Source organism: Apodemus sylvaticus, chromosome 1, assembly GCF_947179515.1.
Source record: "Apodemus sylvaticus chromosome 1, mApoSyl1.1, whole genome shotgun sequence".
Lineage (NCBI taxonomy): Eukaryota > Metazoa > Chordata > Mammalia > Rodentia > Muridae > Apodemus > Apodemus sylvaticus.
Window position 1 is genome coordinate 25763531 of NC_067472.1, and position 71827 is coordinate 25835357.

Sequence of the window (71827 nt, forward strand, 5' to 3'; positions counted from 1 at the left end):
CTGCCTGCGGATCCCGTTGGCCAAAATGGTCCACCTTGTCAGGCCTTAGTGGGAGAGGATGTGCCTAGTCCTGCAGCGACTTGATGTACAGGGGAGGAAGATCATGTGGGGGGGAGGCTAATACCCAGAGGGTGTCCCCCTTTGCAAAGAAGGGGAAGGTGGAATAAGGGGGATCTGCATAAGGTGGTACTGGGCGGAGAGGGGGCTGATATATTTAGGTATTACTTAAATTAATGTATCAGTTCAATTTAAAAAAAGCCAATTGTGTCTTCAAGCTTTCCAGTTTGTCTTGTACCTCAGAATAATCTACATGTTGTCAATAATCTAGAAAGTTCTGCGCGATCTCTTTGTGCTTACAGCTGTTTTGGCTCTTGGCAGTTTCAGTGTACTAAGCATGCTTTTGTCTTGGGGACTACTGACATGATGTGTGCTCTCTTTTGAAGGCTCTGCCAGCAGAGAACCACGTCCATTTCTGTCAGGGTTCGCTTTGGCTCCTCCCACATCACTCTTATAAAAAAACAAACAAACAAATAAATAAATAAAAATCTAAAATGCTGTCTCTTGCTATGTTTTCCTTCATGGGACTTTTGTAGTCTGCAGGACATTCTTGCTTATATGAATATCATTTATGCTCTACACACACACATACACAATGTTCTACACACACACACACACACATACACACACACACACATACACACACACACAATGTTCTATGCACACCTAATGTTCTGCACACACACACATACACACACACACACAGACACACACACACACACACACTGTAGAATTCTGTTTATTCCATTGGAGCAAGGATTTGGTTGTGGTTCTCACTTTGCTTTACCGTGATGCTTAGCCCATTGTTAACATTCAGCTTGTAAAGAATGGGTCAAGCATCATCCTTCACCTGGTTTGTGGTAGTCGGGTGGCAGAAAACGAGAAGGATTTTACTTATTAGTCCAGTGATTTCCCTCAGTGCCATGATCAGATCTCAGATCCATTGTGCAAATCACCATAGGAGTGCAGACAGCTCACCATGTCTGCAGAGGACCTGTGTACACTCTCCCACACTCTTAATTAATCTGTAGATTGCTTTTATCTAGTAGAGTGTAAATGCTAAGGCCAGCTCTTGGGTTCTGTCATTTAGGAATTGATGGTAAGAAAAACATTCTGTATATGCTCAGCCCTGACACACTTTTTCCTTAATATGCTCATTCTACGGTTACCAAGGATACAGAAGGCAGACTGTATTTAGGTTTTGATTGCCACACCGTCTTTGTAGCCAATACACACATCTGTTTTATAACATAGAAGTGACCACAGACAATGCCAAAACAGCATGTGTTCTTACAGTGCTTATTTGGAGATTCTACAACTTGAACTGCATACTATCTTCATATGTCCTGGAATACGAGTCTTCTAACTATGAAGACTGTAAATACATCTTTCATATGTGTCTGTGTATATACACACATATGAAAGATGTATGTATTTACATATGTATTTGCATATTTAGATATATGTATATATTTCATATATACATATGAAATCAGGGGAGGAAAGGGTTTATTGAGCTTATACTTTCCATGTTGCTGTTCATCACCAAAGGAAGTCAGGACTGGAACTCAAGCACAACAGGAAGCAGGAGCTGATGCAGAGGCCATGGAGGGATGTTCCTTACTGGCTTGCTTCCCCTGGCTTGCTCAGCTTGCTTTCTTATAGAACCCAAGACTACCAGCCCAGGGATGGCACCACTCACAAGGGCTCTCCCACCTATATCCCTAATTGAGAAAATGCCTTACAGCTGGATCTCATGGAGGCATTTCCTCAAGAGAGGCTCTTTTTTCTATGATAACTCCAGCTTGTGTCAAGTTGACACAAAACAAGCCAGTACACATATGAAATAAAAAATTTAGGTAAGAAACTATACAAAAACAGGCATTGAGTCACATTTGTCTGCTAACTGAGGAGTTCACCCATAAGCCTATTGGTTGTTGCACCAACTTTAGTCCCTTCCATAAAGACCCTTGTCTTCCAGAATCCTGGAAGCTTCTGTTCCTAGTCTATAGGCAGCATTCTAAGATGGGGAGACGGAAGCTTCCAAACTTCTGAGATCAAATCTCTGGCCCTCACTCAGCATGGCCATAACATTCTGATTCCTGAAGGTTGGAAGGCTGAGGGACAAGGTCTTAGTAGGTGCTTTTTTTTTGTGGAGAGAGATCTGTTCCCCATCACCATCCATGTTTCTTGTCTAGGCTGACCTCAAATGCTTGGCATTAAGCAATCCTCCTGCCTCGGCTTCCTAAGTAGCTGTTCCTTATATCTGTATAATGCTTTTCTTGTATGAATCTGTAATCAGATTTTTCTTCTTAAGACACCAGTCACATATCAATTAGAGTCCTCCCCGGGGGCATCATTATAACTTAACCCTGTAACTACTTTATCTCCGAATAAATTCACATTCTAAGGCATGAGGGGTTAGAATTTCAAACTAAGAATTTTATAGAAATGTAGTTTAACCTACAATAGACAGAAACCCATGGAGAAGGCCTCCTTCATTGGTGCCCTTGGAAGGAAACAGCCGGTTACATTTTGTTTTCATGCTTCTGGTCACCGAACTTTAAGAATAGAAATTCCCGTTGATCGGAATTGCAATGCATGGTCTTTGTCACGGCAGGCTAAGAATCTACTAATAATGAGGATGGTTTCTGTAAGAGCTAGGACTGCAGCCAGGAACCCGTGGCTGGTTTTACCACACGGATGATTTGAAGTTTAGAAGTAGATGCTTATGTTCACATCTGTTGACAGATGTCACTTGGAGAGGTTTTACGTGTGCTAGTCATAGACTCCATCAGCTGGGAATCCTCCTAGTTTGCATGTTTCCAAAAGAAAAATCCAAGCAATAATACTCGTGATTTTAATTTACACCCCTCCCTGCCCCTCCACACATGAAAACATAAATTGAAGCAAACCAACAGCCAGAAACCAAAATACTCAGGGTTCAAAAACTGGCATTTGATCACATCTGGTGTTATTTCATTTAATAGCTGGTGGGGAGGGGTTGGTTAAAAATGCATGACTTTTGTAAACCCAGTAAGTTCCAGTCATAGATCACTCACTGGAGCTATGCAAATGTCTCCAATCACTTCACCCTTGGCCTGATCCTCTTTCAAAAGACTGCTCATCATTTCTACAAGGGCCAGAGAAGCAGCAATGTGTTTTAATTACTATGTAGAGCTGTTTGAGTTTTTCTTTTTTCACATATCTATTCTCATCTTCATTTTGCACAGCAGGATTCTTTTTACTTCAGTCTGTGGATAAGCATGCTGGCCTTCCTGAGCATTCATAATCAGTTAGATTGGTTGACCTCACCATCAGATCCTAAGCTCGGCCATGGAACAAAGGCTTCTCAGGAGTTAAATCCAGTTGGACCACAGAATCAAAATATGAGATATTGCTTTAACTTGCTGCTGTGGTTTAAATGTGGTATAACACCTCATACAGAGGAGTCAGAATTATGCAAATTTAAACTAACTATGATATTTAAAGATGATGCCTTTGGGAGATTGGTAAGATTAGACAAGAATTGAGTAGGTCTTTCATTAATAAATTTTGTTGGACTTTTAAGAAGAGACAAACTAGAACACAGACACACACACACACACATGCACTCATGCACACACTTCTAGTCTCTCACTCTATGATGTCATCTGTTGGCTCTGAAACTCCATCAGAAAGAAATCCATCCACCCAATGTCTGTTATTGAGTCTCCCAAACTGTGAACTAGCTCTCTCTCTCTCTCTCTCTCTCTCTCTCTCTCTCTCTCTCTCTCTCTCCCTCTCCCTCTCCCTCTCCCTCTCCTCTCCCTCTTCCTCTCTCTCTGTGTGGTGTTTATGTGTGTGTGTGATTTTCAGGCATTCTTGCCACAAGACATGAGTAGAGGTGAGAAGACAATTTGTGGGTGTTGTCTTCTCCCCTTCTTCCATGTTGGTAGCAGCTAGTGAATGCAAGTCTTCAAGCTTGGTAACAAGTGTCTTGATGAGATGAACCATATTGCTGCCTCCCACTCCCCCCGGACTTAATTCAAGTCAGTTAGATTGTACACAACCAGGTCAGGCAAATCCCAGACAGTTCATGGTTGTAGGAAAAATAGACTACAAGTCTTTAAAGACAGGAGGATTAGCCAAAGATGGGGATGGAGGGGACAGTGCTGGTGACAATAAACAGGAAGGCAGGAGTAAAGGGGGTCTAGACTGCTTGGTGAAGGCTGAGCATTGTGAGGTTAATCTCCCTCTGCCCTAGACACACCCCAGCTCATATTGATCACCTCCCTCCAAGTACCTACCACAATAAGAGACTGTGAAACTTGTTACTGAGTGTGTGCAAGCATGGAAGGCCCAAGCTTCATGTTTTAAATGCTACTGCAAGTGATCTGGACTTTTCAAATGACTGGGTTTTTCTGTGTTTGATTTGTTGGTTTGCTTGTTTATGGGGAGAGGGGGTGTTGTGTCTTTGTTTATTCTGGCCTCTGCCATTAACTCTTGAGAGAATATATCAAAATTCTCAAATGTCAGGGTTGGGGAGATGGCTCAGTGATTAAGAGCCCTGACTGCTTTTCCAGAGGTTCTAAGTTCAATTCCCAGCAACTACATGGTGGCTTACAACCATTTGTAGTAGGGGCCAATGCCCTCTTCTGGTGTGTCTGAAGATAGCTATAGTCTACTCATATACATTAAATAAATAATTCTTTAAAAAAATTCTCAAATGTCTGAGGTGGGCCTCCATTTCCCCTTCTGCAGAATAATAAGGTCGCAGAAAGTAGGCAGAGGTGACAGATTTGTGGCAAGCGTGCTGCTCCCAATTCTGACGTTCTTTCATAAACTTAACCAATCACAATACCTTTCTTGGTAAATCTTAACACATTCTAGGACAATTCTTTTTCAACACGATCAATTCTTTTTCAACTGGTCACTATCTATTGACCCAGAAGGCTGGCAAGGATACTAAATGGGCACTGGGCTGGAGTCAGCCACACCTCAGACCCAAGTCTCAGCTCTGTCAGCTGCTATGTGCCGTTGAGCAAATCACTTAGCCACCCTGGTTCTTAGTCTCCTTTTCTATTAAAATCTAAAAATAACCCCTCCTTGTGCAGTTCTTAAAACGACCACCTGAGACCATAAACATCAGGCTTTGCAAATGGCATAGGGTTGGGAGGATCAGAACAATTCTTGCTTCTATGGTCTCTAAAGTCTTGTACAGAGTGTGTGCTGTGCAGATAGCCTGTGGAGACTCAGAGGAAGGTAAACAAGTGAGATGTGTTGCCAGTTTTCTCTCCAGTTTCGTTCAGGATGGGGACTTTAGCCATAAGCATGGGATTTGAAAGTGCAGATGGCAAAAGTTAGCACACCGGCATTTGACTCTCAGATCTCTTGGCTTTGAGAAAATTGGTTTAAAACATTGGACTCAGTTTCTTTATCTGTAAAATGGAAATAGATTAAAGAGTCACACAAGGTTCTTAAAAGAAACCTATCAAAAATCCCAGAGCTTGGCACCTGGCAAGTGGCCATCAATGGTATCAATCAGGTGGGGACAGGGAAAGATATATTATATTGCTTAGAAATTGTCCAAGGTAGGAACTCTCACATTCCACAGAGTCTTACTGAAGACTTTAAACCCTTTTCTAATCAATTTCATGAGCCACGAACTGAATAGGAAAGTATCCCTGCTTTTCTGGCTTGGATTCCCCTAGAAAAAATTATAAAAAGAAAACAGAAAGCAAGTGATGAGGGCCCCAGAGATGCTTCAGTGGCTAAGTACTCGCTGTGAAAGCTGAGGACCTGAGTTTGGGTCCCTAGCATCACATAAAAGGACAGGATGGTAGTGCGATCAGCACTTAACCCAGCACTGAGGACTGGGAAAGAGAGCCTGGAACGTCCCAGAGGCTCACTGGCAAGCCAGTTAAGCGAGGACACTGCCTTAAAAATATAACATGGTGAGCTTGGCAGAGTGGTGCATGCCTTTAGTCCCAGCACTTGGGAAGCAGAGGTGGGCAGGTCTCTGAGAATCTGAGGTCAGTCTAGTCACCAAAGTGAATTCCAGGACAACCAGGGATATATATGGTGAGACCATACATTGACCTTATTTTCGTTGTCATCGACAGAGAGCAACAACAACAACAACAACAGCAAACACCTAATATTGGCCACATGCTCACATGTACACACAATAATAATAATGAATAAAATACTGTTCTGTAACCTCTCTCCCATGTCCTTCAACAGCAGGCAGCCATCCTCTGTGACTGAAGTAGGCTCAGTTCATTCAGAAGGTTTTCTGTAGATCCTGCCAGTCTGTGTTCTGTGTGTTTGGTTGATCAGAGTTCTTTAATTGAAAGGTGGCTTCCTCATCGGACCATTGGGAGTTTTTTTCAGGTAGCCTGTCACTCAAAGATCACCATGAAAACAGTGCTTCTCGTATGGGTTCACTCTCAGGCAAATGAGAGTCTTCTTTATTCTTCCCTCCAAGAAATAAGAAACCACAGTGTTCTAGAAGGTTCTTGGCTCTAGCTGCAGCAGGAAATAATAGGAATTTTTGACATTTCAGGACCTTGAAGTCGCCAACTTCTTTGGACATTCTTTCAAAAGGAGAGTGCATCAGAAAAGAAAAATCTTTCAATAGTCTCATTGTTGTTACTGCTTTAATATTCTAGGGGAGCTAAGGAAGATGGCAGGAGCGGAGCAGAGTGACTGCGACAGAGGCGGAATGCAAACTGATGTGGAATGGAATCTTGACTGTCTTATACCAAGAGGCAGCGGCCAGCAGAGAGCCTCTGCTGCCTTTTGTAAATAGGACTCTGGCTGCATCTCTTTTCCTTCCTGATCTGCGGTGTCGGGAATTCAGTGGACCAGTGTCTCTGACAACCCTTCATTTCCTCAGTTCTGGGCAGAAGGCACGCCTTGCTTGTCTATGGTGGTCTCAGCCCTGACCGAGACCTCTGACCATATTTGGGTTTCTTTCATGCTCACCTCACCAACAAAAAATGCACTGCACAGGGGCAGGCAGCAGCCACAGCCAACACAGACTGCAAGGCAAGAAAGACAAGAGGTGGATGAATGATGCAAAAAAGGGCAGACAGCCAGGGGGATAGAAATCCGGTGAGTCCCATGGAAGAGCCGAGAACGCCCCACCCGAGTCAGGGATCCAATAGAAGTGGGACCCAGAGACCACCATGCAGACCAGAGGGAAGCGAAGGAAAAGCCAGTTAAGTAGAAAGACAGACACTTGGGGTTAGTATTTGCTTATTTACCCACATAGGTACATTAATATGTAATGTGCATGTCCTCAACCTACTCACACACCAGAAAAAAATTAAAATAAAGTAAATAAATGCACGTGCATACACACAACAACAACAGCAACAACAACAACAACAACAACAACAGCAACAACAGCAACAACAGGCTGGCAGCTACAGAAACACCTGCACCCCTGTTGGCACAGAGTTTGGGCAGGATGGATGCTTTGGTTTGTTTGTGTACATTGTGTATACAACATAAGACACCAATGAGTTCAACTACATCGTAACCCTTCCAATAAAAGATCCTGCCTCACTTTTGCTGGGAATTTCAGCTCACATGTGCAAAGTCCTACTTAGTACATCAGCTCTTTTCCCTAAACCATGCTACATTTTAGCTAAAACATAGTACCTTCCTGGTTGATTTTTTTCTTCTTCTGTCTTTATTTCCAGTTTTTGGTCAGGAGAGGGTTCAATTTTCTGGTGTGAATTCTTTCCTTGGAATCATGCCTTATCGTCCTGAAACTCTCTAGCTCTTAATCTCCCAATGTTCCAACAACTAGTCATTTTCTGATGCTGGAATGAGTTTGTTAGAGGGAAATTCTGTCAGAAGTCCCTCCCACGCCCACCCCAGCAAGAGCCTGGAGTTCTGGGGATTTCCTGAAGGGACACAGTGCAAGAAGCTCCCCGGGCTTTGTCCCTTTCCTTGGGATGTCAGGAGCCTCTTGTGATCTATTTATTGTAATGCTTCCCTGATGTAAAATACTCGTAAGCATAAATAACTCCTCCCCACAATACCCCAGAACTTTCCAATCTGCAAATCTGGGCCCCAGCTCCCTGCTTTAAATAAACTGCAGACAGATTTTCCAGGGGGAAGACACAGCAAGTCCCTGCTGGGCTAAAGCAGTGCTTTTTCCTCCACTCGCTCGTTCTTAGGATGCCTGGCTGCACGGACTTGCCAGATATTTTGATGCTGTGTTATTTAGTGTGAAAAAAAATGTGCTACAAGAATAAGGTTCTTCTGATGCCCCAGAGTAGGGGAATGCCGGGTCAGGAAAGGGGGGAGGGTTGGTGAAGAGGGAGAGGGGGAGGGAGAATGGGATAGGGGGTTTTGGGAGGGGAAACCAGAAAAGGGGATAACATCTGAAATATAACTAAAACAAATATCTAACAGGAAAAAAAGGGGGTGGAGAAAAAGGTTTTTCAACACAGCTCAGTTCAACAAAGACAAAATTTACCATGCAATGCAATACTTTGAACAAGGTTAATGTGGTATGGAAATCACCATATCCATATGGAAATCACCATAATGTTTTGCTTTTTTGTCACCAGAAGAGAATTTTGCTATTGTTGATGATAATAATTTTAAATAAACAGGTAAGTCTTCAAAAAAAAAAAGAATAAGGTTCTTTAAGGTTGTGCCTCCTCCCTTTGCTCTAGGCATTGCTTTGGCCTTGGCTTTTATGCTGTAGGTACAATTGTGGTCCTTTTAATCTGTTTTAGTATCATTTATATGGTGTCTCCTTCCAGCCCTTTTCCTTTTTTCTTTTCCTTTTTTCCTTTCTTTTCTTTTCTTTCCTTTTCTTTTCTTCTTTTCTTTTCTTTTTTTAAAGACAAGAGTTTCACTCTGTTGCCTATGTTGACCTCAGTTGCACGGCCTCCTGCCTCAGCCTCCTGAACACTGGGATCACAGGCGTGCACCTCCAAGCCTGACTCTCCGCCTTTAGCCTTCCAGTGTTCGTCCTTGCAGAAGCGTATCTCCCACAAAGAGCATAGGGTTGGGTCGTCACTGTTTTACAGTGAACAAGAGTATCTTTTTGGTGTTCTTAAGATCATCCGTTTGCCATTCAGTTTTCCTCTTGGTTTTTGCTGCAGTACACATTTGAGACTCGTTGCTTTACCCTTTCTTTGTAAGTGTGCAGTTGAGCGGGATGCAAGTCGTGATGCACCACTGTCACCACCACGCACCTTCATAAATCTTGACATGTGGTGAGAACAAATTCCATATCCTAACCACTCCCCCACTCCCTGACTCCTGTCTTCTCCAGTCTCTGACTCCGACCACTGTGCCTCCTGACTCCGTGTTGTATCGTATGCTGGAATATCCTTCCTCCCCAAGACTGAATAATATTTGATTGTATACAGTTATGACATGTTTTCTTCTACATATCTCTTGCTAGACACTTGGGATGCTTCCATATGTTAGCCCAGGTACTATAAACACTGGAGAGGACCAGGGTTCGATTCGCAGCACCCACATGGTGGCTCTCAGCAGTCTGTAACTCCAGTCTTAGAGTATTTGATACCTTTGTTTTGCTTTTTTGTCACCAGGCACATAAACAGTGCACATACATACATGCAGGCAAAAACCCCATACATATAACTAATAAAATATTTAAAAATAAGTAAAGCTTCTACAACAAGTATCTGTTCAAAATTCTGTTTTTAATCATATTAGGTTTATAGCCGGAGGTAGAAGTGCTGATCCCTTAGATTAGCTGTCACCTTAAGAGGATTGTTCAACTCATTCATATTTAGAGATTTATAAATAGATGCCATATTCCTTCCATTTTGATTCATATATTTAAATTTTTATTTATTATTTTTATTGGTGTGCTGTCTGTGTGCGTGTGTGTGCATGATTTTGTATGTGCACTTGTTTGTGCTTACATGTGTGTGTGTATGTGTGTTGTTGACATGTGTTATGGCACTCATGTGGGAGATCAGAGGGCAGGTTTATGCAGTAAGTTCTCTTTTTCATCTTTACATTGTTTCCACAAATCAAATCCAAGTCATCAGGCATGGACACCTAGTCCTCTGCCTGCTGAGCCTGTCTTACTTGGCTCCCTTTGTTCAATGATTATCCTCCTGTATGTACTGGTTAATTCAGGAAATATTTTCTTCATTGCCTTGTTCTCAGATGCAGGATCTTTTGTATGTAACCATGGTGATGCTGATGCCCAAGTGCACCTTTAGATACAGTATTTGAAAGGAACCTTGTCTCCTCCAGTCAGCAGAGGCAGAGCTGGACGGAGCTTGCTGACAAGGGACAGCGGTTTGACTTGGTGGTGTAGCGCCTCCCTCCACATTCACCTGCTGTGTGAGTTTAATTTAATTAGCCTCTGCAGCTGCTAATTTCCTCATTTGTAATGCCACCAGAGAGATTGAAGAGCTCACCTGGAGAGGAAAGCACTTCCCCCATAGGTCTAGGCTCAATTCAGGGTCTGAGCCATGCCTATAAAAAACAAAACAAAACAAAAAACAAAACCCAACAACAACGACAACAAACAAAACAAAACAAAACAAAACAAAACAAAAAAGCCACCAAGCATCTCCCTCCTTTTGTGGCTGCTTCCCTCTCAGAGCTGGGGCCTGGATGGTATGTGGAAGGCATGTGAGCTATGTAATCTGCTAGTCCTCATGAGAGGAGGCAAGTGGCAGGCCATTGGTTGAAGCACATCCGGAGGACTGTGGTGGGCCTTGGAATTCCTAGATAAGGAAGCGCTAATCGGTTTGAGGGCTTCTGCTGCTGCCGGAGAGGCAGAAGCGTGGTGGCTCTGAGGGCCACCAAATAAGGAAGGACATCCTTTTTCTCCACCTTATCTGTGTGCATGCCAGTGCGCAAAGCAACCTCCTCATTCGCGTGCGACAGCATCCCCAAACATGGGTTGGAAGAGATGTAGATGCCGCGTGGAGCTGAGAGATAAAGAACAGAAACTAAAGAATCCAAAGTTACTTAGGATTTCTAGCCTCTCCTCTCTTACCTCCTCCTGTTGTCATCCGTTATTTACCTAGAAAAAAGGACAGCTGTCCTTTCCCAAAGCTCCGGTGACCCTGCCCCACCCAGTGTGACTAGCCCAGGTTAGTGATTGCGATCTGTTGCCAAACCTAACTGGCTCCCCGGGGAGCCATTTGGTCTTGTTTCCCGGGGCCACTTCCCTGCCAAGCATTCCTTTTCAGTGAGAGGACATTTTTTTCATCTCTGATAAACAACCCCTGCCCGCCGGCAGCTGAGATGGGTGCTTGGCGCTGTAAAATTCCGTTGTGAAACCCAAGATCCTTGTCTCCAGAGAGCAGAGGTCCCCAAGGGGCTTCGGGCTCCCACCCTCCTGAATGATCCGCTCCTGGCACCGGGAGAGTCTGAGCCTGCAAACAGGCTCTTCCCATTCTTGGGGGGGGGGGGGGGTTCACTTTAGAAGGCTTGGGCATTCTCCTTCCGTGGGAAATCATCCTGATTTCACCTTTGCAAATCTACACGGGCGGGGGGAGGGGGGGATGGCAAACCCGGGGTGCAGGGATAGGGGCAGTTAAAAGGTTCTGAACCCAGGCACTATTAGAGAGTGAGTGATAATTCCATCCCCCCAGGGAGACTCAAGGCTAAAGTGCCTTGCAAGGGCCTGAGGTAGAGGATTAGAGGGGGGTTCCAGAAATTTAATTCCATCACTTGGAAGGCACAGGCCTGCTGATGTAGGTGAGTTCAAGGCCACCCTAGTCTAAATACTGAGAATCTGGCTAATAGAAGGGTGTGGGCAAGGGAAAAATAAGTAATAGGAAAAAAGGTGATTGTGTTGTTCCTACCTCCTCAGGTGACCTCTCTGATTATATATATTACACTTTAGCAGCTTCTTAATATATATTTCCTTGGGCTGAAGAGATGGCCCAGTTGTTAAGAATGCTCCCTGATCTTACAGAGGGTCTGGGTTTGTGAGTTACATGGTGGCTCACGACAACCTAAAACTCAGTTTATTAGGTGAGTTACTGCCTCTTCTGGATTCCTTAAGCACTGTCCACACATGGAGAGTCACATAAAATAGTGAATTCATAAATAAACCTTTACAATATGTAGTTCCTTAACAAGAAAGTCTCCCTTTGGCTAGGTGGTGATGGCATGTTCCTTTTCTTCCAGCACTTGGAAGGCAATGTGTGATGGTTTGAGTGGGAATGATTCTCCATAGACTCATGTGTGAACGCTTGGCCCACTGGGAGTGGTGCTATGAGGAGGTGTGGCCTTGTTGGAGGAAGTGTGTTACTGTGGGGAGCTGGCTTTGAAGTTCAAGCTACGCCCTGGGTGGCTCATAGTTGCATCTGCTGCCTGTGGATCGAGATGTCGAACTCTCAGCCCCTTCTCCTGCGTCACGCCTGCCCGTATGCCACTACGTTTCTTCCCATGATGATAATGGACAAATCCTCTAAACCCGTAAGCCAGCCCCAATAAAATGTTTCCTTTATTAGAGTTGCAGTGGTCACAGTGTCTCTTCACAGCAGTAGAAACCCTAACTAAGACCTCGGTGGATCTCTGAATTTGAGGCCAGCCAGTTGTACAGAGTGAGTTCTAGGACAGCCAGGGCTACACCAAGAAACCCTGTCTGGAAAAACAAGCAAACAAAACAACAAACAAACACCTAGAAGGGCTCTCAGGTCAACCATGCTGTCTACAATGACTCGCACAGCTCTCAGTTGTTCCAAGAACACATTTTATGTCCTTTGTCTTTTAAGTGTCAGGATCTAGGTGTGGCTTCCAGCCTCCAGTTCCTTTTAGTCTAGGAGGATCCCTCTTTCACAATTCCTATCACGGAACCTTTCCAAGAGCTCGCATAGGCTGCCCATGGAGTGTCCTGCATGTTGCCCTGCCGTCAGATTCAGTTAGACATTTTTACAAGGACGTTACCTAAGTGATAGCATATGTTTCATGCTGCCATATTCTCAGAAATTCATAATTTTGGGAACTGCGACAAGGACAAGTTAAGAAAACACACCTTGACTGAGGAGTTGCTCGTTTCAACATCTGAAATTAGGAGACTGGATGGGACAAGATCAAAGTCCCTTTTAGCTTCCAAAAATTAAAGTTCATCAGGAACAGCCCTTGAGGAGAGCTTTTCTCCCATGGGGGGGGGGGGTGGGGTCTGTGATAGTTCACATAGATCCCATAGCAGGGACTTCAATTTTTTATCATTTCCCTACTTTTGATTAACAGAAGTCATTGTAGGAAATGCTTGTTGCTGGTGTTACTTTTTCCTGGTGTTAGGATAAGACAAATAGACTAAGGATTAGGTAAGGCACAGGAAACTTGTGTCACAGTTCTGATATGTCAGAAGTGATGTCTACCTGCCTGTCCCTGGGCATTCCTGATGGCCCAAGGATAGACAATGCCTTGTCAGTTTCTCCCCTGATTGCAAGAGTTTCTAGTGAAGATAGCCCATGGCAGTTTCTGTTTTATTAGGAAATTCCAAACTGCACCAAGACACTTTTTTTTTTTTACAATAATCTTTCTTGAAGTCAGAAATTGCATTTTGAAAATGATTCCCCCCTCCTTTAATAAATGGCTAAGAATGTTAAGATGGATTTTCTTCCCATGCTTGCAGTCAGAGAAGCATTTATCTCTCATCCCAAGCAGATGTCCTATGTAATTGGGTATAAAGTAATTCCAAAGTTGCATCAGAATCTTTTCAGAGCGTTGCTATGACAATCGGACTCCTTTTGAAAAAAATAATTAAAAAAAAAAACCCAGTCTTGCCTCTTTACCAGTTCTCTACCATCCACAATAAATTTGGCCTTTCAAAAAGTTGAAGGGGGAATAATTATGCAATCGTATTTTAACTGATTCTTCTTGAAGTTGTAATAGATCGTAAAGTCATCCTTATCACAGACTCAGAAGGAGGCTTTTCTAAAACTTTCTAAAACTATGGAAATTAGAAAAGAATCCTAAACAATAACCTATTGTTTGGGGGAAATATGAATTTTAATAGAAAGTCACAGGCAGCTCTTCGACCACTTATCACAAAGGAAAGAGCTTTGGTGAATCACAGCAGAGACAATAAAGCAGAGAGCGGAGAGTGGTCCAGGAGTCCCAGCCCTCAGGAGGATGAGGCACAGGGATCATGAGTTCAAGGCCAGTATGGGTCAATGAGATTCCTTTCTTCCATTTTTCCTACCCTCCTCCTTCTTTAGTTCCTTCTTCCTTCTCTTCCTCCTCTTCCTTCTTTTTTCTCCTTCTCCTTCTCTAGTCTCCCTTCCTGCTAGTTCTCCCATCTTTGGCTATTTGTAAACTGAGAAGATAACCATTCCAAGTTATCACTATGATTGATTTGATTTGGGTCCCAGATTGATATTTTAATTCATGTCAATAGAAATTATGGCTTTAAAAAAAATGAGATTGGGGCTAGAGAGATGCCTCAGTAGTCAAGAGCACTTCCTAAAGTCTAAGTTCAATTCCCCAGCAACCACATGGTGGCTCACAACCATCTGTAATTGGATCCAATGCTGTCTTCTAGTGTGTTTGAGGATAGCTACAGTGTATTCATAAAAATAAGCAAATCTTTAAAAAAAAAATTGAGATTGAAGGGATGTGGTGTTGGCTGTTCCCTGGGCTGGTTAAAGTCTTATAACCATGTCCCATTTTTGAACCTTTCAATAGCGCTGTCTATACATGGTGTTGTAGTTGGTTTCAATTAATCTTTGGATCGCTAGAGTTTATTTTGCTCAAAGTTCTATTTTTGTAATTCAGGGACTAGAAATTGTAATAAGTATTTAGGAGGGTATAATGTAAAACCAACCTGAAGAAACAGTTTCTTATTTCTTTATTTTCAACACACACACACACACCACCACCACCACCACCACCACCAACAACAACAACAACAAAACCAACAACAAAAACACAGACTCCTCTGGTTTACACACACCATAGCGTCTGTCTTCTTTCCACCTCCTAGATTTGAGGCAGATGAGATTACACAGCAATTTCCCTTAAATAATTCAGCAAAACCCACAAGGACAGAGGAGTCTGTGTGTTTTGTTCTTGCTGGTGTTGTTGTTGTTGGTGGTGGTGGTGGTGGTGGTAGTGGTGTGTGTGAGTGTGTGTGATGAAGATGAAGAGACAAGAAACTGTTTCTTCATGTTGGTTTTACATTATACCCTCCTAAATACTGTTATGCACAGTAGAGCTAAATAAATATTAAATGAGTGATTCTCACCCCCCCCCCGCCCCTTTTTTCTTTCCATCATGCTGGGAACCTAGGGCTAGACAGGTGAGAATTCTGCCATCAAGCTCGAAGCAAGTTGTTTGTTTCCCAAGGTCTTTGTAAAGACAAAGTCATTAATAATCTAATTCTGAGACCGAGATCAGACCAGCTGAACCGTGTGGTACAACTAAAGACATAACCAGATGAGAATCTGCATCCTAGAGTGTTCTCAAAACTGATTGGAAATTAGAACCAATAGAAAAGATTTTCATACACTAATACTTGTTCTGGAGGGCAGAGATTTGCCTTTTGTTTCCCCGGAGTCTTGGGGTGTAAGGTTTTTCTGTCTTTTGTTTCATTTGCTTTGCCTTGGTTTTGTCTTTAAGCTTCACCGCCCTCCAAATGTACCTTCTAAACCACCACCTAGGAAATGTTCATTTACATCTCGGGGACTCTAACTGGGAGGTTGCACTCTTTAGGGTTCATTAGCCTTTGAAGGATCACAATGAAGTCCTATCCCGCAGAGAACTCAGCCCACAAACTTTTACCTTTAGCTTTCTTTACTACTGGAGGATTACCTGTCAATTAACATGAGAAATGGTGCAATTTATTTCTCACTAAAAGGGGGATTCAAGCTACGTGTTTGGTGGGAAATGAATTTAAGAATCCCACTGGAGTTCAGCTAAATATTTGTGTAGCCCCTGAGTGCCTAGCCTTTGTCTCTGTCTTTGAAATCCCAGGCCCAGAGTGAACCTTAGGAGCCAGTCAGATCTTGAAAATGTGGGCAAGACAATTGCAGGCATAGAGTTAGCTGCATTTGCTTTGACTAAACTGTTTCTACAGGATGCTGTCCATCGACTAGAGTGCCTGGACTCTAGGGTCTGTGGAACTGTTGGTATCCATTGGTTGAGATAAACAACAGAATTTACACCGGATATTTTATTTACTTTTACTGTCGAGAGTACTGTCTCTCTTACTGCTGAGAGACCAGGAGTCAGAGAGATTTGCTGGTATGCAGACAGAGAGAGGGACCATGGCTAGGTGAAAGAAAGAAAGAAAGAAAGAAAGAAAGAAAGAAAGAAAGAGAGAGAGAGAGAGAGAGAGAGAGAGAGAGAGAGAGAGAGAGAGAGAGAAGAAAGAAAGAAAGAAAGAAAGAAAGAAAGAAAGAAAGAAAGAAAGAAAGAAAGAAAGATAGATGAAGAATTTCCAAGGTGGCCGGCCAGTTTCTTCCTCAACCTCCTGACTTGAGACAAACTTGACAACTTTTGTCTCCCAACAACAGGTTCCCTCTGATGGACTGGCTCAAAAAGTTGAAGTCTGAATCTCACTCAAGAGCGGGGACCAGTCAACCATCCTATCTGTCTTCAAACTGATGAACTCTAAATTAGAGGAGGAAAACTCTTTAGAGTCTTTAAAACGGACAGGCCTCAAGGAAAGACTGGAGTTTCCTGCTTCCTGAGACCTCTCTCTGCTAGAAAAAGATTGCCTGTTCCGTATGATTCTTCTCCCCCAATAAATACCTTACCTGCTAATTCTGTCTGTGTTACGATTTCTCCACTGCTGCCTGTTGTGCGTTAGTTTTTCTCCATCTTTTCTTTAGCTGGCAGAGAAAATGAACCCAATCAAGACTCTCTAGACTGCATCACATTGGGGACTTGTCTGGGATTTCTTCTATAGGCTGTATCAAGGTGTGGGAATCAGACCTCCAACCTTCACCTACCTTAGTGTCAGGAGTTCTTCAGTATTATGCAAAGGAAGTCTCTGTCCATTCAGGAAAGTCCTATCCAGAGCCTAGAATAGAAGCATTTTAGCTTGTATGTCCTTTTCTTGACTGTGGATGCCACAACTCTGTTAAAAAATATATATATATATCCCTAGAACTTTTATGTTGTTCAAATATGAATAATTCCATTCCTGGTTGGCAGGTGAGGGAAACAGCTTTAAATTTTGTTTGCTTACTTTCCTGACTTCTCTTTGGTGTTTTCCAATGAGTCATCCTTGGCTGTGAGGATGCTTGGATCTGGGGGTGTTTGTCTGAACCAAGTAAGGTGAGCAGGAGCTGGGACCTGGAGGCTCTTAAAGGGGATGGCAAAGGAACAATTATAAGTGCCACTACAGTGGAACAAGATGTTTCCCAAATCAGAATCTGGCTACAGTCCTTGGGGCTCTCCTTTTAGTGTTGAGTTAGGTTTTTTAAGGTCACGGAATGTTAATAACAATAAATCTGATGTGCTTTATAAGCCTTCAGTTATAGCAAATAAAAGCAACCATTGTAAAAAGAAATTTGCCATGCTCATGCATAGGAGAGAGGTCAAATAAGATAGGAATTTCAAAATCATTCAGCTCTTTAAAATAACGAGTTAGATTTGTTTGTGCTGGTAGAGAATGATCCCCAGGGCCTATTAGTAAGTGGAAAAGTCATACATCAAATTAATGCTTAGTAAGAGCTCAACTGAGCAAAAATCTCTGTTATTGATCTTTAGAAGTGGCTATACATGTTACTTGTGCTATTAAAAATAGAGCAAGAAGGGTGAAAATGAAATATTTGTTATTTATGCAGAAAACCAAAATTACCATAACACCAGAACCCAGTAGGTCTGTCCCTCCTCACTCACCCTTCAGTGTACATGGTTGCTATCCTTACCCCAGCCCCACTTCATCTGTTCATCCAGTAAATTGTGTTTCAACGAGTATTGCCCTGAAAACCAAGACACTAATTACCCTGTCCTTCCTGGGTTCTCCTCTCCTAGTGTTCTGTCCTATCTGTCCGGAGATGCTATCAAAGAATAGTGGTCTTCTGGTTTTCACGATTAATACTATTTTCTTTGGTCCTCTGAAGTGACAAGCACTATGGCAGCTTTTCTCATTCCTGTGGCCTTTTGCTCCAGCCTGACTCAGGGCTGAGCGGGACTGGGTGTTGAGACCTTTCCTTAAGGAAGGACTCTGGGCTACTGAGCTGTCTTGAACCCCTGAGTATTTTGTGCCTCTCTAATTCAAGCAAGGCCCAGGCTCTCGATTCACAGAGCCGACACCTAGGCACAGAAACATTGGACAACCTGCTACAGAGGTAGATAGAGCTAGGTGGTCTGCTTATGTCTTGGCTCCACCCGTGAGATGCAGAAAATCACCAGACCAGATAAAATTTCCCAGTGCAGTTCCTACTCGGATTTACTAAGAGCCCCAATTAAAATAAAAAAATAAAAAGTATTCTATGTGGCTCTTATGATAGAATCTTTTCCTCAAACTATAAAAAGATCTAAATATTTATATTTTTCATATTTTAACATCTTAGCGATGATAAGCCAGAAACAAGTATTTTAGCCTCTCTCAACAGCAAAGCTTGTGGCCTTTTTGTTTCCGAGTTAGGAATAGAACACGAGAGCCCCGTGTATCTGGGCAGATGCTCTATCATTAGCCCATGAGTCTCCAGCCCCAAAGGCACATTTTTCTCAGGTTCTCTCAAGCTTTCTCCACCACATTGGGAAACTTTACTGACAGTATCAAAGTTGTGCTTTTGCTAATAAACTGGACTCACATCTGTCTCTGGACCACTCTGACCCATTTTGAGGTGACTACTCTGATTAGCCTTCTCTGTCTCAGAACACAGTGAGCACACCGTGCACTAATTACGGACAGTGACACCATAAAGTAAAAAGTGCATTTCTGAATGCTTTCAATTTCTCATAATGCTGGTAAGATGATATGTCATGGGGCCATTTTAGCCGCAGACATCACTCTAGAGAATTCCACACAGATATAGACAAGTGGCACCAAGACCCATCTCCTTGCCCTCGGGTTGATTATCCCCAGGAATAGGATGTCCCAAAGCAACACTTCCCAGCCAACTGGAGTGCTGATAAGTCCAGTTATCAGAAAGATATTGCGGTGAGTGTGATGCCCGCTGCTTGCATGTTCTTGATAGGTTAGTCATATGAAAGCTGACAAAGAAGGAAACAGAGCAGCGATGTGGTGCACTATTCACAGGCAGCTGTCCCTGGCTTCCCGATACGTAGGATGACTCGCATTGCTGAGCCGTGTGGTCACTGCCAAAGGAATGGCCCTCTCACATTTCTTCCTGATTCGCATACACTGCGGCCAGCTTGTCATCTCCCTCTTGGGCTTCCCAGACACTAAGTCTGGAATGAAAATTCACCTGCCTCTGAATTGGCCACTGGTGGGGGCAGGGGTGTGACTTGGCTTCCCAGGCTGGAAGATTATCTCACCCAGCCCTAGCTATATAACGGGCTGCTGTGGAGGGGCTCCACAGGGCCAGCTGCAGGGGCTCATCCACAAGAGAGAAAAACATAGACTCACCGCTGCCAGCATGATGGTACTGAGGGTAGAGGAGCTGGTATGTAAGACATTCTCTCTCTCTCTCTCTCTCTCTCTCTCTCTCTCTCTCTCTCTCTCTCTCTCTCTCTCCCTCATCTGACAAAACCTCGTTCATCTTGGCTTTTATTTGAAAATTCAGATGGTCTTTCTTTCTCAGGAATTATGTGGGGTTGGTGTGACTTCCTAAGAGAAGATGGTTTGTGTGGGTTAAAAGTAAATTTCCGTGTGCCAACCTGATGCTCATCTTAAGTGGGAGAGAAAGACAGGCACCCGAAAGTTATCCTGGGATAACTGGAGCTATGCTCCCTGACAGTGCACTGCCTGGAGGTGGCTGTCAGTGGGAAGGAAGGACCTCCTGTGGCATCTTTTTTTGTGGACAGTTACCCCCGATGGGGTAGCTTTGCTTCTGACTTCAACATCTTCTTCACCTACAGGTCACAGGCAAAAAGAACAGCAGTGGGTCCGCAGGGGAATTCCTTCCTGGGGAGTTCAGAAACGGGGAATATGAAGCTGCCGTTGCTTTGGAGAAACAAGAGGACTTGAAGACACTTCGGGCCAACAGTGTGAACCTTGGGGAGGAACAACGGAAAAGTGAGAAACTGCGAGAGGCAGAGGTGACGACCTCCCACGAAATCTACTAGTGGGAGTGGGGTATGGAGGTCCCCGAAGAAAAGGGGAAGAAAGAAGGAAAATAAATAAAAACCGTACTAAAGATGTCTCTTCACCAGATTGGAACCATGTGATGCGAAGAAGCAGTGCACATGGAAATGACTTGGGGAGTCAGTTTTGGATTCCTCCTAACTGGACGGTTGAATCAACAACTAAATGTGCTATGGCCACGTTTTGATCAAAGGACAGAAAGATAATGATAACCAGAAAAGCTCCAACATCACACACTGCCCACAGATCATAGAATAAGCTTGCTAGGTTTATTGAAATTTATTTATTGAATTTTTATAGATTACTAAGACAAATTAGAAGCGCAGCAGCAATCTGTCTCAGAGACTCTTGAGAGAGTATGGCATTGGTATTTGAGAACTTTATCTGTATTTTCTATCCCTGGGTAAGACATATGTTAGTTTTTGAGCATGAGAAAAGAAATTCTATAGAAATCTGGGGTTTATGGTACTAATTACAAAATGATTACTGAGGACTGTGTTGTGCCTCTAACCAATTAGTCAAGGGCTAATTCTACAAGCTAAGAAAGTAAATATGACTTAGATTAAAATTAGACCCCAAATACTTTAATAAAAAAATCACTGAAGTTAGACACTTAGTTGAAAGTGTTTTAAATTTTCCTTTTCTCAAACCACTTACACACTTTGCTCAGACTGTGCAGATTTTCTTTAGGTACCACTGTAGTTAGAACTCACTGTGTGTGTGTGTGTGTGTGTGTGTGTGTGTGTTAATATATATTAACACTTGATTTCTTTTCCTTTCCTTAGCTCAAAAAGAAAAAACTAGAACAAAGATCAAAGCTTGAAAACTTAGAAGACCTTGAAATAATTGTTCAACTGAAGAAAAGAAAAAAATACAAGAAAACTAAAGTTCCAGTTGTGAAGGAAGCAGAAGCTGAAGTTATTGTAAGGACTGTTTGGTTCTTGTTCATCCATATAGACTGCAGGGGAAAGTCTGGTGACGGGAAGACAACCAAACGCAAAGCTCACGGCCACTTTATTTCTTTCCCTTTTCTCTCCTTTCTCCTCAATCTTTCGCTCCTTTGTTCTTTTTCACTTTCCTCTCTATTCTTTATGACCATCCTCTTCCTTCTCCTTTGTCTGTCTCTTCCTCTTCCTTCTCCTTCTCTGTCTGTGTCTTCCTGTCCCTCCTCTTCCCTCATGTTAGACGGAACCTGTGGACACGCCGAGGTTTCTGAAAGCCGCGCTGGAGAACAAACTTCCAGTTGTAGAGAAATTTCTGTCAGACAAGAACAGCCCTGACGTCTGCGATGAGGTAAGCCTCGTGCCTTCCTGGAGGCTGGCAAATACAGCTGCAATGTCTTCCACCTAAGAGTTTCTCCAGCTGTGGCTGCTACATCTGCCAGTAGCATAAAAAAGAGAATGTATTGTTCCCCTCTGCCCTACAACCCCCCCAATACTAGATCAGCATGATAGATTGCATAGGGCTTTTCCTGTTCTCATATAATTCTGTTTGATTTATATGAAGACAGTTCATCTTTAACTTCTTAGATCCTTGGTCTAGACTTCCTTAAAGGCAAGGCCAAAAACTTACTTCTGGCAAAAGATATTATTAGTAGTGTCTTTGATCTGACCGACACGAGGAGGCGAAGGTGGAATTCCCCGTCGAGTTCTGTCAGTTGGCTTCCCGGTTTGGAGCAGCTCCTATGCGCTCGCAGTCTTCATCTCAGTCAATCTGTAAGCACAGTCTCATTCTATGGGCCTAATGGTTCATCAATACAAAGCAACGTGTCAGAAATCACGAATTTATATTGCTTCTCTGAGGAACTGAGATAGCAGCTCAACCTAAAACTGAGTTTCCTTTCTTAAAAAAAAAATGAATGCAATGGTTTTTGATATTCAGTCTAGCAACAATTTTAGATGGAAGAGAACCACCTGATGTACTCGGTGCATGTAAAGACAGAAAGGGATGTTTCAGCATTGTGATGGTTTTTGAGAGCCCTCCTCTGCCTTGGCCTTTAGCACTTAGGAAACGTCTAGGACAGGAAGGAAGCTCAGGTTCTAGTTGCCAGATAATTATTCTAATCCTGTAATTCCAGTGAGCTCAGGCTTTCGGATGCATAAAGAACTGCTGGCCTTTATCAGTTAGGTCATCGCAGACCCAGCTCCAGGGCTCTTAAAGGATTATGCACATTTTTATACGAACCACTATCTCTTGCTTTAATCTCCGACAGTATAAACGGACCGCTCTCCATAGAGCATGCTTAGCAGGACACTTGGCGATTGTGGAGAAATTAATGGAGGCTGGAGCCCAGATTGAATTCCGAGATATGGTAAATATATTTCTTGCTTGGAAATGAGCCAAAATAAGCAAACCTTCTGAAAAAGCACAGGAAAATGTTCAGTGAAAAAAAAAAAAAAGCTGGCCCAATTGGATTGAAAATTGATCTGAGAAAATCAGTCAGAGGCTCATTTCCCCATACCTAGGGGAGGTGGGCGACGAAAGTAGGTCATATGGAAAGTATTTTCCATACGTTCTGAAAAGGAGAGGCGTGTTGCAGAGGACAGGAGGAAGTGAAAGCTGTTGAGCAGAATCCAGGAACCTCAGCAGAGAGTTTGGGTCATTATCAAATCAGTAGCTTTCCTGGCCTTTCAACACCCCAGTCCTTCCATCAGAAAGTGCAGCCTGCTCCTCCTGGCCCTCAGCTGCCAGCAGCACACGAGAATTTCCTAGCTGCATACTTTATATGATGGATGTCAATTGCCACCAATGAGATTTGAAGCTAGGCTGCATATGAAATGAATCACGGCTAAAGAAAGTGGCTGCTATCAGACCGTAACAATTCAGCCACTGTGATTTCCGTAAAGACTAGTATACAATATATTTTATACTCTGAAGATTGAACTGGAAAAATGCTTCACTTATTTATATGCAGCTCAATTTGACATTATGGTAGAATGGAAAGGGAATAATAATAATAAAAAAAAAAAAAACCTAAAGAATTTAGCCTGAATTGAATCATAGGACAAAATATTGGAAATAAAATGAAGAAACTAATAAGAAAGTTTGGATCAAAAGACACCCAAACCCCCAAGTTTGGAATCTGGAAAGTTCAGAGATGTACCAAGCAAAGCAAAGAGGTGACAATCTCTTCTAAGAGCAGCCTACAATGACCACAGTGATTGACAGCTGAGGTTCCTGGTCTGTGCTAATGTAAACAACAGCAGGGCCAGCAGGAGATGGCCAAAGAAAACCAGGCACCTGGGAGGAAGTGCTAGATCCAGATGAAGGTATTGTGGACTACGATCAGACCTACTAAAAGCTTTCTAAGGACATACACAAATACAGCCATTCAGACACTCTTTAGCCGAGATGTGTAGTGGGAATCTCAGATGTGACCCTCAAGTCCGGGAACACCCAGACTGATTATCAGTTGCCCATATTTTCCCAGGGGTTTAAAACAAAAGACCCAACCGCCATCCCGGACAAGATTCTCCATCACACTATCTTGTCTTGTGTTTTTCCTTTCCCGAATAGCTTGAATCTACAGCCATCCACTGGGCATGTCGTGGGGGAAACCCAGATGTCCTGAAACTGTTGTTGAAAAAAGGAGCCAAAATCAGTGCCCGAGACAAGGTATTTTCCTGTCCTTCCGTAGGCCTCTGTTTCCTTGAGAGTTCTGTCCGCCCATGGAGGTCCTCTGCTAGTCCTTATTCTGGGGACACCGTGACCACACGCCCACTTTGCACATGGCTTGAGGTGTCACACAGCATCTGTTCTCACCCCTTCCACCATTTTCTGATTTTTTTTTTTAGCTGCTCAGCACAGCGCTGCATGTGGCTGTGAGGACCGGTCACTACGAGTGCGCGGAGCACCTCATCGCCTGCGAGGCGGATCTCAATGCCAAGGACAGAGTGAGTAGCTGAGGAGGCTGTGTCAGCATCCGCTTCCGTGAAATCAGCCAGACAAGCTGGGGTGTTCTGGCGGGACTCACTTCCGGGCTTCCCTCTTACCGTATCTGCTTACCCTTCTTCCAGGAAGGAGACACCCCACTGCATGATGCCGTGCGGCTGAATCGATATAAGATGATTCGACTCTTGATGACCTTCGGTGCGGACCTCAATGTCAAGAACTGTGTAAGTAGTCAAATCAAGGGCACCAGATGTTCTGCTTCTTAGTTTCCAGAATTTCTCAAATATTTGAAAGTATTATGTCCATGGTCATAACTTTTGAGATACACTGATGGTTCAGATGTCTCTATTTGCATAAGGAGAGGGTAAGACTTGGCATGAATTCAGGCCCCAGGGTCAAACTTCCGGAAGACTAGAGATTCTGATCTGACCTTGGAGCCTAACAGTTCTCTGAACTGATTGACATTGTTCACCTTTAAAATACACATTGTGGGGCTGGAGAGATGGCTCAGTAGTTAGGAGCACAGGTTGGGAGAACTGAGTTCAATTCCTAGCAACCACTTGCTGTCTCACAAACATCTATAATGGGATCTGATGTTCTCGTTTGGTGTGCAGGCATATAGCACTCATATACATAAAATTCATAAATATATCTTTAAAAAAACCCCACACTGGACAATCCCAACCTGCCTCCGTCATTCTTGGCTGAAGAGACCCCAGAGAAAGTAGAAATATATACACCAACCTTTCCCAAAATAGCTCCCAATTACCGAGAACTGAAATTGATCAATTTCAAATCTGGAGAATTCCAAATAGTCCTTTGCTCACAAGAATGTAAAATGTCGCCATTGCTTCCGGGAGTCACCGCTCTCTTTCTGATTTTTTTTTAATAACTACCATTCATTTTCCACTTTGACTTATATGCGTGTGTCTAAGAATAATTTCCTGCATTATTTTAAGTCCGAACGTGTTAATTAAACCTCATCTTTATGCAGGGAATGTAAGCAACTTTCCCTCTTGGCTCCAATCCCCAGATAAACCTCATCTACCAGCTGCAGAAGATAAGGGCCCCTTCCTTCCTTCCTTCCTTCCTTCCTTCCTTCCTTCCTTCCTTCCTTCCTTCCTTCCTTCCTTCCTTCCTTCCTTCCCTCCTTCCTTTCTTTTTACAAGCAATAAAAGACCATAAGCAGACATCACTGGCATGCATATGGTCACTAGCACCAGGCAGGTGACATGAATGATATCAATGAGGGGGGCTACGGTCTGTAGTCTGTGCAGGTGTTCTTGACGGTGGCTCCTGTACCAGTTAGTACCTTGTGGATCACAAATCTTTCCTGATTCATATTCTTCTCTCTCTCTCTCTCTCTCTCTCTCTCTCTCTCTCTCTCTCTCTCTCTCTCTCTCTCTCTCTCTCCCCTCCCCCTCCCCCTCCCTCCCCTCCCCTCTCCTTCCCCTCCCCCTCTCCCTCTCCCTCTCTTTCTCTCTCCTAACCTGAGCATACTCTAGTCTACATTGATTAGCATATCAAAGCTGCCAGTCCACAACCTCTGGGATCAGGAGCCCTTCTGGGCTGAATACAGATAGAAGTACTTAGGATTTCTCATCTCTAAGGAGAAGAATTGAGAAGTGGTCTGGTTTTAATATGTGTAAATATCCTGAGACATGTGCACAAGGGAGACCAAATTTCTGTCTGAAAAATATTTATTTGCTTCACTAACATCAATTTCAAAGAAAGTAAATTTTATAAGAAACCCCAGTGAAAATTCTGAAACCTACAGAGCAGTCAGCAGCTGGGCAGCAACTGATTGGTTACCCACGGCTTGGTCATATCCTTACCATTTGTCTTCTGAACTCAGGAACTGACTTCTAGATCCTTGGTCTCAGGAGAGATAACACATCCTCAGAGCCCTTTCTGCAGGGTCCTAGAAACACCTACAGACATTTTTGAACCTCACAATGACTTGAGGTGTTACGTTAGCACGTAGGGATCAGGGTTTTTTTTTTTTTTCCAATACCACTGGAAAAGCTAATAAAAGTAACATGAAAAACAGGGACAGGATAGTTTAAATAAACTATGTAAATTACTCATAGTAAACCCATATACTCTGATAATACACTTCATCAGCATAGGTGCAGAGAGAGCGAACTGACAGGCACCCCCAACCTGAAGTCAGATTTCCCTTTCTTCTGTGTAGGCTGGGAAGACCCCCATGGATCTGGTGTTGCACTGGCAGAATGGAACCAAAGCAATATTCGACAGCCTCAAGGAGAATGCCTACAAAAGCTCTCGCATAGCCACATTCTGAGGAAAGAGACGCAACAGGAGCTGTTTGCAGGCGGTTTCAAAGCATTTCCCAACAGAAGAGCAACCAGCAACAAAATCCAGCTTCTGTCTGCCAGCCCAATAGGGAGATGTGCTTAAAGAAGCTTCAAGAGAGCACTGGGTTATAGGTGTTAAATGTCCTCTAGTGATGTTCACCATTTTTATTTATTCCTATTTATTTATTTATTTATTTCAGAGCACCAGTATTCAGGCTTTCATGAGCATCATTTTGGGGGTGGGGGAGCAAGACAATCTGTACGTAACATTCAGTCTTCCCATAGCTCTTAAACCGTGTGGGTGAATGGTGTCTAATTGCCCCCCTTTGTGTCCTCACTTGCATAAAGCTATTCAAGGTATTTTTAAAAGGCAAGGGTTGATGCCCGTAGCCCTCCTCTGAATTCTCACTGCTGATATCTGAATGAAGCAACAGAAGGCATACAGCAATGCAGAAGGGAATGGAAGCAGTTCTGCAGGAGCGGCCAGCACTGAGGCTCACCACTTGCCCACAGATTTGGTTTGGTTTGGTCGTTTACCGGATCACATGATGTCCCAAGGTGAAGGCAACAGAGTGCGCTTGTAGGGAGATGGAAGAGGTAGGCAATGGGGCCTCGATGAACTGAGATGGACGAAAGAAAAAGTCAAAAGGACACGCGCTGTAAATGTATACATGTATATTGTGTTGTATGTATATTTTATATTCATAATAAATGCAAACTAATTCTCCGATGTGTGAGTGCTCTAAGTTTGCCAGTTTAGTGGTAAGGATTTCTCATGTAAAAGGGCCGTCTAGGAAGGGGCTCATTTGCCAGTGTTTTCCAGCTTTTTCAGATTAGAAATCTCGGGGGTGGGGGTGGGGGGATGGAAAGGTGGCTCAGTGGTTAGGAGCACCCAGGGTCGAGTCCAGTTCCCAGGAGCACATGAGGATGTGCAGCAATCCATAAAGAGGGTGGCAGATCTGATGCTCTCTTCTTATTTCATGGGTACCAGGCATGCATGTGGTGCACATACATACATGCAGCAAAACCCTCAAGCACGTTAAAGCAAACCTAAAAAAAAAAAAGTAGTAAGAAATGAAGGAGAAAGAGGAGAGGAGGAGAAACAGGAGGAGGAGGAGGAGGAGGAGGAGGAGGAGGAGGAGGAGGAGGAGGAGGAGGAGGAGGAGGAAAGAAATATCATGTAGAAACCATAATCTCAGTATTTATGGAGTGAGACATCACCCAGGGATCTTGATAAACTGAAGAATTGCCCTCAGCTGGTCTCAGGTGTGGGGGACAGTGAATCTGCATTTCTGACAAGCTCCTGCCACTGAATTACAATACAACCCCCCCAAAAGCAAAAAACAAAAACAAAACAAACAACAAACTTGTTTTGCTCCAATGATGTGGGAAAAGAGACCCCTGGTGGGAAGAATGATTACTGCAGGTTAAAGAAGCAATTCTTAAGTTCTCTCATCTGGGCTTCTTGACCCACTAATTAGGGGCCCCATCAATCACTGTATTGGGGACAGGTGCTGACAGGATCAAAGGCCCTCCCATGAGAGAACATTCTGGGTCAATGGCTTTTGACCTCTAGCAGGAAAAGTTTTGTTGCCAAATGTTGAGCAGAGGTGCTAAAGACCTCTGGAGAGAAAAAGATTGTCTCTGAGCTCCCGGAGTAGACAAGTATAAAGAAATTAAGTAGGAATAAGTATGTAAGATCAGTCTATCTTAGGCCAGTAAAGGGAACGCTCTGAGCGTCTAAGATGTGGAGGCCTATATATGATGGAGATGGGGCAGTTATGATTTGATTTTGGAGGTGGTAGGTTTGAGGGACAATCTGAGAAATGAACGAGCAGAGTGTGGGGACAAGCCCAAGAACGAGGGGAGTGTATGGAACTTGGGACACACAGTCTGAGGAAGATTCAGGTCAGACTCCAGTACTGTGCTCCTCTGAATCGCACACCAAGCAGGACTGCGTTCACGGACCTTTTTATATACGTGCCTCCACCACTCTGGGAGAGTAAGGCACGGTCTGTAACCAAGACATTGTCCAATATGCAATCGTGGGCAGACACACATGGGTTGGGCTGACGATCACAAATGTTTGGGGTCCCTTTCTTTCTGTCCCCCTCTCACATGAAGAACTGGATGGCAGGTCCGTTCTCTGAGTTCTCTTCCTCTGCCACCTCATAGCACCCCTCCCTGGCCACCTGGACAGAGATCTGAGTCTGCGTTTCTCCACCTTCCTAATGCTGCCACCCTTCAATACAGTTCCTCATGTTGAGGTGACTCCCAACCGTAAAATTATCTCATTACTACTTCATAACTGTAATTTTGCTGTTACGAATCATGATGTAAATCCTGTGTTTTCCTCTAGTGTAGTTGAGCCCCGTGAAAGAGTTATTCCACCCCTGTTGGGAACCAGCTTGCCTCAACGCCCCCAGCTGAGCTGTTTGCACAGTTTTCTTGAGAGCAAAACATCCCGTGGCTTAGCTTGATTCCTGCCTTCCCGCCCAGTGTGGTAGGGACTTCCCAGGTGCCTGACCTATGACTATAATTGTTTTTTCCTGTTCCGTTCCCTGGCCTCTAGTATATATATTGCTGGTCTCTCAGTAAAGCTTTGGCATTCTCCTTGCAGAATGACCTGTATCTGTGTTTTTTGTCAATCCCCCAGGCCTACGCCTGATACTCGGTACCGTGGCAGTGCAGGCGCTGTCACACCCCAAGGGGTCACGACCCACAGGTTGAGAACCACTCGTCTAAGCTTTGGAGATCCAGTACATGTTTCCAAGACAGTATTTCTCTTGCTCATGTCGAGTTGTCTGACATAACATGGACATGATAGTATCTGACCAACGTGCCTTATTTGAGCTTCTTTGCCCCAAAGGGCTGGGGACTAAAAGGAGAAAAGACTTAAAAAAAAAAAGAGAAAGATCTAAGGGGAAATTCCATTTCTACCACACAGATAGGTGTCAGAAGCCCGGCTCCTCCTGAACTAGCTCTTTGCTTATAGTCTTTTGTCTTGTGTTCTTTCTCACGGAAGGACATATTTCACAATGGAGGGTTCTGGAAGTTATTTTTGACTTTATTTTCACTCAGTTTTGTTTGTGACAAGTGTTACCAAACACACTGACTTCTTGTCCACTCTGTAATCTGTGCCCGCCAACCTAGGCAAAGCCTGCAACGTCCGGATGTTCAAAGTTTCTGTGTGTGTACACACACACACACCCACACACACACACACACACACATATATGAGAGAGAGGGAGGGAGGGAGGGAATGTGTGTTCAGGAGCCCACAGAGGCCAGAGGAGGGTGTGGGATCCCCCGGAACTGGACTTACAGGAGGTTTGAGCCATCCAGTGTGGGTGCTGGGAACCGAACTCAGGTCCTCTGGAGGTGAAGCAAGTGCTCTTAAGTCCTGGAACCCTCTCCAGCCCCACCTCTACTCTTTTTAGTTGTGGCCAGAAGGTTCCTAAAATGCAAATCTGATCCAGCCTGGCTCTTCTTTCAAAGGCGTCTCATTTCTCTTGGGATCACATGCAAACTCCTTGTCTTAAAATATCTTTAAAAACTGGGTGCTGCTCTTCTTTATTATTTTCAGTTTTGGGAATTAAACCCAGGGCCCCATGGACACAGGTGTGTCCAGGCCTGAGCTGACAGCTTCTACAGTCCCTTGCGCTCCCATGCCCCGTTCTGTTTGTTGCTTTCTTGTAGCAGGATCTCCTGCATTGCCCAGGGTGGCCTGACTTTGAACTTGTGGCCCTCTTACCTTGGACTCCAGACCTGGGTCAGGACTCCATTTTCTTTCAGCACTGGTTGATTATGTGTGGTCTTAGAAGTGCCACGGCGCAGTCAGAGGCCGTCTGTGGTAGTCAGCGCTCTGCTTCCGGTCACTTTTTTAACCTGCCCCTTTCATCCACCTTCTTTGGGCCTCTGGCTGCTGCACCTGGTCCCCGTCTCTCTCCTCCCATCCCCCCCATGGCTTAGGGTCATGTCCACTCTGCACTCTTCCAGATGTTCCTGCCTCTCCCACATATCTGTAATAAACTTTCTCTCCCACCAACATAGGAATAATCATGTTCTTTCTTTTTATGTTTTTATGAACAACTTACTTGAGATGCCTTAATAAATTCTATTTTGTTTCAGTGTTTGGAACATTTACCTAATCTTGTTGAGTGTTTAGGTTCATCTTCCCTTCACTTTGCACACTGAATGAATACCCATATGCAGCTACTGTTTCTACCCAGGTAGTTCGTTTTATTCTTTTTCTAAGACAGGAAGGATAGATCTCACTATGTAGCCAAGGCTGGCCATAAACTCAAAAGATCCTCCCAAAAGCTGAGGTTAGGGTGTGAGTGACCATGTCTAGCTCTAACTTTACTCACTTTTGAAGAATACACTGTAGAAATATCTATAAGGTTAACATCAAATTATGGCCACTTTCAAAATAGTCTCCAGTCTTTCCCAATTGTGAAAACAGTAACTTTATGTGTTTTAAACTTTCCCAACTTAACCAGCAAATACACCATCAGTGACTAGTAAAGTCTGGCATTTCCATGTTTGTTGAGTGCTTTCTGATCCTTATTTGCTTTTTTTCAAGTTGGTCGCTCTTGAAATGAGTATCCTATGCAAGTTCTGTATTTACTGTGGGCATGCTCTGCAGAAGGGAGCTAGGACAGGAGGAAAGATGGAAGGATGTGGTTTTAGCTATCCTCAGCTAAGCCCTTGAAATGTTTAGGCTCTGGTTCCCGGCTAACCTCACAGTGTAGTCTGACTCACAGTGTAGTCAGACTTCCCAGGCATTGCAGGGTAAGGTTGATGCTCTGGGGGAAGGGCATTTCTTGGAACCCAACATCTGAAACATCGGAGGATAGGTCTGCAACCCTAGGGAAAGGGGATCTGGACAGACATAGTGGTATTTATCATGGTATTGTGTTTGAGCTAAGATCTGACTATGCAGTCTAACTGGTCTTGAACCCTAGGGAAAGGGGATCTGGACAGACATAGTGGTATTTATCATGGTATTGTGTTTGAGCTAAGATCTGACTATGCAGTCTAACTGGTCTTGAACTTTGCGTGTTGTCTTGCTTTGCCTCAGAGTCATGACTGGCCTTCCCTAGCTTCATTAATGCTGGGATCACAGGACTGCAGCACTCACCATTGCTAAATGTTTATTTCTGAAAAAATAATTCAGGAATAGTGATTCCAATCTCTCTCAAAGATGACTTGAAAGTGACTTTCCTAGATTGTATTGTTTCCAGCAGACTATTTCAATTTTGTAGTGCTAGAGACTGAACCCACAATTCAGTGTGAGCCTCATTCCCAGCTTCTAACAGATTTTCATAGAAATCAAATGACCTTTAACTTTCTGGTTTCAATGATCATATTGAGTCTATTGCAATCTAAGATCTTTTTAAAATCTACATTTTGTCTTTTCACTTGTTTTAAAGTTGGGTCTTATGTAGCCCAGGCTGGCCTTAAACTTGCTATGTACCTGAGAATGTCAGTGAATGAGATTCTCGTTTCTGCATCCCACGTTCTGGGGGGTGGGGGTGGGGGGATATACAGGTTCACATCACCTCCTGGCTTCTTGGTTTTTTTTTTTTTTTTTTTTTTTGTGCTATTTTACAAAATCAGTTTAAATTTAAATCTTCAAACCACCTGAATTTACTGTGGTTGTGTGTTGGTATAGAGATTTTAGTTTGTTTTTTTCCTCCTAAAAGGATAAAAGCAGATAGTGAATGGATACTTTCTATGACAGGCTCTGCTCTAATGCTTCTATGAATATTAATTATTTAATGTTGGCAGTAATGCCATCTGTAAGGAAAAAGATAAAGTGAGGTAGACGGACATTACAGAGTTTTTCTCCAGTCTGTGCACTTTAACGCTGTACTAACTTCCCCAGAGAACCAGATGTTCCAGTGTCCCAAAGTGCACAGCCCAGCACGTAACTGGGGCGTGAGCCTGGGCTCCCTGCTCTTTCACTGACCATTCCGATCTGTTTCATTAGGAAGAAGTGACCAAGTACGTGCTCATTTAACTTTCTATGAAGATCTAGGCCCTCAGCCCACGGATGGTGACACTCACAAGCAGGGTGTTTTCCCACCTTAAGGAATCTCAGTCCACAGACTTGTCTCCTAATGATGCTAGATCCTGTCAAGTTGGCCATCGATGTTCATGATCACAACCCATGCATTTTCTCTACTACTCATCTGCTGATTGATGCCTAGGGTGGTTCCCGTGAATAGTACTCAATGAACCGTCACTGATGCTTGACTTTACATCCTCAATATGCTTTACATGTGTGCACAAACTCCACAGACGCACGGACACAAGACTCCCCCACTACTCTTGCCTCTTTCGTTGTAGTTATATAGGCCAATTCGGCCTCAGACTTGTGATCTTTCTGCTTTAGCCACAGTTGGGAACCAGCACACCTGGCAAGGATTTTCATTGCTATGTATAAAATTAAGAGTACATACTGATGTTTATCACATTTCCCCATCTATTTGAGTATTAATTTTTCTTATTTCTCCTATTACTATGGAAGGAAAAACACATTAAGCAGACGTGAGGTAGCCTCAGTCCCGGACTAAAGCCTCGCTGCCCTGACAACGCGCTTCCTTGTCAGTATTTGCCCTCAGCAGCCATGCCTGAGGAAGGAGCATAAGCACTCTCCTCAACGCCTGCTTCCCATTTTCACAACACCGTTCTTCATCTTGTTTCCTTCAATGAATTCCACTACATCCTTGGTTCCTTACATCAATATGGTACAAATGCAGATATTTATAGAAATGGCTACCGGCTCAGAGTAATAAACTTGTTATTGAAAATTATTTCCGAAGTTTTTTTCTTTTCTTTTTTTTTTTTGGAGCCAAATGCTTTAAACCTTATAGTAACTAGGAAAATCACTCTTAGCTATTGGGAGGTTTCTAACTAAAGGGAGGAATATATCTTATGGATAACTTCAGGGCAGGAGGAAAGGAAACAAGGGGTCAAGTAACTCTTAAGAGCATCCTCTGCTTCTACAAGTTCGGGAGTCCTTCGGGGACTTTAACTCAAGCAGTTCATAAAAGAAGAGCTTAGAAAATAATCAGATGGCTAAAGTCACACCCCCTTACAGGGCTTAAGTCTTCAAAATAACTATTTTTTTGGATAGTAAAATTTAAAAATCCATATGAACCAAGTTAATTAATTGATTTATTAATTTTCAATGTCTTAAAATACTAAGACATTAGTGTACCTACTGTTGTTCATTATTTACATGAAAGATAAAATAGATTTTTCTCTTAAAGTATATCTAAATTAAACTGTTAGTCTTTAAAAAATGCTTCACTGGGTTTTATTTGCTGTTTTAATCGTCTGAATATAAAGCTCTTTTTATAGACTGTTGGTTTCTAGTTTAATGGAAATATCAACTCAGCAGAGTTTTATCTTAGCATTGACTGATGAGCTATGAAGGCGAGAAGGCAGTGCGACGGAGACTCGGGCCTTCCTCTCAGCCCTCACATTTAGGTTTCTTGCACGCTGGAAGAGATTCGTCATCTGCTTCTGATGACCGAGGTTTCTTCACTGTAGAAATAATTCCAAAAGCAGTTTTTCTAGTTTCTGTAAGATAGAAATCACACTGAATAAAGAAAAAGCAGTTTTACTTATCTGTTTTTTTGAGCCAGGATCTCACCATGTAGCCCAGGCTAGCCTTGACCTTATGCAGTCCAGCCGACTCTGATCCCCCTGCCGTAGCCCCCGTTACCCCATATTCTTTGGCTTATAGCTGGTAAATAAAACCACAGAGCGCTCACTGTGCAGATGCCGTTTATGATCTGTACTTTTCTATCATCTAGCTCGTTCCTAAGGATTTCCTCTTAGATAAGCTGCAGAGCAGGGATCCTCCATTGCTCTCTCCACGCCACCCGATGCAGTCGGAACCAGTCACAGGCACCGGTCTAGCATCTGCTTGATGTGAGGTAAAACAGTGGCCTGGTGTACAGCGAAACCTAACATGACTGCGACAGGACACATAAAACCAAACTCATGTTTATCAGTCCTTCATGTATGCTAATAACGAAGGGAAAGAGCTTGTTTTGTATGCTCCGGTCAGTCTGGCAGTAGAGCTGACCTTAAATTTAGACAACTTAAGCACATGTTCCGAGGCCAGGCACTGCCACACACAGTGCAGAAGATCCTTAGCAGTGGTTTTTAAATGTTCAAGATGCTGGGTACGTACACTACAAACAGATTAGGACAAAGGTGCACAGGATAGTCACCTGCTGGATGAACTAAGGAGCACACTGAAAAGTGACACTTGGAGGAAGGGTGGTGAGGAGGAGGAGGATGAGGAAGAGCAGCGCTGCAGGGGGTATGGGCTCTGTCTCCTCGTAGGCCTCACATTCCAACCACTTACACAACCTGTGCATGTGCAGACCATGGAAGAAGTCCAGGAGTCAGAGCGCTGTCTCAGGAATGCGGGGACCGATGGGAGGTGGCGTGAGGGAGCACGCCCAGGAGCCAGCCTGGGGTTAGGAAGGGCGTCTGCAGAGGGCTAATGGGGGACTGGGGGTGTGGGGGTGTAACTAACATGCGCGAAGGGAACTGAGAGCTGTGAGTGCTAAGTGGCAGGGAATATGCACAAGAGACTAATGGGGGAGAGAGGACGATGGAGAGGTGTGGAAGGGCAAATGCTCAAAGCACATTTACTAGAGATGCAAAAATGGCCTTGTGGGCTGCAGAGATGGCTCAGCGGTTAAGGACACTGACTGCTCTTCCAAAGGTCCTGAGTTCAAATCCCTGCAACTACATGGTGGCTCACAACCATCCGTAATGAGATCTGACGCCCTCTTCTGGAGTGTCTGAAGACAGCTTACATATATAAAATAAATAAATCTTTAAAAAATGGCCTTATGTAACCTACTATAATATATTTACATAACCAATCACCGTCCCCCACAAACCCCTTGAGAAAAACCCACCCAAAATATATAACAGTAGATACATGATCATGTAAACCAACACAAGAAACATTCTAAGTTATAATAAATACAAAAGTTACAGTCTGAGGTAGATGGATTTTAAAAAAATGTTTCTGTTTTTTTTTTTTAATGGTTTGATGTTTTTGTTTCTTTTCTGTTCCTGTTATAAAATACTCTGATAAGAGCAACTCATAGAGTAATCGGTTTATTTCAGCCCACAGTGCAAGGGTAGAGTCCACCACAGTAGGGAGATCAGGCGCACAGGAGCCTGAAGCAGCTGGCCACACCACATTCTCAACTAAGGAACACATGTTTGGTGTCAGTGCTCAGCTTACGGTCTCTATTTTATACAATCCAGGATCCTTACCCAGGGAGTAGGTAAGGATCTTCTCACATTCACTAACCAAACCCTCGCAATCCCAGGGGCTCACTGTAATCTAGATAAGCCCTCACAGGTGATTCTGGGTTCTAGATCCTGTCAAACTAACATTACTATTCCTACTTCTGTTTCTGAAACTTATTTATTTTAGCAGGGAGAATGACCATCCAGAGAGAAACAGGAGAGATGTCAAAAGCCTCTGAAAATGTTGGCAGGGGACAGTGTGTAGTTTGAAAGAACACATTCAATAGTCATTCTGTAATGCAAACTACATACAATGCACACAGTACAGGAAGTCAGGCCTGAAATGAAGGCAGGGAACAGCGTATGGTAGAGCTGGCTGAGAAGACACCTTATAGGAACTCTGCAGGGAGGATGATAAAAGCATATAGATGCCAATTATTTGACGATAACCTGCCTCTAACAAGAGCATTCCAAATTTACATAAATAAGAACATGCTCACCTCCATGGAGAAACACGGCTCGGCAATTTGTGGACACGGCAGCCTTGCCTTCGGTTTCAGACAGCCCGAACAGCAGCCCTCTGCCAGGGTCATTAAAGACTTCAACCCAGTGTCAGCCGAGGATGTGAGACAGCACAAACACAAAGGACAGCTCCCCTGCTCACAGCGGCAGACACACAACTTCAGCTCCTAGCTCAACCTGCATTTGAGGAGCCTCATTCAACTGTTTTACCCTGCACAGTCCACTGTCTCTCTTTCCTGCTGCTTAATTCAAAAAACAAGAGAAGAAGAAGGCTACAACTGGTTGTGATTGTTTTCTGAGGCTGCTGATTAGTAAACTTACAACTAAAGGTAAGAAAACATTGGGCTAAACTAGAAAAGCACTTTCGATTACATTTCCTAAGGGAAAATTCTAGTTCAACATGATGGCTCAGAAGGTAAGGGTGCCTGCTGCCAACGCTGTGGCCTAGGATGGATGCCCAGGACCCAGAGAAGGAAGGACAGAACTACTTCCTGAAGTTGTCGCCGATCAACACCCAATAGGAACACAGGTTTTAATCAGAACATTGTGAGGATACAGGTTTGCCACATCATATGGTCCTCTTATTTCCAAAGGCTAAAATAAGAAAAATGGAAAATGAGATGTTATTAACATTTTAATTATTTACAGTAAGGTACAACTAAGTATCCAAAGATAAGTACATTCCATAAACTAAGATTCTTACAATTGTGGTAAGTTTCTAAAAAAACATAACAAACCATATAAAGGGTTGTTTACAAGGTAAAGGGAAAAATAAAATCACTTTATTCTAGTTAATTCACAAATACGAACATTCAAAGGCAAAAAAACCTGAAGGCCAAGTGAATGGGAATCATTTAGCAATTATCACGGGCAAATCAGTTACAGCACCAACAGGCCGATAGCTCAGCGCACTGCTCTGCCAGCTGTTCTAAGGGGACAGGGCAGTTCTACAACCAGCGGGACAAAGACTTCCATGCTACACTTACCCTTTCTGCAGCACTGGACAGAATCACATTCTATAAAACAGAAAGTGAGCAATATTAATCTTACATAATTAAAAAAATAATTAAAGAGTTGTATAGAACAAATGACCAGCAACCCCATTTTAACATTTAAGGCTGAAATACCAAGTTTTGTTTTTAAAGATAAAGTAAATCGTTAAAAAGAAAGCAGCGAAAGCTCTCACGTCACACTCAAGGCAGCCAATAAAAAAGTAGAATAAACTCTAAATAAATCTTAGTGTGGATGAATTAAAAGCTGTAACTTTAATTCACTCAGAGATAACTAATTATCTACAGAAGTCTTTTCATTGTGGCAAACTACAAATCCCTTGTCAAAACTAGAGGCTTTCGGCACATCTTTCCTCCATATCTTACACCTCCTTTGGGGGATTTTACAAAATTTTGTAAAGCTCATTGAAATCGAAGAGTTTAGTGTCTTGAGAATTTTCTACTTAAGGCACGGACACACTGCTTAACTGCCAGAGGCAGAAGGCATCCTCGGTGCTGGAACTATACCTTTCCTTTGCAGATCTGCATCAAATTGAGGGCATTGGAAATTGTGTACCTTCTCATCGTTGCGTCTCTGATAGCAGGACCATAGACAAGTTCAAAGCCCAGGCCTCGCTCAATTGCCTTTACCAGAAATAAAGAAGACAAAATGTAAACTGTCACCGACAAGTACATTAGCTACTTCCCTCAGCAGTCTCTCTCCCCCTCTCCCTCCCCGCTATGCACGTCTCCTACGTGGCAAGGGCCTGGCTTACACAGACCCACGGCTCTGCACCCCTATCCAACATGAGAAAAACAGACACGAGGCTCTACTTTATGACAGAACTTATGTCCGCGGTGGGAAGCTACCTATACAAACAGGAACTGCAGAGGCAGCAGAGGACAGCAAAGTCTGTGCGGTGTGGAGGCGCACAGGGCTACTACCCACCCAGCCCAAGGGAAAGGCTGTGCTTCCCATAGGCAGGGAAACTGAGCCAACAGAGGGCCAAGCAACTTGACCCAGGAATGAAGGAACAGGAGATGAAGACCTGAAGAGGCTGAGGAAGGAGTGCAGGGAACCTCACACCTATGTCATTTACTACACATAGCTGAATAACTGAACAGTGACGGCCACGGCACTGTGGCAGACGCTCACACACGTCCCCATCCCATGTTGTTTAACATTGTTTACGGTTCACTGAAAGCAAGGGGAAACATGAGGGGCTTTTAGTATGGAGGCAAGAATCAGACAGGAACTTGCTGTCATGTAGGCTACAGTGGCTCACTGAACAAGCCCCATGCAGGCAGGACAGTGTCAGTCTCTGTAGGTGAGCTTCAAGGCATCTCACCTCAGTCCCCAGGAGTGGAGGGACTGCTCTCACAGACCTGAAGTCACCTAGCGGGATACAACAGAGGCTCCTTGTTTTCCTTCCTTAACATTTCCTTTTCCACGCTCCACCCGCACCTTTCCTTCGTCCCATCCTCTGGTCTTAAGGCTAGTAGCTTGTAGATTTTCCTACATCTTCTTCCCACTTAGACTCCTCTGGCTTATATTCCTTCTAGGAACGGCATTTGCTACAACAATGTTGGCAGTGCAATTACACATGCATCTCACTTCCTTGCCAGCTTTTATCTTCTTATAGCTGGTATAACAGCTCCTCCTTGTAATGCAAGGCCACACAAGATACCGTTCACTGTGGAATATCTAGGAACTGGGATGAACTTGGTGAAGGAAATCCACAAACATGGCTTTGGTCATTTCTAGCTAACTAACTCCTCAGCTATTTCTTTTGCCAATGTTACTTAGACACAGGAGCTCAATCCCTATTTCCTACCCTCCATCTGCAGATGTAAACTATTGGGCAGCAGGAAGATGGCGGGAATAAAGGATGTGTACAATCTGGTGCTGGGTGATCAGATCCATAAGCGCTTCTAGTTGAGTTTAAACTTTTAAGCTTGTATGTGAATTACAACAAAATAAAGACTCCCTCTGAGAGAGAGGAACAGGAAAAATGGGACAGAAATGTCGGCTTATTTTCTTGCACATATGATTCTGGTCTTGGTACATTAATCAGATTCACTTTAAAACTGCTAGGAAAACTCTTGAGAAAGAAATTAAAGATAATGTGGTATTGAAGGCTATGAGTATTTCTTTGATAAGACTTTACCATTTTAGATGAATAAAATACAGTCATTACCTGGTCTCCTGCTCCTGAGAACATTTTTATGTAAATTGCTGTAAGCTCATCATGGGATTGTTCATAATAATGTCTTTCAGAGAATGACAGAGCCTGCCTGCCTGATTGGCTTTTGTTCTCATGTCTGAACAGGAGAGCCTGAATAGGCAGATGATGAGGTTGTTGGTTGTTATTTTTTTCCTTCTAAGCAATAACAGTCACAATGATGTCATCAAGGGCAGCATGTGATGCTTGGATCAGGAGATACTGGTAATAAAATTCCACGTATAAAATACTTAAGCTAAGCTTTGGAGAAGGAAGAATGGAAATCAATAGTTTATTCCGGGGCAGCACGCCAGAATAAGCGGTGCCTCCGCTGAACTCAGGTCAGCCGGCCTTCCAGTGTACCTGTCCTCAGGTCTCAGCATCTTCCAGCATGCGGGTCAAAGCCACATAAGGAACAGTGAGCTCCCCTTGCGTCTGCTCGCGCTGCCCTGCCCCCCACTGCTGTAATCACTTTCATTTATTTCTTCTATGCTCTTCCAGTTTCGCCATATAAACAACTGTGAATACGTGTCATGTTTTCTTTTTAGTTACCTGAAATGTGGCCTGCTACAGTCTTGTCCTGATTTGAAAGCTTTCCCCTGTCAGCTTGTAAGTTCCATTGTCTTTTACAGCTGCCTAGTACTTATTATAGAGGTGCAAGAGGTAGTGTTTAGAACACCTTTACTAACAGATGTAGGCTTCAAATTATCAGCAGGATAAACACTTGGGACAGCTGAGCTGAATTGTTTCCTCACCTATAAAGGATATGTTCCATTGCTAACCTGCAGTATCTCAGACTGTAACATTCACTGAGATAGGGTCAGTGCAGGCGTGATCATATGAGGTGACTGGTGTTCTTATACGACAGCCAGAGACAGAGAAATTGTTTACAATGAAGACAGAGGATGGCATTACAGTGGTCAACAGATCACCACCAGACAGGACGACTCTCAGAAAGGCTCCTTGTGGATCTTGGCTGAAGTGCAGCCTGCTCACACCCTGTGGAGCCTGGAGACATGCAGTCTGCTCACACCCTGTGGATCTTGGTGCAGTGCAGCCTGCTCACACCCTGTGGATCTTGGTACAGTGCAGTCTGCTCACACCCTGTGGATCCTGGAGACATGCAGTCTGCTCACACCCTGTGGATCTTGGTACAGTGCAGCCTGCTCACACCCTGTGGATCTTGGTACAGTGCAGTCTGCTCACACCCTGTGGATCTTGGTACAGTGCAGTCTGCTCACACCCTGTGGATCCTGGAGACATGCAGTCTGCTCACACCCTGTGGATCTTGGTGCAGTGCAGCCTGCTCATACCTTGCCTCCAGCCATGCTGGGCTTGGAATGGGTGGCGTAGCTCACAAGCCCACATGCTGGAGCCGCTGTAGAACTATCTAGAGGAAGTGGGTTGCTGAGGTTTCAGAGCACCCGCTTCCTGTCCCACCTCTGTGTTCCGGGTGCCTTGCAGTCACCATGTAGCTGCCTGCTGCCTCACCTTCCCAACCGCAGTGGGCGGTGTCCCCACAGTCTGTGAACCAACACAGATCCTGCTTCTATTACATTGCTTCTGTTACATTTCAGCAACCAAAATAACAGATACAAGCTGCAAGGAGGGAAGGAAGGTCTTTTGGCCCATGCTGCTGAAACAAATGTCAGGGTCCTGGCTTTGTCCTTTATTTCTCTCAATTTTATGGCCATCACGAGGCGACGATTGTTGTTTTATTAAATTTTAAATGTGTGTATGGTGTGCATGAACCACACAAGTTTCACCACAATGTGCTGTCTTGGCACGCCTATATAATATATATACTACCTATATGATATAATTTGCCCCAAATAAAAACTAGGCACCCGTTCCTAGATTCCTCTCTCTAATGAAATTAAGTGAGTAAATTGACAGGGACTGCTCTGCTTCCAGGACTGCTCACTCTGTAGGCTTCTAGACCAGATGGAGACTAAATGTAATCCTGGGCAGCCTTTCCGTCCATACCTCCATCTAGCTCTTACTAAACATATGCAAAATGTTCATACCAGAATTTTTTAAAAAACAGATACCATTAAATATTATAAATTCCTCTTGTTAAATTTTTAAAATTTTCAGAATTTTTAAACTGAAAATGTAGGTGGGAATCATGCCAGAAATATCAAACACTTGACAGTAACTCTTCTGTACTTCAAAAGAGAACTGGCGGGCGGCGGTGTCCTGGTGCCGACGTCACGGGCCGCTCTCCTCATGCCATCTTAGCACCCCGCTTCCCTCACACATGTGCTGCCCAACACTGACAACTACCTAATGACTAACAACACTCATCTTGGCCACGGGGAATTCCAGCTGTGATTGCTCCTTTGCATACTTTGACTATTACATGTTACTGTTTCTTCTCAGCCAAGGACACAAAACCATGCATAAGCTCATTCATGCAAATTGTCTAGAAAATAGGTTTCCTAGTTATTAATATGAAAATATTGTTAGATATAACAAAAAATATGCACGGTGAGCTGCACTATTTAATTCTAGGGATGCTGTTTTGTGGAAAGCATTGGCAGTCTGAGACTGATAAAAAGTAGAGTTGAACTTTTAAGACAGAGATTGCTTTTTGAAGACAGGAAAAACAAATACACGAGGCTAACAAGATGACTGTAAACATGGGTCCTATGTACCTAAGTACCAAGTGCTTAGGAGCTGCCCCCACGTGTGGACCATGGAGGTCTTACCTGACAGGCAGCAGCACACCTGAGGAGGCCAGCACACCTGTGACTAAAGCTAGATGGCTCGGGAGCCTTCATCTGATAGTTAGCTGTGGCACACAATAGGGTCCCACCTCTGAGGTGTGGTGACTGGGTTTAGAAGTGCCACCCCAACCTGGCTGGGTTCAGGTTCAGCAGCACGGAGCTGTCAGAGGTTTTCTCATACAGTTTTGGCACTTGTCAAAAACCATCTTAGCAGTATACACTTAGGGGTAGAACCTAAGTCATCTTACATTTTCCGCACAAAACAGACAATTTACCCCCCTCATTGTGTCCCTAATCATTAGGATAAGCAGAAATTCCGCAGGAGCAAAGGGAGACAAAAAGTGACGAAGGTACAATCCTACATCTGGTAAAGAGTGAGGAAACTGTCCACTCTGAAATTAATAGTTGAATCCCCACATAAGTCAGCATGGGGTCCGGAACACTCAGCAAACCTTTTTCTTGGATAAGTCTTTGATAACGTAACTGAGTTCTGGAAGTCACTATGCTAAATAATAATTTTAGCTTCTGGCCAGCAAAGCAGATAGTTACCAGCCGCTCTGACCTCAGAACGACCAAATCAGTTACTGGCGTGAGGTAATGGTATCTTTCTATCATGGAAACGGGAGTGGGGGGTGGGTGGTGGAGCTGCGTGAGACTTAGAAGGCAATACGGCAAATGAAAGATGAAGGTATAGGAAAAAGAGAAAATTATAGATTAGGACAATGAGAAAAAGTCTATGTCAAGAGGGAGAAAAATAAATCCCTGAACACATGGCTATCCCACTGCTCTGGGAGCCAGCACGTCTCAGCGCACTGTAACCTCATCACCATTCCCTGGGCACTTCACAGCGTTTCCCTTTGTATCTCAAGGATTCTTTGGGTTTTTACCTTTTCTTTTCCATCTTAATGTTAATATTGAGGTTTTAAGTATTTCTCATTATTAAAATATGATTTGAGAAATATTTTTCATAAGTTTTAGTTCCTAAACTTTTCACAACACATCTGAATAGTTAACTGACTCGTTTTTTGGGACAAGGTCTAAGTTCGCTGCTGCTGGTCTTGAATTCTGGCTCAGGTGAGAGGCCAGAGTGCCAACACTCAGCTTGATACCTTCCTTTCTTGCGTGCGTGCGTGTGTTCTCTTGTGTATTTGTGTATGCATGGCATGTATGGGAGCCAGAGGTGTCTTCCTCCATTGCTCTTCAGTGTCTACTGAGGCAGGGCCTCACACCTGAACCCAGAGCTGCCTGACTCAGTCAGTCTAGCCAGTCAGATTGCTCCTGTTTGTCCCCCACGTTGAGACTGAAGCAGGCTGCCATGCTGCCATGTGTTAATGCGGGTGCTGGGGATTTGAACTAAACATCTCATGCTTGCACAGAAAGCACTTTATCCACGGAGGCACGCTATAGCTCCACCTTGGAGACTTTCTATTTTAAGCTTGCTTTCTTCTTTTGGTCAGTTTAGAAAACCAAAATTCTCTTTCCAAAACTGTTCCAGTTACCAATTACCCAGGTTCTGGTTCCCTAGGAACATAGGTTTCTTTGTTTCTCTTCTAATCACAGACACAAGTTTCTACAGATCCAAGTTCAGAACACAAAGAGCAACACTTACCACATTAATAGGGGGTCTTTTGAAGTAAAATGGTAATTTCTCTGTTACAGTTATACAAACTAAGTCCACATCTAAATGGGTACAAGCCACCTGCCAAGAAGAAAAAAGAGATTAACAGTAAATTGGCACTTTCTGGAATGAGAGACATGGTCATACCCAGTACACAGAAACATAAACAGTATGGCTTACTCTGCAGATGTCATGATCGTTCGTTCTGTGTTGAACTGTAATAAACCTATGACAGGCCAGTTGCTTACTGTTCTTTCAGGCTTGGATGGGTTAATTCTCAAAAGTCAGGGCCTAATGCCCTCTAACTCAAAGTTTTTATCTATGAATGAGTTGGTTGGTTAGGATCAGTATCTAGAATATTACTTTGAATTATTCCAGAGTAATATTCCACATTACTTTGAATTATTCTATCAATCCAAATGTCCTACTGGTTCATTCAAAGAACTATGTGATGCAGGGGCACACGCCCATGTTCTTAGTACTGGGGAGGCTTAATCTAATATTCCCCAAATCACTAAAATGATTGGCTTATGTCTAAAATAGTTTTGGAGCTAAGTATCCCAGTTTTCTTAGGAAATTTGTAGATTGTATATGAACTTACTAAGCCATCTTGAACCTTTTTAGGAAAGGAACAGAGACATCTGTGATAGCTTAAGGAAAGCTTGTCACCATGAAAATATCCAAGCAGATGCATGTTTGGTTGTTACACAGGGCCCAGGGGTAGGGTGGCCACCCTTTATCCTGCATGTCTTTCATTGGTGTCAGCATTTATGAGTCCACACAAGGAAAACTCAGGTTTGCCAGGACAGAGACGCCCATAAACAGTACCTCTCAAATGCATCTGTACACAGAATTCACCTAAAACTATCACAAATGGAGCTGGTGAGACTATATTTCCAGTGATTCATCCAGTAGGTTAGAGCTAATAATCTGTCATTTAATAGTTATCCCAGAGAAATCTGAAGCTGAAAGACTCAGACTGTGTCCTGAGGATGCTACCTTGGAAGATGCATGAAGACATCTTTCAACATTGTCCTGCAAAGGCAAAGTCTGAACGACTGCAGGAGAAGCATGAACTTGTTACAGAACTTGTTACAGCTACTTTCTTGCCAGGGTGGCGGTTGTCTTAGAACTCACTGTGTAAACAAGCTGGCCTGAGTACAGAGATCCGCCTGCTTCTGCCTCTGAAATGCTGGTACTGGAGTTCTAGTAGTCAAGACCACCACACCTGGCCCACAGAGGTCTGTGATGATTAACTACTTGTTTAATCATTCCTTAATCTATACAAATACTTGAGAACTAATATAATCTTGTATTTCATAAAAGAAGCCACCAAAGGCAGGGTGGTGTGCTTTGTGTGTGCATAGGCATCTTAGATAAAGTTGTGGTTCTGCGGTGTTTCCCTCTGTTAACACAAGTAGCAGCTGGGGCTGAGCACCAAGACCCTGTTTCAGTCTCCTTAGTCAACGGCTCCCTCTACTGGATAAACTCAGGGAAGAAAGATGTGCCTACGGTTTTAAAATTTTGCTTAAATAATGGTCAGCCTGAAAACATACAAAGTAACATTACATGGACTCAATGAGTTACATTTAGAGACACACGTGCATGCAATAAATATTAATGAATAAGTGGCCATGATCTGAACCGGCGTGGAGAGGGTACATGGGAGGTCTGCAGGGAGAAAGGGGAGGGAGAGCATCATTTACAATCTCAGAAATAAACAACAAAGAAAAGTCAACAGTTAAAAAAAAATGGGTGTAAGATTAAAAAGTGTAAGACCAGGATTTCCCCTGCAATACTGTCTGGCAGATAGAACCTCCTTGGGCCTAAAGTAGGAGAACATTCAGAACTCCATCTAAACGTAATTAGATCTCCTTTCTGTCAGTGAAACGGATTCCTTTCGAAGGTATTTCAGGCTTTCCTCCCACTGTAATCATCTAAAGGATGGGGCGGTCTGTCCTGGAGACTAAGTGAGCTCAGCTCTCTTCTCTTCAGAAAGAGCAACCAAAGGTCAATTCTAAAAGGACAAAAGGAATTCAACCCACAGAGGCTCTCAGGAGTACAGAGGGGAATCATAGTGCTATGTGACTGATTGATTCTGAGGGACTTCTGCAAGACTGAGGGCTGACACATCGGCATATGGCTATAACTCAGAGCTTGCAGAGGAGGCAGCCGGGCCAGAGAGGGCTTGCCCTTTTCTTCTGTCAGTGGTAGGAGTAGGTAAGGCCAGAAACTGAAGTGGTTACTGAGTAAAAGAGATGAATTTACCAAGATAAATGTTAAGTGAACAAAGTATAGAGAAAGAAACAGGAGAAAACTCATGAGCTATTTCACACTGACTCCATCAAATGTCTACCAGGATGGCTAAAACCAAGCCAAGCCAAACCAACATGCCACTTAAATATAGGCCCATGACAGTGGTTTTCAACCCCTTAGACAGGGAATTGAAAGATTCTTTCATAGGGGTCATATATAAGATATCCTACATATTGTATATTTACAATTTCATAATGGTAGCAAAATTATAGTGATAAGGTAGTAATTTAAATAATTTTATAGTTAGGGGTCACCATAACACGAGGGACTGTACTAAAGTGTCACAGCATTAGGAAGGTTGAGAACCACTGCCCTATGAAATCCCAGAACCCAGAGTGGAAACAGAAAGTTCTAAGGTTCCAGATGGGGTCTGATGTCAGCTTTAATTGTAAATTTGACACAACCTAGAATCGCCTGGGAAGAGTCTCAATGAGGGACTTACCTGCACTGATAGATCACATCAATGGGGAATTATCTTAATTAAAACAATCAAGATGGGGAACCTCCATCCACTGTTGGAAGGACTAATCCCCAGGTCAGGGAGTGGTGAGGCGACAGTAGTGTCCTGAATTGTTTAAGAATGCAGAGACGGAGCTCAGCACAGGCAGCCACGTGCACACATGCGCAGTTTTCTCTGCCCTGGACTGTAGACATGCTGTCTGCGGCTGTCTGAACCTCCTGCCTTGGCTTTCCTACAACGACGGACAATAAGTAATCCCTTTTCCCCATGGCTTTTTACCTGGTTCTTTTATTACAACAACAGAAATGAAGTGGGATGAACAGGGTACCTACTGTGGTATAACAACAGACTTAGATATGAGAAAACACTACTGTTTCCCCTGTCACTTACATGAAAAAGTTTTTCTGTCTTTGGAAACACTGCAACAATATCATACAGCCGGACCCTTGAAGAAGTTGCTCTCTAGAAGACAAAAAGAATGTTATCATACAGTAACAAAAAATATAAACAGATATCAAACATCCTCAAACTTAAACCAATTCTCCCGCCTCAGCCTTCTGAGTGCTGAGGTGTGAGGCACCACACCCGGCTTCAAGTCCCTGTGCTCACCACCACTCACTTGAGAGCTGACATGGGAGAGCATACATTAGAAGTCAGAGACTGTGGCTAGATGTCCATGACTGAGTCAAGGTAACAAAGATGGGAGCAGTTTAGGGAACAAACATCCTTTTTAATCCAAATTTGTCACCATTCAGAGAATATAGAGAAATGCTAAATTACTTTTTTTTTTTTTTAAAAATAGAACAAAGAGTAAATCCCGAGACAGCTTTCTACTGTTTAAAGAGATCAATTAACTTTTTTCCACTATAAAAAACATGTCTAAACTCTAGAAGCTGTAAGCTTGCAGCTTTTTATGTATGGGGAAGAAGTCACAGAGACAGCTGATGCCCCGTTTCTTGTAGTAAGAAAGAACATATCTTATTTTTTATTTTACAGAGCTCACAGTAAGGAGACTTTGAGTTCAGGGAGACGTTGGATATTTAGAGAAGCGTGAACTTTGCGTACTGGGATTAAAGGAGTGTGCGTGTGCGCCAACACAGCCTGCTGAGACTGAACTTCTGAAGTGTTTGAATTTTTAAAGAACGTGGGATTTTCAAAAGTTGGAATGTTGTATATTATGATACTATTACACATATGAGATCCTGGGGATGAACAAGAAAGGAAAGGTAACGGCTTAACAGTGATGCCTTTGTGTGTCAAGCGGACAAGAGGTCGATTATGCTGGCTACTGTCAACTCGAAGCTAGAGGCATTTGGGAAGTGGGAACCTCAACTGAGAAAATGTTCCCCCAAACTGGCCTGCGGGCAAGCCTGTGGTGTATTTTCTTGAATGATGATTGATGAGGGAAGGCCAGCTAATTATGGGCAGTGCCAGTCTTAGGATGGTGGTCCTGGGTGCTATAGGAAAGCAGACTGAGTGAGACGAGGAGCAGGACAGTAAGAAGCGATCCTCCATGGCCTCCACATCAGCTCCCAGGTTTCTGCCTCAGGCTCCTGTGCAGATGTCTTTTAATGAGGTGGAGTACGATGTTGAATCGTAAGCCGAAATAAACGTTTCCTCTCCAAGTTGCTTTTGGTCATGGTGTTTTATCACAAGTTAAACACTAGGACAGTTCTCAGTGGAGTTAGTTTAGTTTGTCTACTACTATTATTTGGTAGACATAGCCAGATAAGACCATTTCATATGTTGTGGGTAATTCACATGACTGTGACACACAAGCTCACAATAAAAATAGTGCTCAATATACATTAAGATGCCAGCTATAACAAAATACTTTTGGTCTAGGATAGGTGAATACACCAATAAAGCATATGTACTGTTTAATAAGAAAACCTTAAACCTGATAATTTATACAAGAATAAAAAAATACATTCAAATGTATAATCCATGAATGTTGGAATCATGGAACATTTCTTCTTTGTCTGTTGGCACATTTTAGCTTTCTGGATGAGTCACATATTGTGCAGCTTCTACACACAAGGGACACAGGCAGGTGTCATGGATTTAAGGGATACAGGGGGTGAAAGAATAGAGTGAGATGGACTACGACAATATTTAACATTAGTTAATATAGTTTAAGAGGCAAATGGGGAAAGAAAATAAACTCACCAAAACATTACAGTGAGCTGGATCTGTAACTATAATTGTCAATCTAGTTAAGATTTTAATTGGTCTTGATTTTCCCTAAGAACAAACAAACAAACAAAAAACATTATTAAAAACCATAAAGTGCAATTGATTCACTGTCTTTTTACCAGTGGAAAATAGTACAAATTACAAAGGACAGTAAAGATCAAAGTCTGCTTGTTCTGCCAGAATTTATAACGGCTGAAGAAGACACCGTGTTCACCCAGAAAATCACATGATGAGGAATGTAACAGCAGTGGGACTTCGAGAAGGAAGGGTACCAAACAAGAACCGACAGGCAGTAAGAAACCGATGACATGATCCCTGGCTGCCAGGAGGAGGCAGGCGAGGCTCAAGATGGAGAGCACCAGGTGAGGGTGGGCATGTTTGAACTGAATGAACAGACACCACACTTAAACGATAAAATCCTACCTGTACAATCGGTAAAGTTGTGAAGAGTTCAGAAACTGCTACTGGCTTTTCAATTTCCTATAACAAATGAGACACAGATGCTCTGGTTACATGATAAGGAATGAAGCAAAGCAAAACACTAAGTGTGTCTCAGGGGGAAAAAAAAAGAAAGCTAACCTCTGGTATTCAAATGTACTAAGTAGCTTTGCCCTTTCTTTCTTTCTTTCCTTTTTTTTTTTTAAAGTTATTTATTTATTTTGTGTATATGAGTACACTGTAGCTGTCTTCAAACACACTAGAAGAGGGCTTCAGGTCCCATTACAGATAGTTGTGAGCTACCATGTGGTTGTTGGGAATTGAACTCAGCACCTCTGGAAGAGCAGCTAGTGCTCTTAACCGCTGAGCCATCTCTCCAGCCTATTCCCTTTCTTTTTTTAAGGAAAGAAACTAAAGAGCAAAAACTAAGAGCAGATGCTAAGAGCATCTGAGGACAAGAGTAAAGGCCAGACTGTGGTGGTGCATGCCTGCATGCTTTTAATCACAGCACTCAGTCAGAGGCAGGAGGATCTGAGTTCAAGGTCTGCCTGGCCTAGAGAGTGAGTTCCAGGACAGCCAGGGCTACACACACAGACCCTGTTAGAAAAAACAAAACCCTCAAAACGAAAAGCAAATCTTAGAGACAGAAAGGACATACATATGGTTGTTTGCCTAAAAAGAAATATAGACTGACAGTCTATCAAAGAGAGAAATCAATGAGTTCATGAGACCATGGCAACAAAGTAAACTACAAGATGCTATACTTTCAGTTCATTTAGCAGCAATGTACCTTTAAACACCCTTGAAAGTAACTTAGTTAAGATGAACTCAACATTAGGAATCCTTGTGCTGCATTAAGTTTCTCACAAACAAAACAAAAATCATTTGTATGAATATATGTTCAATTGCTAAAGTAAATAAACACAGGGTTTTTAAAGAAATATAGTTGAGGGTTGGGGATACACCTCAGTTGGTACAGTGCCTTCTAAAATGCATAAGGCCTTCGCTATGGGCCTGTAATCTCAGCACTGGGAAGGTAGAGGCAGGAGGTCATCCTTGGTCAGAGTAAGACCTTGCCTCAAAAGCGAAACGTGCTTAGCATGACGGAACCCTGACTGACCGTGTAAACACAACTCTGTTTATTTCTGTCTATTTCTATAACAGTGTTTCCGCTCTGAATGGGAGCTGTGCTACGTCATAGGTTAGGGTCCTGAGCAAATTAACTAAAGGAGGGGGTGAGCTGAGCCCAGCATTCATCTCTTCCTGCTTCCTGACTGAGGAGAAACTGTGACCAGCCACTTCATGCTCCTACTGCCGTGATGGATTCTACCTTCAGAGTACAAGCAAAATAAACTCCTCCTTCCTTGAGTTGCTTTGCAGGTCTGTGGTCATATCAACAGGAAAAGCTAACGAGTACTTACGCTTGTTTCTAGTTCCACTTCCCAACACAGACACACATATTTATAAATACTTGTATTTAGCAACCAATTAGCACGAGAAATTCTACTTTACCCGTTTCTTTTCCTTAAAGTCAACAATGTGATTGATGGCAACAACCGAGTATCCCACTGAAAAGAAGAATAGATCATTTAAAAAAAAATATTCTTTCTTGTTCACAATGATCATACTGATATGAGATTAAGGGTATGGGATGAGAACAGGGATGTAGCTAAGTGTTAGAATGCTTGCTTAGCATACAAAGTCCTGGATTCAATGTCAAGACCTGGAAAATAAGGGGGCGGGGCTGGAGGCCTCCGCTGAGCCCCACTGTTTATAATTACTTAAGGGGAAGGTGAAGGTTCTTCATCTGTCACACGAAGTTAACAGCAGACAGGACTTTCAAGTGTCTACAATAAGAAACAAGGAACACTACAGGCCTGCCTTACCATCACAACAGTTAGTGTACTGTTTTGTGATAAGTGCCCTGTCCCCAATGCATTTAAATCACGACTCTTGTCTTTAAGTTGCCTAAATACCGACAGGATAATAGGCTATTAGTATTAAAATATAATGCATGGTAATGACAAAATAGTGGTCCTTCCTCTTATCAGTCAGCCCAATAACCCCCTACTTTTCCCCCTTCCTTTCGAAGGAACCTGATAATCTATTATCTGGCCCTATGCCAGGCGAGAGCTCACACGATCAATGCTTATCCTCAAGGAACTTAAGATGCTCGAGATTAATAAGGTAACACTCTTCCCTTTCTCTAAGCTTCCGTAGCAGTTCCTGCCCGAGACCCGTTTTCTGTATTTGACAGATGTGAGACTCAAAAAGGACTAATACTAAAAGGAGCCCAGTCCCTGTTTCTAGCATTCATCAGTTCGCATGCTCCGTGCCAATTCCTCGACCCCTTAGGCCTCTGTTCTCTCCCTCTGCACGAATGACGGGGAAAACACAAGCAACAAAAGCTTTGTCCAGTGCCTGAGTTTCTAACCCAATGGATCCGGGTGATACTGCAGCTATTATCTGCGTCAGACAGATCCCACGAGACCTGAATGGCGCCTGAAAAAAACTATCAACAAAGCCGAGTGGAATGTGGGATATCGCAAAGCCAGGAGACTCACGGTGAGCAGCAGTCTCCACGAGTCCGCGCAAAGCCTTCAGATCTGAGCCCGCTCTTAGATCCAAATCTGCGAACGCCGCCATGCTGACGTCCAAGGAGCGCCGGCGCGCCAGTCTGCGCAGCCTCCGTGATGTCCCTCAGGCATGCTGGGAGTTTTAGGTTGTTCCTTGAGCTTTCTGGGATTTGTAGTTTTCTTTTCTCAGTCGTCTTGTGTTTGCAGAGACTTTCCTATCCCCTAGGAGCCAGCCAAAGTTAGTATGTTGGGACCCACAGCCGTCACTTATTCGTAATTTGAACGAGAATGTTTGGTACTTTCTGATGGGGTTCAAATCTCCCATGCTCCTACAATACAGCAATTCAAAGTGACTCATTTTAAAGGCATACATAGAGCGTACCGAGATCAAGCAGAAATTTCTAGGGTCTTGAAGCCTGTGCTGCGGGCCCGGGCGTGGTGGTACACGCCTTTAATCCCAGCCTTCGGAGGGCAGAGACAAATCTTGAGTTTGAGATCATCTTCCTCTACAGCGTGAGTTCCAGGCCAGTCTAAAATACATAGTCTCAAAGGCAGATAAACTGACAATGAACGACGAAACACGGAATGTTGTTTTTCTTTCCTGTTTCCACAGTACATTCCATTTTTTTGAAAATGGCCTTTTTGAAGTATTCAGTCTGTGGCTAAGATTAAACTCTTTGGGCTAAGACAATCCGTTACAGTTAACATCTATAACCACAAGAGGGCAGCGTGCTCTCAAAGATAATAACATTCCCTTAGCCAGAGGACTGACAGGGAGGAGCAAAAATGAAAACATGTTTTACATTTTTTTCATGAGAAACATCAAATATCATTTGGTGTTTCTACTTTAAAATGAACTCTTTAATATTGACAGATCAATTATTCAATAACATAGAACACGATTTTCAGTCTTCTTGATCTAAAGGCCCGTCCTTTACCCCTTTCCATTCAGTCTTTAGTTGACCAGCATGCAAACCCTTCCGCGCATTACTAATAGGCAGCTCCAGCCTCGTGCAACTCAATAGGACTTCTGAACTGCTGGTCTCTCAAATAAGAAAAGTCCACTTATCATGAGCTTTCCCATTGGGATTATACCAAAGTGATGGAAAGGTTTAGAAGCATTTTTAATTTCTGTACTGATCACAAACAGTATGGAGTCTTCTCCTTCTGACCACACTGCTGAAATTGAAGGAGTAAGCAGGATGATGAAGTAGTCAATGAAGGAGTCAGTGAACACGGACATGGTATAGAAAGAGAGAGTGGAGGAGTGGAGGCCGGCCATGACCTCGTGGAGGGGGGGGGGGGAAGAGCCCCAGGGGCAGAGAGGTGAGAGTATGTGGGAGAGCAGTGAGCAAAGAGGGAGAGGAGGAGCAAGTAGCCCCTCTTATAGTGGGCCAGATCTCTGGGGCGGGGCATACCTGGCTATTGCTAGGTAGGTGTGGGGTGGAGCTTACACAAAACCCCAACAGTCCCCAATGTTTGGTTTATTAATAAAAGAAAAAGAAAAAGAAAAAAGAAAAGAAGTGACGGCGCATACGGCGAAGCAGGAATAGGGTCGTTGTTGTGATTTGACTGCTTCATGCTGACATTGGGGCGGCGTGTCTCTGGAGAACCTAGAGAAAGGGGTATGGGGGGTGATTGTCCAGTCTCAGGAGGACTGGCTGCTTCCTTGCTGTCCAGGATTTGTAGAGCCATTTGAAGATAGGTCAGGAGAACAGGTCCAGTAGAAGCTGTCTGCGTCTGGAGAAGCTGAGAGGAGATTGGAGCATCTGAAGGTTGCTTCTCTGGAGCTGTCCTGGATATGGCAAGGGCCTGGACTTGACAAGATGTTGCACGGCACCAATGAAGGAGTAAGCAGGATGATGAAGTGGTCAATGAAGGAGTCAGTGAACACGGACATGGTATAGAATAGAGTTTATTCAGAATAGGGGATGGGAATTAGTGGAGAGAGAGAGAGAGAGAGAGAGAGAGAGAGAGAGAGAGAGAGAGAGAGAGAGAGAGTGGAGGCCGGCCATGACCACGTGGAGGGGGGGGGGAAGAGCCCCAGGGGCAGAGAGGTGAGAGTATGTGGGAGAGCAGTGAGCAAAGAGGGAGAGGAGGAGCAAGTAGCCCCTCTTATAGTGGGCCAGATCTCTGGGGCGGGGCATACCTGGCTATTGCCAGGTAGGTGTGGGGTGGAGCTTACACAAAACCCCAACAGTAATGATCACTAATTTCTTACAAATTTCTGAAAGATGATGGTGGTGGTGGTGGTGGGGATGAAGAGGAAGAAAAGCAGGAGGAGGAAGAAGAAGAGGAGGAAGAGGAAGAGGAGGAGGAGGAGGGAGAGGAGGAAGAGGAAGAGAAGGAGGAGGAGGAGGAGGCGGTATTAGTAGCCCAGAGTGGGCTTGAATCCACAATCTTCTTGCCGTAGTATCCTTGGTTCTGGGGTTACAACTGAGCACTGCCAAACCTATGTTTGGTTAATTTTCATAAATGATTGTTTCCAATGCTTGATGTTTTCCCAGAACAAAGCAACAACAAGATAACTTCTGCAACTAGAGCAAGGCCATACAAAGCAAACCCCTTGCATTTCATCAGAATGTCTAGTGCTAACATTTATAGTAGTAGAGAGGTGTCTTGATACAGGATCACAAAATCTAGATTGGTCAGTGGAATGGCCATTGCGTAGTGGGCCTAGATAAGATAAAATTTTAATTATTCGATGATAAGATTAGACTAAAGAGGGCATAATTCTTTAAGAATCAAGCAGATGTTACTGTGGACTTCACCTTTTAGATTCCCTTTGCTCTCTGTGTTAGCATTTCTTCTAGGCTCCACCCAACAGTTACCTAGCAACAGCCGGGACAAGTTATAAAAGAGCCCACTAAGGCACCCCCTCCCACTGCATCATGATGCTGCATTGCAGAACGTATCACTGAGCTTAGGTGAAGAGGAAAGAAAGGATAAGAAATGAAATGAAATGAACAAATCAAAACCACTGAGCACTGCACCAGGGCAGAACATCTGCCAAGTACTTATGTGTACATCCTGTTAATTTCCAAAGTAAGTACATATTTATTTTTAAATCAACATCTACTTTTTTTCTGGCCTTTGAGCAACCAAATGCTTCAGCAGTGTAATGGTGGATTGAAGCACTTTGGCTCAGTAGCTGCCTAGAATGTTGTCTCCTGAGAAAAGCAAGCATAGCGGACAGTTGTGGATGACAGAGGAGAGGAGAGGAAAAGAGAGAAGGGGGTCAAGGAAGAAAGGAAGGAGGGAATGGGAAGGAAGGGAAAGGAGGCAGGAGAGGGCAGAGAGAAAAGGATGGAAAAGAAAAAAAAAAGCTCAAATGTGCCGTGGTGGCCCAGTGAAGTCTGTAAAGTTGATATTTTACAGACAGAGGCGGAAAAAAGAAATGTCTCCTGGGAATAATGGAACTCTCTGTAAATTTTGAAGCAGAAATCTCACCTGGCAATTTGCTATATTCTCTTACTTTCTAGCTCTTTAAGATGGGCCTGTAGTTCTCAAGTAGCAGTTTGCCCTGACTTCCTCCTTTTCTCCCTTCTCGGGGATTCCTATGGCCTGGCTGGGATTCCTAAGGCCCGGCTGATAATCTGGTCTTTGAAGTTGATTCACTGACCACCGAACTCCCTTTTAAGAATTACAGCGCTTTGCCTCATAGTTGTTTACATAATTACAACCTTCCAACCACATGCAGGTTTTTATGGCTGTACATATGTATATGAGGATGGCTCTGGCACTCTGGTACTGAAAGCATTGATTTAGTCAGAAAGTTTTGTTTTACAAGGTAGAAGGCTAAATGTTAGATAAGGATTTCTCACAAGAACTTGTTAAAGTCCCAGGTGGTATAAGAAACTTCAAACTCTTTGAAGGTTTACTGTAAACTATGAGTGACTCTGTATTCTAATCAGGAAGTTTGATGGCATCTGTAAATTGATCTTCTGTAAATGTTACTTGAGAAACTTTGTACCTGATTGATTTTGCATGTCCTTGTACCAAATGCTATGATAATTGTGCCTGCCTCACTGGCTACATCTTCTGAAATGGTAATACCAACTCTTCGTGTATAAAAATCCTTACCTTAGAGCTCCAAATACATTCAGATTCAAACCTCCACTTTGTGTGTGTGTGTGTATGTGTGTGTGTGTGTGTGTGTGTGTGTGTGTTTGCTTCTGTCTGTCAGCTCAGCCCGACCTGTGCCTTCCTGGACCAGAGGACCCTGTTATCCCACAGCAGACCCACAGTCTGTAACACAAATGTTGGCCTGAATGGGTGGCAGAGGCCCCAAGGATGCAACACTTGAAGAAAACTTTAGAAATTGCTGAATGGAACACAGCCATATGTTTGCTGATTTAATTCTAACAGGTCAGTGGGATGGTGGTATTGATAGTTGATAGCGATGGTGGATCCTGTTTTCTGGGGCTATAGCAGAGTGGCTACTAAATAATTTTCTCTTCCATAGTGAAACTTAGTGTCAGGTTCAACAGAAACTGGGAACAAATGACTAACTCCAGTGCCTATCAGTATACAAAGCACATGATGGCTTCCAGGTTCTCTCAGCATCTCAAGTACTTGTTACAGAGTTCATGCTGGCTGGCATCCTGACTCTGCTCCACTCTTCTTACCCTGTCCACACCCTACACTGGGCTCAGAGAACCCAGCTCATGGGCGTCTCTGTGACAGAGAATAATAAGTTCAAAACTTGAACACTATTGTATTGAAAGAATCCATGAGGAAATTGCTTCAACTTGCTTTTTTATGTTATCCATTTATTATTATTATTTTTAACTCGATATATTTTTTATTTACATTTCAAATGATTTCCCCTTTCCTGGCTCCCCACTCCCGGAAAGTCCCATGAGCTCTCTTCCCTCTCCCTGTTCCCCCATCCACCCCTTCCCACTTCCCTGTTCTGGTATTTCCCTACACTGCTGCACTGAGCCTTTCCAGAATCAGGGAGCCAGTCCTCCGTTCTTCTTGGACATCATTTGATATGTAGATTATGTCTTGGGTATTCCAAGTTTCTAGGCTAATATCCGCTTATCAGTGAGTACATATCATGATTGATCTTTTGAGACTGGGTTACCTCACTTAGTATGATGTTCTCCAGCTCCATCCATTTGTCTAAGAATCTCATGAATTCATTGTTTCTAATGACTGAATAGTACTCCATTGTGTAAATATACCACATTTTCTGTATCCATTTCTCCACTGAGGGACATCTGGGTTCTCTCCAGCTTCTGGCTATTATAAATAGGGCTGCTATGAATGTAGAGGACCCTGCTATACCATTCCTGGGCATATATCCAGAGGATTCCCCAGCATGTAATAAGGATACTTTCTCCACTATGTTCATAGCTTCAACTTGTAATGCGTTAGTTTATGAAATGTTTCCTGTCGGCAAACTTGCCCATGATGAATAACTTTGCAGAATGGGATAGTTGGGCAAATCTTAAGAAACTGCCTGTCTTTGTAAATTTTACTGCCCCTGTCATTCTTGTAAGACAGTGGGTCCTTGGTACTAATCCCTAGTCATACTTCTGTAAAAAGTGCTCCCTTGCTGGAGATGGCCGAGGCATCTACAGGGTGTCTATTGTAAAAGTTAGGCACGGATGAGAGATATAGTTCCATAGCCCTAAAGCCTCACGGTTCCTGCCTTTACAAACCCAGGGTAAATATAGCTAAGTGCTGCATTTTGAGAATCGTGGTACAGACTGGAAGACTCTCATTTGTTAAAATTTATTCATGGTCATGGTGAATCTCTGAGGGACCCCAGACCCATAACACCCTTCCCCCAGCTTCTCATTCCTATATAACCTTGCCATGTTGGCCATGCACATTCTGTTTGCTCTCTTGGTCATTTCTGGCTGTGCTCTCTTGGCCCTTTCTCCTCTTTGTTATCCCCTCTCTCACTCAACCTCCGTTTTCTCCTCTCATGGTCCAGTTCAGTTTTCCTGCCTTGTTTGATCTACTACTTTCTCTTCTGCTCTAGACTCTTCCAGATGCCTCTGACTGTTCTCTCCCTCACATCTATAATAAAAGCCTTCCCCTCAACCATGCCTTGAAGCAATCATACCCTCGCTTTAGACACTTAGAAGATGGGTTTTTGCATCTAAAGCAGCATTTGATTTTTGTGTTTTCAAAGATGTCTAAATTTGTGTGTGTGTGTGTGTGTGTTTGTGTGTGTGTGTGTGTGTAGGGGGCACGAATGAAATCCTAGGGAGTCTCAGCAGAGCCATCATATGATTTGAGGGCCCCCTTTTTGGGTTGTTAGTTTCATTAATAAAAGAAAAATTAAGACCAGACACGGATAGGCTGGAGGACAAAGAGTGGGCTCAAGCAGAAACTCTGGAGAATTTATTAGAATTTAAAAGGAGAACCTCAAAGCAGGCTAGCTGCACACATCACAGCTGGCTGCAGGGAAGGAGAATGGCAAAGCTCAAAAGTCACCGTGCTCCGAATAAATCAGCATGGAGGTAAGGCACCTGGGGCAAGCATCCCTCACCTGGGCATGAGAGCTTCAGGAAGAGAGGCCAAGAGTACCGGCTAGGGAGTTTAAAGGCTCTGGCCAATGTAGACGTGGCTACTTCATTAGGAGTCACGTCCCATAAAGGTGAGCAAATCCGACTGAACCTCAGGGAGGGTCAGCTAGTAGAAACTGCCCTAGTGGATGAAAATGCTGCAGAGAAAAGGGTATTTCCCTAGTGAGGTCCCCCGAGCTGGCAGATTGACCCTTAGGAGAGGAGTCAAGGGCATGTCGCCACCTAGAGGCAGACTCGGGTTCGTCACAGTCATGGGCATCTTTCCTACTGCTTCTGAAAGGTGAAAGCCAGGGTTGTCCAAAGATGGATGGGCTCAGGACCCAGGAAGAGCTGGAATTTCAATCTGAGACCAAAGACAGGGAAAAGTCGATGTCCCACTCATGGTAGTCAGGCTGGAGGAATTTTCCACAAGATGGTGGAACTCAGTCTGCAACAGGATCCACTTTCAATAGACAGGATAAAGCCAGACCTCAGGGAGAGCAATCTGCGTTACTCAGCCTGCTTACTAAGATGCAAATCCCATGAGGAAGCGCACCCACAGCCTAAACTAGAAGTTTGACTGTCCCATCTACGGGTCAGTCAAACTGATCAAACCAAAGCAAAGCCAAAAAACAAACCAGCAAAGCTAACTGTACATCACTTGAAAAAAAGTTGCTACGATAAATCTTTCCCTTGCTGGAAAGTTTACATGGGGGCATTTATTCAGGACACAGAAGAGAGCAGATTCTATGTAGACTAGCATTCCCATTAAGACATTAAGAGAAAAAGAAAAGAGAAACTTATTTATTCCTGGAATTTTTCATTGCAGCTTCTAAGTGCATAGATGCCTAAAAGCTACTTGTGCTGCTGAGAATTTTACTTTGTCTAAATTATGTGTAAGAGTCTGCATCTGTTCAAGTATGTGCCATTGCCGGAGGAGTCCAGAGATGTCAGAGCCCTTGAATCTGCAGTTATAGCTATTTTGAGCCATCCAACATGGGTGCTTTGAATCGAACTTGGGTCCTCTGTGAGAGTGGTAAGTGCTCTTAACTGCTGAACCATCTCTCTCTAGCCCACGTTGGGAGAATTTTGACAAGACTAAAAGCCTTTCAGAAATGGTGCTCCTCGGAGGTACAATCTTTGAAGTAGCTTATTTTTGTGTAGGGAGAAGAGTTTTGAGAATTTGAAAGTAGACTCCTCAGAACTGGTAACCATGACGACAGATGGGCTTCCTGCAGGGGTCCGTATTCACTTTAGACTTATGAAACACAAGCCCGATGTGACATGGCTTCATCAAAGCACAAAATTTAAGCCAATTTATTGTACCAGTGACCAAAAGTCACTTTAGGCTCTAAAATTAAAAACCATACAAATAATAACTAAAGCATTAAGCATAGCCTCCACAAAGTTCATGCTCCAGATAACTGTAGTGAATGTTGAGAGATATTGGAACTGTCAAAAAATGTACTTGTAAATGAAGGACACAATTTCCATCTTAATGAGTGAGTGAAGTGTGGATCAAACACTGGGCTCTTAGTTTGATGGGACTGTAGCCCTTTTAAAAACTCCATACGCGGTACCTTTCAAGGAACCATGTAAACTGATTTGTTCATGTATAGGAAAATATCTTTGGAAAACTCATTAGACAAGCAGCAACTTAGCTCATTTTCTTAACTGCAACTCATGTCTACTCACATCCTGTTGCAGCACACTGTGGGGGTGATATTGGGAGATATGAAGGTCTGGTGGGTACTTGCCAGCAGTTCTAGGTTCTTACATCCCAGAACAAGCTAATTAAATGGATACAGAGTTACTTCAGGAGCAGAGACAGGATGCTAAGGAAAGATTCATGTCCAAGGGAGAAGGGCTGAGAACAAAGAGCATGCTCAGGAGCTCAAACAGCACCAGGGTACAAAATCTCTGCTTGTATCCTCATAACCTGGGCTTTAAGGCTCATTTGCAGAGCGGGTGCTTCCTGGCACATGTCTGCCTGACTTCATGCATCGCATATGTCGTTAGCTTCGTAAGTCTTTACCCAGTGGTGTATAACGAGTCGCCTTTGGTAGTATAACGAGTCGCCCTCAAGCACTCTGGAATGCCGATTTTCACAAACTCTGTCCAAAAGTGGAAGAATTATCAACCTTTTCATTGGGTGAACAATACGAGGGTTCTAAAACCAGAAAACCACTTTGCAATAAAGAGTGCTGAAGAGCAGCGTCTCCTATGAATGCGGATGCAAAAATACTCAACAAACACCACAAACCTAACTGTGATAATGCTCAACAAACACTATAAACCTAACTGTGTTAATACCCAATAAATAGCCTAAACCGAAATGCAAGAGCATATTAAGAGTATTCTATTACCATGGCCAAGTGGGATTTACCTCAGGAATGAAAGAATGACTCAACAATGAAAATCAATGAATGCAATAGCTTATACTAACAGAAAGAAGCAACAAAATCATGTGGGCCATCTCAATGCCAAAAAGTACAATCCTATTTTTTCCGGATATCTCCCTTCTAACTTTTTTCCTTAAATAATATTTTCACTATTTGAGTAATTTTTATTAACGCAAGAATTTTACAATCCAAATTATATTTCCTCTTTCAATCATCAGCTTTGTACCTTAAAGCTGAACTGATGGGCCAAGCTATTTCATAGTATAGAGTTGCAAAATTAAAGAATACTTTGAATTTTTGTACTCTGCTGACAAAAATTTCCCTGGCTCTGTAACACATTAATGTATTTTTGTGTGTGTGTGTTTGTGGTTTTATAATCAAGTAATGCAGGGCTAACATTGTTTTCTAGACCCATTATCTACTCCATAAAGTTCAGTTTCCCTTCTTAAACTGGGTTGAAAGACAGCAGGCTTTTTTCATATACCCTTCATTATTGCTAGGCTCTAACTTCTCCCTGCATAAACATCTCCATAATTTTGTAATAAAATCATCTCACAAAAATAAGAATAGAAAGAACTTTATTGACCACAGATTCATTGACCTGTGTTTAGCCAGGGTTATTTGTAGAGGAATTTTAATCCAGAAACATGGCTTCTCTGACTGGGGATCACATCCAAAGACCTTGGAATGCAGACACACCTTTTATTCCAGGAGACATAGGCAAGCAGATCAAGTTCAAGATTAGCTTAATATAGAGCAAATTTCAGGTAAAGAAAAACTTAGGTCTAGGTGTGGTTGTCCATGCCTTTAATTCTGCATGCCCAGGACACAGAGGCATGCAGAACTCCAAACTACTCAGTTCTGTTGAGACTGTGAGTTGAGAAGCAGTAGAGTGGAACGGGAGTTGCGGGCAGTTCAGTTTGTGAAGTTCAGAGACAGTTTTTCCAGGGATAGATTTATAGAGACAGGTTACAGGGAGAATAAGCTAGACTGAAGCTAGAACAAGTCAGGAAATGAGAAGGAGCCAGCTTAGAATAGATTGCCAGAATTTGTTTTGAGACCAAGCAGAGCAATTGAGTGAGAAGCTGAGAGGATCCAATCTGAATCAGTCCTTGGAGAAGAGTTTGAGCCAGAATAGATGAGGTGAACCAGCTAGTCAGAGTTCAGAGCAAGGTAGAACGGGTGAGTGTCTTCAGCAAGCTTAGTAAGAATTACTTTTACAGTTACTATTGCTGAGATGAAATAGCATGGCCACAGCATCTTGGGATAAACATAATTTATTTCACTCACAGTTCCATCGAAATCAGTGAGGACAGTAATTCAAGCAGGGAAGAAGGAGGCAGGAGCTGATGCAGAGGCCATGGAGGAGTGTTGCTTACTGGCTTGCTCAATCTGCTTGCTTATAGAACTCAGGACCAGGGGTGACACTGTCCACAATGGGCCTTCCTTCATCGATCACTGATTAAGAAAATGCCTTACACAGATCTCATACAGACCCTAAGAGAACACAAATGCTAGTCCAAACTACTATACCCAGTAAAATTCTCAATCACCATAGATGGAGAAATCAAAATATTCCATGATAAAATTTACACAATATCTTTCTACAAATCCAGCCCTACAAAGGATAATACATGGAAAACACCAACACAAGGAGGGAAACTACATCATAGAAAAAACAAGAAAGTAATCTTCCAAAAAACCCAAAAGAAGATAACCACACAAACATAACATCAAAAATAACAGGAAGCAACAATCACTATTCCCTAATATCTCTTAACATCAATGGACTCAATTCCCCAATAAAAAGACATAGACTAGCAGAAATATTTTCATGTAAATCTTCAATTTTATCAGAAAATGCTTGTAATTTTTCTTTCAATTAATTTAGTAATGTCTTTTATGTTTATCATTTTATCTGTATTATTTTCCATGATAATCTTCAATTTTAACATGCTTTTCTGTATATTTCTTGTATTTTATCAAATATTTTCCACGTAAATCTACGATTTTATCAGAAAATGTTTTGAATTCCACTTTCAATCAACTTAGAAATATTTTTATGCCTACCATTTTATTTGTATAATTTTTCCATGAAATAGTCAATCTTAACGTGTTTTTCTATATATTTCTTCAATTTTATCAGAGATATTTTCTATGTAAATCTTCAATTTTATCAGAAAATGTTTATAATTCCACTCCCTTTGGGTTTTTTGGTTGTTGTTGTTTTTTGCTTTTTGTTTTTTGTTTTTTGTTTTTTGAGACAGGGTTTCTCTGTGTAGCTCTGGCTGTCCTGGAACTCACTCTGTAGACCAGGCTGGCCTCAAACTCATAAATCCACCTGCCTCTGCCTCCTAAGTGCTGGGATTAAAGGCGTGTGCCACCACTGCTTATAATTCCACTCTCAATCACCTTAGAAATATTTTTATGCCTACCATCTTATCTGTATAATTTTCCATGAAATAGTCAATTTTAACATGTTTTTCTATATATTTCTTCAATTTTTATCAGAGACATTTTCCATGTAAATCTTCAATTTTATCAGGAAATGTTTATAATTCCATTTTCAATCAACTTAAAATATTTTATGCCTAACATTTTATCTATTTAATTTTCCATGAAATAGTCTATTTTAATGTGCTTTTCTATATATTTATCAAATTTTATCAGAAATATTTTCCTTGTAGATCTTCAATTTTATTAAAAATTGTTTATAATTCTACTTTCAATCAACTTAGTAATATTTTAGGCCTACCATTTTATCTGTATAACTTTCCACAATAATCTTCAATTTTAACATGTTTTTCAATATATTTCTTGTATTTTATCAGAAATATTTTCCATGTAAATCTTCAGTTTTATCAGAAAATGTTTATAATTCCACTTTCAATCAACTTAGAAATATTTTTATGCCTACCATTTTATCTCTATAATTTCCATGAAATAGTCAAGTTTAATGTGTTTTTCTATATATTTCTCAATTTTATCAGAAATATTTTCCTTGTAGATCTTCAGTTTTTCAGAAGATGTTTATGATTCCACTTTCAATTAACTTAGAAATATTTTTAGGCCTACCATTTTATCTGTGTAATTTTCCATGATAATCTTCAATTTTAACATGTTTTTCTATATATTTCTTCAATTTTATCAGAAATATTTTCCATGTAAATCTTCAGTTTTATCAGAAAATGTTTATAATTCCACTTTCAATCAACTTAGAAATATTTTTAGGCCTACCATTTTATCTGTGTAATTTTCCATGATAATCTTCATTTTTGTTTTGTTTTGTTTTGTTTTTCGAGACAGGGTTTCTCTGTATAACCCTGGCTGTCCTGGAACTCACTCTGTAGACCAGGCTGGCCTTGAACTCAGAAATCCGCCTGCCTCTGTCTCCCAAGTGCTGGGATTACAGGCATGCGCCACCACGCCCGGCTGATAATCTTCAATTTTAACATGTTATTCTATATTTTTCTACAATCTTATCAGAAATATTTTCCATGTAAATCTTCAATTCTATCATAAAATGTTTCTACTTTCTTTTCAATTAATTTAATAATGTTTTTATGTCTACCATTTTACTCTTTAATTTTCTGTGAAAATTGTCAATTTCAATGTGTTTTTCTACATATTCAGTTTTGTCAGAAATGTTTTTCATGTAAATCTTAAATTTTATCATTAGAAAAAAAAAAACAGTTTCTTTGCCAAAGGGAAAAAAGAAAAGAAGAGAAAATGCCTTTACAGCTGGTTCTTATGGAGACATTTTCTTAACAGAGGCTCTAACTTGTGTCAAGTTGACATGAAACTAACCTGGCAAAGGTCATCTGAGAAACCTACAACTGGCATCATACTCAAATGCAAAATATTGAAACGCTGCTCTTTGTTGTTCCCCCAGAATGACTAACAAAATGGGGGTGCCGTTTCCCACGGCTATTCAGTATTTCACTGTCAGGTGAAATCAAAAATCAAAAAAAGGTTATAAATCAAAAAAAGGAAATTAAAGGGCCCCAGATTCATGAACCATGTTTACCTTATTTATATATAAAATTCTTATGGGGTCATACCCAAACGTTTCTAGCATTAGTAAGTAAGCAAAGCTTTGGCATTTGAGATCAATATAAAACTAGTTTTATTTCTATACACCTGCAACAAGTGGTCCAGAAATGAAAATAAAAAGAAAACAACATACAGTATTGTCAAAAAATTAGGAATCAATGTAACCAAGATATTAATATAAAATTAGGGGAATATTAATAAAATTGAGACCTAAATAAATGGGAAGGCATGTATAAAGTAGAGAACTTGGTATTGTTAAGATGGTTATATTATCCAAATTTATCTATATTTTTTTTGTTACAGTTTGAATAGAAACTTTTATCCAGAGACTCATGTTTTGACACATATTCCCTGCTTGGTAGTTCTGTTTCTAGAGGTTGTAGAACCTTTAAGAAGTGAGACCAGGCCATCAGAAGAGGGTTTTGAGGAGTGGAGCATAGAAAGTAATATCCTAGCCCATAGTTCTGACCCAACTTTCTGCTTCTTCCACCGCCCCCCCCCCCCCCCCCACCTATTAAACTGGTAGTTTTGTTCAGGTTTGATTTTTAACAATTGTGTCAGGGGGAGAGCCCACAGGAGAGGGTAAGGCCCATGCGGGCAAGGCCTTCCCAGGTGCCTGAGGAGGGATCATGTCCCCTCCTGTCCCCTCTTCTCACCACTCCTAACGGGGTTTGGTAAGAGACGCAGTCAGGGAAGGGGGCTGGTCCCCAATCTGTACAGTGGTGCTTGGGGGTGAAGGACTATGGAGAACAGGGGACCAGATCGCGGATGAGTGGGATAAAGGGCACAAGACCATTTGCCAGAACTTTCTGATTCCAAATTGAATTGTTTTTTAAAAAAGGAGCGGGAAACCTAAATCACAAGCAGTTCCCCCCATCAGGGTTGCGAGAGAAGAGGCAGGTAGCGGGGAGCCATGGCCAAGGGAGCTAGGTGAAGGGCAGGGTCTCGCCCGACAATTTGAAGGGGTGAGGATTACCAAAATAAAACATCAAATACATTGAATAGGAGTGCAGCCCATGGCCCAGCCAGAGCAGAACCTGGCTGGGGGAGGGGCCTCGGTAGGCTCACAGATCACTACTGCCACCGCCAGCTCCCTGGAAGCCCCACCCTGGAAGCCAGTTAGTTTGCCAAGGTCTTGAATGCGACAGCTGCTTCCTCTGTCATGGCAGACAGCACTGTGATCAGGATCTCGTCTCCACAGTCATACTTCTGCTCAATCTCCTTGCCAAGATCTCCCGCAGGCAGAAGAAGTTTTCCCATCCACTCCTGCCTCCCTTGCTATGATGCACAAGAACTCCCTGAAACCATAAACGAAAGTGAACTAGTTAGAATACAGATTCTTTTGACTGCTCATGTTTCTCTCCTAGAAAGCAGACCGTTCCCCCCTCTAACCTCAGTGTGTCCCTTATAACGAACCAACAGCTCCCGAAGCGACAATTATAGCACACATGTCTCAGTGGGATGATCCTGGTGTTTCCCCTTAGCAAGTGCAAGATACATTTGTAGTTTCTACTGTATATCTTATCTTGGCACATAGACTATATTAGACTAAGTCACATGATGTAGAACTTCTTACCATCCCTGAACATCTATAAAAAGAAGAAAATTCTTTTGTTCGTATTTTTCATTTCTCTTTCAGGCCCTCTGTCACGCGCAATACACGGCAGCTATCTTTCCTAATGTAGCTACCTCTAGACCTCAATGCCTGCTCCCCAAGGCCCTATCTCTAATAATTTAGGTCTTTTCTGAGTTTAGGATGGAAGGCTTTTTCTTTCTCAAAGGCCCCTTTATGCTGAATCTAGTCTGATGCTCTGCCTTCTAATGCTCCCCTACTTCCAGGATCAGTCATGACCTCCATCTTCACACTTCTCTCTCTCTTTCCCTCTCCCCTTCTCTCCTTCCCCCTTCCTTTCCCATTTCCTCCTCCCTCTCCCCTTCCTCTTTCCACCTCCCCTTGTCCCTCCCCACCCTTCCTCTCCCTCTCTCTCTCTCTCCTCCTTCTGTCTTTCCTGATAATGATCATTCCGCAAAGCAATTTCATGTTACATCTTTTCCAAAGCCAACCAATGTAAAGTTAGGTCTTGGTTCTCCTTCACAGCCCCATGCTCTCAGAAATAAGACTCTCAGACTCAAAGTATATTTACAAATACCTCGGCTACATAGCTAGGCATCTTCTCTGACTAGATCTATCTCATTTATTTTAAAGTACATTCTGCCCTGTGGTTGGTTACCTGTTCTCAAGGACCATGCATCTGTTTTCTCACATCTTCCCTGGCAGCTCTCCTGCCTGGCTCTATTCCAGAATTCTTTTCACCTCCTGGGTGTCCCATCTTCTATTCCCTGCCTAAACCATAGGCCACAGGCTTTTTAACAGACAGGTGAGAATCTGTACAATCCACAAGCTATTCTTTCTATAAATCAACATCTATTCTGTCACTTGAAAATTTGGGGAGTCTACCTGGGATGCAGTATGTTACCCAGAAAATCAGGGTCCTCTTAGGGTTCTTCATCTCATTAATAAAATGATTTAATTACAAACTCAGAAGTAAACTTAAAGACAATTTTATTAGACTTTAAAAGAAAAACCACAGGAGAGGCAAGCTGTCAATTTTGATCATTGTCTAGAGGGGCGGAAGGAAAAGGAAAAACGGCCATGGCATTTGTGAGCAACCACGTGATAGGAGGAGGACTCCAGACAGTGTGAAAGCATCCTTAGGCTCTGCCTAGTATCCACAAGCAAGAGATTAAACAAATAAATAAACAGGAAAAGTAATTCAGAGAAGTGGCCAGAGTCAACTCAGCTGTGGTTACATAGCGACTGTGCAAGGGACACGCTTTCTGGGAAGGAAAAGAACATTATCTGCTTAAAAGGACAATTGTTCCTCCCGTTTCTTTAGCACAGCTTCTGGTTAATCCAGGCAAAATAACTGAAGTTGTTTCAATTGAATATTTTATCATAAAGACATAAAAAAGGTAATTAAAACAATTGTGTGTGTGTGTGCCCTTGAGCATGTATGTGCTTGTGCCATGGTAGAGAGCTCAGAAGACAGCTGGCAGGATTCCGTTCTCTTTGTCCACTGTGTGGTTGTCGTGGATAGAACTCAGCTCTTCAGGGTTGGAGGCCAGTGCCTTTACCCACTGAGATATCAGACGCTCTCCTTTCTTGAAACAATTCTAAATGTAGTTTAATGCAGAAGTGGGTGAGCTTAAAGTTCCTTGCATTGTCAACAGAAGACCTAGCTGAAGCAGGGTGTGTTGCAGGGCATGTCCTAACATGTGGGAAAGGGAGAGTGGTAAAGGGAGAGTGGAGAGAGTGGAGAGTTTGGGTGTTTGGGAGTAAAGCCATTCTTGAGCAGAGGATTTTCCAGCAGGGTGCCAAGACCATTTCATAGGGTAAGAATAATGTTTTCAGCAAATGATGCGGACACACCAAATACGCAGACATGCATGCATGAGTTTTATTCATATTATACATAAAAAGGAACTTGAGGTACTGGAGAGATGGCTCAGTGGTTAAGGGCACGGACTGGTCTTCCAGAGGACTTGAGTTCAGTTCCCAGTACCCACATGGCAGCTCACAACTGTCTCTGTAACTACAATATCTGGTGTCCTTACCCTCACACAGACAAACAAGCAAGCAAAACACCAATGTGTATAAAATAAAAATAAATACATAATTTTTCAAAAGTAACTTGAAATGGGTAAAACATCCAAACATAAGGTTCTTAGGAAGATATGGGTGCAAATATTTATGGAGTTGGGTTAGAAAATGCTAAATTTTAAAAAGATATTTGTTGAGCCGGGCAGTGGTAGCACACACCTGTAATCCCAGCACTTGGGAGGCAGAGGCAGGTAGATTTTTGAGTTTCTAACCTGGTCTACAGGGTGAGTTCCAGGACAGCCAGGGCTATTCAGAGAAACCCTGTCTCGAAAAACCAAGAAAAAAAAAGATATTTATTAATTTATTTCATGGATTTGAGTGTTTTGCCTGTATGTATGTATGTATGCATATATGTATGCATGCATGCATGCATGTGTATGCATGTATTCACATATGCATGTATTATGTATGTATGCATGTATGTACGTATGCATGTATTATGTATTATGTATGTTTGTATACCATGTGTTTCTGATGCCTGGGGTCAGAAGAAGGCATTGGGTCAGAAGAGTTACAAATGGTTGTGATCTGGCAATTAGGACCTGGAAACTGCATCCAGAGCCTCTGCACAGCAACACTTGTTCTTTTTTACATTCAGGCTTCTATTTATCTTTTAAATTATTTTTTTTCTATTTTAAGGTTATAATTTAATGACAGCATCTCTCCCTTCCCTCTTCTCCTTCAGAATCTGCCCACACACCGTGACTCCTGCTCTCTTTCAAATTCACTTTTTTTTCTCTTTTTTTTGTTAGTGCATGCATATATATGTAGATATTCCTAAATATAACCTGTTCAGTTCATATATAACTTGTATGTTTTCAGGGCTGCCCATTTGGCACTGGACAACCAATTAGTATGTTTTTCCCTGGGGAGAACCACTTCTCTTGCCCTCAGCTTTTCTCAGTAAGAAAATTAAGTAAATTGTTTAAAATATTTATTAAATAATTATTTTTTTAATTATTTACTTTTATTTTATGTGTGTTGGCATCTAGATGGTTGCTTATTTCTTTATGAGGGTTTCAGATCACCTGGAACAGGATTTACAGACAATTGTGAGCTGCCACATGGGTGCTGGGAGTTGAACCTGGGTCCTCTGGAATAGCAGCCACTGCTCTTAACCACTGAGCCATCTCTCCAGCCCCTGTTAATTACTCTTAACTGCTGAGTTTAGCTTCCCAATATTGTTCTTAGGTAGGACATAAAAATCCTAGGGTAAATAGGAAAAAAAAAGAGGCAAGCTGATCCTTCTCAAAGCCGAGCATTTCTGGAATTAACAAGGTTTATGTGTCGTGCAGTGGACTGTCATTCCTGCCTTCTTCTTGAGCCGTCCAAGTGCTGGGATTGTAAGTGTCATGATGCCAGTTAGAAGTAAAAACTTAGTGTGTTAAAGTACATTATTGAGAAAGTGAAATGTTACTCAAAAAAATTGAAAAAAAAATTAGAAACCATATAGCTGAGATGAGTCTTATATCTAGAATATGTAAAGAATTCTTATCAGTCAACATCAAGACATCAACAACCCCATTTTAAAAAGGCTAATGACTGAACTTTGGACCTCTCTCCCAGTAGACACACAGTGATCGGAGAGCATGTGAAAGCATGCTTACTACCATTGATCATTAAAGAACTTTACATGAAGACCGGAATGAGATGCCATTTCATACTCATTTAACTAAATAAATCAAAATTAAGAAAGTAACAAGAATTGATGAAGGCAAAACAAATTGGAAGCTTCATTATTCTTTGTGAGAAAGTAATATGATGTAACTACCCTGGGAAACATTTTGATGCATCTTTACACAAAGAGATATCATGCGATCCAACAGTTCTGCTCACAAGTGTGAAAGATAGCTAAAAAGACAAATTCATTCAAAATAATATATACAAATTTCCATCATAGTATTTTCCTTAGTAGTTAAAATGCAGAAACATTCTAAATGTTTATTAACTGACAAACAGCTAAGTCAAATTTGGGTTACCTATTCATTGGGAAATTACTTAGGAATAGAACTATTACAAGCCCCAGCTAGGGAGTACATTGTAAATATTTTTTTCAGTGAGAAAGAAACCTGATACCAAAGGACACAAACTGCTTCATTCCTTTTGTGTGAAATGACCAAAATAGAAAAATCTATAGTCAGAAGGCTGGTTAGTGATTGCTTGGCACTTAGGCAGAGGCATAGGCGAGGGACCACTCACCTGATGGGCATGGAGTGTCTCCTCAGCATGTTGGAAACTAAGCTTGATGATGGAATTATCTAGAGGCGAAGGTTGTACAACTTGATAAATATATTGAAAACCACTGAATTGCTAATGCACTTTCAAATATTAGGTTATGTAAATTTCACGTCAATAAAAATACGTATGTTTGTAGATTGTCAGGAACAGTTGGCAGCACCTCCGTGAAAGGGCCTTTTCAGAGACGAAGTACTTAAAGTCTCATTACAGAGCATCATTAAGAAATGAACGTATCTAATTGCTTTAATGATAGGCGATCACCAATTTTGAACACCGATTAAGTTAAATGTTACTCCTCAGAATGAGTGACATTCTTCTCAGTAGTAAACCTTTATTATAAGAAAAAAAAATCACATGGCACTATTGTTACATTTTGAATTTCAGTTAAAATTTGTGGAAACGTTTTCTCCCTAGCCATTTAAATGCCAAATGACACGATTTCGCATTTTGATCTGAAAAGCCTAAAATATTAGCTGTTTGTCTAGTAGGATGTATGAATATATTTATATAGGTATATTTCTATCTATTCTATCTATCTATCTATCTATCATCTATCTATCTATCTATCTATCTATCTATCTATCTATCTATCTATCTTTGATTATAAAACCCATTGTATAAAAGACCTTTTTGTTTCAGGAGTATTTATATTTTCCCACAACTCTTTTTGATTAAGAATATGAATAAAACTCAGTATTGTTTTCAGTTATCAGATTCAAAGCAGAATCCCTCCTTCTTTTCCTATTACTACGTGTTGAGGATAAAACCCAGCATCTTCTACATGCTAAGCATATGCCATTCCATGGAGCTAGATCCACTGTGAATAAAACTTCCTGAATGAAAAACTTCTGGAAGAAGTCTGTGTCTGAGGAGACTGATGGACTCACTGGAATGTCAGTGCTGTGAAGAGATTTGCATTTTTTAGGTTCAGAGGCAAATTACCTTATTTTGGGCTAGTTTTAGCTTTCTAGAACAGCTATTCCCTGCCCCCCTTTGTATTGGAACTAACATCTTGTGACAGCAGATAAAATCCTTTTAGAATCTACTGACTGAGCAGAACACTAGCTTCTGCAGATTCAAAAGCAAAGAATGTCACCAAGCCTCTCCTCTATCTCACTGCACCTACCAA

General features: G+C 42.5%; 2 protein-coding genes across 2 annotated transcripts; one reads left to right on the plus strand and one right to left on the minus strand.

Annotated features, from left to right (window-relative positions):
* The first annotated feature begins 19346 nt into the window (after positions 1-19346).
* Ankrd1 (ankyrin repeat domain 1) lies at positions 19347-27148 on the plus strand. The gene is made up of 9 exons (XM_052172452.1): positions 19347-19607; positions 20023-20202; positions 21034-21171; positions 21434-21541; positions 22461-22559; positions 23765-23863; positions 24043-24141; positions 24265-24363; positions 26334-27148. The coding sequence occupies exons 1-9, from the start codon at positions 19581-19583 to the stop codon at positions 26442-26444; spliced, it is 960 nt and encodes a 319-aa protein (XP_052028412.1). The 5' UTR covers positions 19347-19580; the 3' UTR covers positions 26445-27148.
* A 6474-nt stretch (positions 27149-33622) lies between these two features.
* Rpp30 (ribonuclease P/MRP subunit p30) lies at positions 33623-51918 on the minus strand. The gene is made up of 11 exons (XM_052186766.1): positions 51809-51918; positions 50757-50812; positions 49230-49286; positions 48780-48854; positions 47001-47072; positions 43826-43915; positions 37794-37910; positions 37263-37292; positions 36833-36870; positions 36255-36334; positions 33623-34050 (listed from the first exon to the last, which is right to left on the minus strand). The coding sequence occupies exons 1-11, from the start codon at positions 51888-51890 to the stop codon at positions 33941-33943; spliced, it is 807 nt and encodes a 268-aa protein (XP_052042726.1). The 5' UTR covers positions 51891-51918; the 3' UTR covers positions 33623-33940.
* Between the last annotated feature and the right edge of the window lie 19909 nt (positions 51919-71827).

What these genes read in the sequence shown, in the direction of transcription:
- Ankrd1 (XM_052172452.1), top strand. Translation starts at nt 19,581, where the DNA reads ATGATGGTACTGAGGGTAGAGGAGCTG. An exon ending in AGAAACTGCGAGAGGCAGAG is followed by an intron (nt 20,203 to 21,033) that starts GTGACGACCTCC and finishes TCCTTTCCTTAG; the next exon opens with CTCAAAAAGAAAAAACTAGA. An exon ending in GCCCTGACGTCTGCGATGAG is followed by an intron (nt 21,542 to 22,460) that starts GTAAGCCTCGTG and finishes AATCTCCGACAG; the next exon opens with TATAAACGGACCGCTCTCCA.
- Rpp30 (XM_052186766.1), bottom strand. Translation starts at nt 51,890, where the DNA reads ATGGCGGCGTTCGCAGATTTGGATCTAAGAGCGGGCTCAGATCTGAAG. An exon ending in AAAGACCCCCTATTAATGTG is followed by an intron (nt 37,911 to 43,825) that starts GTAAGTGTTGCT and finishes TTTCTGGTAAAG; the next exon opens with GCAATTGAGCGAGGCCTGGG. An exon ending in CCATATGATGTGGCAAACCT is followed by an intron (nt 36,335 to 36,832) that starts GTATCCTCACAA and finishes TGACCCTGGCAG; the next exon opens with AGGGCTGCTGTTCGGGCTGT.